The sequence below is a fragment of the Bos grunniens genome, chromosome 1 (genome assembly GCF_055505025.1).
Source record: "Bos grunniens cultivar Pamir isolate PY7600 chromosome 1, Bosgru_T2T1.0, whole genome shotgun sequence".
In the NCBI taxonomy this organism is placed as follows: domain Eukaryota; kingdom Metazoa; phylum Chordata; class Mammalia; order Artiodactyla; family Bovidae; genus Bos; species Bos grunniens.
In genome coordinates, this window is record NC_141165.1 from 31,485,867 (window position 1) to 31,557,955 (window position 72,089).

Below are 72,089 nucleotides of genomic sequence, written 5' to 3' on the forward strand. Positions count from 1 at the left end.
GGAAGCAACAGTTAGAACTGGACATGGAACAACAGACTGGTTCCAAATAGGAAAAGGGGTACATAAAGGCCGTATATTGTCACCCTGCATATTTAACTTATATGCAGAGTACATCATGAGAAATGCTGGGCTGGAAGAAGCACAAACTGGAATCAAGATTGCCAGGAGAAATATCAATAACCTCAGATATGCAGATGACACCACCCTTATGGCAGAAAGTGAAGAAGAACTAAAGAGCCTCTTGATGAAAGTGAAAGAGGAGAGTGAAAAAGTTGGCTTAAAGCTCAACATTCAGAAAAAGAAGATCATGGCATCTGGTCCCATCACTTCATGGCAAATAGATGGGGAAACAGTGGAAATAGTGTCAGACTTTATTTTTGGGGGCTCCAAAATCACTGCAGATGGTGATTGTAGCCATGAAATTAAATGATGCTTACTCCTTGGAAGGAAAGTTATGACCAACCTAGATAGCATATTGAAAAGCAGAGACATTACTTTGCCAACAAAGGTCCATCTAGTCAAGGCTATGGTTTTTCCAGTGGTCATGTATGGATGTGAGACTTGAACTGTGAAGAAAGCTGAACACTGAAGAATTGATGCTTTTGAACTGTGGTGTTGGAGAAGACTCTTGAGAGTCCCTTGGACTGCAAGGAGATCCAACCAGTTCATTCTAAAGGAGATCAGTCCTGGATGTCCTTTTGAAGGACTGATGCTAAAGCTGAAACTCCTATACTTTGGCCGCCTCATGTAAAGAGTTGACTCATTGGAAAAGACCCTGATGCTGGGAGGGATTGGGGGAAGGAGGAGAAGGGATGTTAGAGGATGAGATGGCTGGATGGCATCACCAACTTGATGGACATGAGTTTGAGTGAGCTCCAGGAGTTGATGATGGACAGGGAGGCCTAGCGCGCTATGATTCATGGGGTTGCAAAGAGTTGGACACAACTGAGCGACTGAACTGAACTGAACTGAACTGATTACTTTATATGGAGGGATGTCCATAATGTACTATTAAGTGGAGAAAGAGAGATACAGGATGTATTGGTAACAGACAATGTGTGGTTTTTTCTGACCCAGAATTCATTAACCTTTTTGGAAAACCAGAACCTGGGTTTTCCTTTTGGGAGTATTTTGAACTGGATGTTTATGTCCACAGCTACCACCCTGCCAAATTCCTATGTTGAAATAAAAACTACCAATGTGACGACTGAAGGCAGGAGGAGAAGGGGACGACAGAGAATGAGATGGTTGGTTGGCATCACGGACTCAATGGACATGAGTTTGAGCAAGCTCCAGGAGTTGGTGATGGACAGGGAAGCCTGATGTGCTGCAGTCCATGGGGTCACAGAATCGGACACGACGGAATGACTGAACTGAACAGAATGTGATGATATTAGAAGGTGGGATGTTTTGGGTACTTCGGATATTAGTTCATGAGGATGGAGCCTTATGAATGAGATCAGTGTCTTTATAAAAAGAGGTATGAGAGATTTCTCCATCTCCCCTTCTCTTCCTCCCAGTATCCTCCTTTTCCTCCTCTTCTTCCTCCTCCTTCATATCCACTCCTTTCTGTGTCTTTCTCTCTCTTTCTCTCAGGGTCTGCAAACCAGTAAGAATATCCTCACCAGACACCAGCTCAAATCTAGCTCCTGATTTTGGATTTGCAACTTCTATAAGTATGAGAAGTAAACGCTTGTTATTTAAGCCACCCAACCTAGTATATTTTTATTACGGCAGGGAGACTGTTCTCAGTCTACGTGTACCCATGATACATGCCTGGGTAATCACAATGAGAGCATTCCTCTGGCCTCAGGAATGGACATTTCATTGATACAACCAGAGCCTATTCTGTTGGAAAAGAATAACTCTTTTTTTCCCCTGGGTTTGGAGCTGTGAAGATGTAAGCGTCTCTTGCCACCACGAGGGAAGTTTCTCCCAAGAATGAACCAATATAGAGTAGAAGAGCATCGGTTCAGTTCAGTCGCTCAGTCGTGTTCGACTCTTTGCAGCCCCATGAACCGCAGCATGCCAGGCCTCCCTGTCCGTCACCAACACCCAGAGTCCACCCAAACCCATGTCCATCCAGTCGGTGATGCCATCCAACCATCTTATCCTCTGTCGTCCCCTTCACCTCCCACCTTCAATCTTTCCCAGCATAAGGGTCTTTTCCAATGAGTCAGCTCTTCTCATCAGGTAGCCAAAGTATTGGAGTTTCAGCTTCAACATCAGTCCTTCCAATGAACATCCAGAACTGATCTCCTTTAGGATGGATTGGTTGGATCTCCTTTCAGTGCAAGGGACTCTCATGAGTCTTCTCCAACACCACAGTTCAAAAGCATCAATTCTTCAGCACTCAGCTTTCTTTATAGTCCAACTCTCACATCCATACATGACCACTGGAAAAACCATAGCCTTGTCTAGATGGACCTTTGTTGGCAAAGTAATGTCTCTGCTTTTGAATATGCTGTCTAGGTTGGTCATAACTTTCCTTCCAAGGAGTAAGTGTCTTTTAATTTCATGGCTGCAATCACCATCTGCAGTGATTTTGGAGCTGCCCAAAAATAAGTCAGCCACTGTTTCCACTGTTTCTCCATCTATTTGCCATGAAGTGATGGGACCAGATGCCATGATCTTCGTTTTCTGAATGTTGAGCTTTAAGCCAACTTTTTCACTCTCCACTTTCACTTTCATCAAGAGGCTCTTTAGTTCTTCTTCACTTTCTGCCATAAGGGTGGTGTCATCTGCATATCTGAGGTTATTGGTATTTCTCCTGGCAATCTTGATTCCAGCTTGTGCTTCTTCCAGCCCAGCATTTCTCATGATGTACTCTGCATATAAGTTAAATAAGCAGGGGGACAATATACAGCCTTTATGTGCTCCTTTTCCTATTTGGAACTAGTCTGTTGTTCCATGTCCAGTTCTAACTGTTGCTTCCTGATCTGCATACAGGTTTCTCAGGAGGCAGGTCAGGTGGTCTGGTATTCCCATCTTTTGAAGAATTTTCCACAGTTTATTATGATCCACACAGTCAAAGGCTTTGGCATAGGCAATAAAGCAGAAATAGATGTTTTTCTGGAACTGTCTTGTTTTTTCAATGATCCAACAAATGTTGGCAATTTGATCTCTGGTTCCTCTGCCTTTTCTAAATCCAGCTTGAACATCTGGAAGTTCATGGTTCACATATTGCTGAAGCCTGGCTTGGAGGATTTTAAGCATTAATTTACTAGCCTCTGAGATAAGTGCAATGTGTGGTAGTTTGAGCATTCTTTGGCATTGCCTTTCTTTGGGATTGGAATGAAAACTGACCTTTTCCAGTCCTGTGGCCACTGCTGAGTTTTCCAAATTTGCTGGCATATTGAGTGCAGCACAAAATCACTGCAGGTGGTGATTGCAGCCATGAAATAAAGATACTTACTCCTTGGAAGGAAAGTTATGACCAACCTAGATAGCATATTCAAAAGCAGAGACATTACTTTGCCAACAAAGGTCCGTCTAGTCAAGGCTATTGTTTTTCCAGTGGTCATGTATGGATGTGAGAGTTGGACTGTGAAGAAAGCTGAGTGCCAAAGGATTGACGCTTTTGAACTGTGGTGTTGGAGAAGACTCTTGAGAGTCCCTTGGACTGCAAGGAGATCCAAACAGTCCATTCTAAAGGAGATCAGTCCTGGGTGTTCTTTTGAAGGACCGATGCTAAAGCTGAAACTCCCATCCTTTGGCCACCTCATGCGAAGAGTTGACTCATTGGAAAAAACCCTGATGCTGGGAGGGATTGGGGGCAGGAGGAGAAGGGGATGACAGAGGATAAGATGGTTGGATGGCATCACCAACTCAATGGACATGAGTTTGAGTGAACTCCGGGAGTTGGTGATGGACAGGGAGGCCTGGCATGCTGCAATTCATGGGGTCGCAAAGAGTCAGACACGACTGAGTGACTGAACTGAACTGAACTGAGTGCAGCACTTTCACAGCATCATCTCTCAGGATTTGAAATAGCTCAACTGGAATTCCATCACCTCCACTGGCTTTGTTTGTAGTGATGTTTCCTAAGGCCCACTTGACTTCACATTCCAGAATGTCTGGCTCTGGGTGAGTGATCACACCATCGTGATTATCTGGGTCGTGAAGATCTTTTTTGTACAGTTCTTCTGTGTATTCTTGCCATCTCTTCCTAATATCTTCTGCTTCTGTTAGACGCATACTATTTCTGTCCTTTATCGAGCCCATCTTTGCATAAAATGTTCCCTTGATATCTCTAATTTTCTTGAAGAGATCTCTAGTCTTTCCCAGTCTATTGTTTTCGTCTACTTCTTTGCACTGATCACTGAGGAAGGCTTTTTTATCTCTCCTTGCTATTCTTTGGAACTCTGCATTCAAATGGATATATCTTTCCTTTTTCCCTTTGCTTTTTGCTTCCCTTAGGTCCATGAATCAAGGCAAATTGGAAGTGGTCAAACAGGAGATGACAAGAGTGAACATCGACATTCTAGGAATCAGCGAACTAAGATGAACTCGAATGGGTGAGTTTAACTCAGATGACCATTATATCTACTACTGTCGGCAGAAATCCCTTAGAAGAAATGGAGTAGCTATCATAGTCAACAAAAGAGTCCAAAATGCAGTACTTGGATGCAATCTCAAAAATGACAGAATGATCTCTGTTCGTTTCCAAGGCAAACCATTCAATATCATGGTAATCCAAGTCTATGCCCCAACTGGTAATGCTGAAGAAGCTGAAGTTGAACAGTTCTATGAAGACCCATAAGACCTTCTAGAACTATCACCCAAAAAAGATGCCCTTTTCATTAAAGGGGACTGGAATGCGAAAGTAGGAAGTTAAGAAACAACTGGAGTAACAGGTAAATTTGGCCTTGGAATATAGAATGAAGCAGGGCAAAGGCTAATAGAGTTCTGCCAAGAGAACGCACTGGTCATAGCAAACACCCTCTTCCAACAACACAAGAGAAAACTCTCCACATACCAGATGGACAACACAGAAATCAGATTGATTATATTCTTTGCAGCTAAAGATAGAGAAGCTCTATACAGTCAGCAAAAACAAGATTGGGAGCTGACTGTGGCTCAGATCATGAACTCCTTATTGCCAAATTCAGACTGAAATTGAAGAAAGTGGAGAAAACCACTAGACCATTCAGGTATGACCTAAATCAAATCCCTTATGACTATACAGTGGATGTGAGAAATAGATTTAAGGGACTAGATCTAATAGAGTGCCTGATGAAGTATGGACAGAGGTTTGTAACATTGTACAGGAGACAGGAATAAAGACAATCCCCAGGAAAAAAAAGAAGAGCATCAGGACATAGTAAAACCAGGTGCTGGTTTAAGTCCCTGATCCAGCTGTGCTTGAAGCCTCAGTTTTGTGAACCAGTAAATCCTACTTTTTAGTTAAACTACTTTCTCTTTCTGTTACTTGCTACCCAGAGTCCTGATTAAGAAGTAAAATGATGTGAATGACTTAATTATGACTATAAAATGGAACCGTTATAATTATGCATTTGTGTTTGAATAAATGGGACTTCCCTGGTGGGTCAGATGGTAAAGAATCTGCCTGCAATGCAGGAGACCCAGGTTTGATCCCTGGCTTGTGCAGATCCCCTGGAGAAGGGAGTGGCTACCCACTCCAGTATTCTTGCCTGGAGAATTCCATGGACAGAGGAGCCTGGCAGGTTGCAGTCCATGGGGTCAAAAATAGTTGGACACAACTGAGCAACTAACACTTTCACTTTGAATAAATGCATATGTAGCTATTTGTTTAGTGAGGAGAATACACACTAAAATTTAACATTGTTTTTCTCAGGCGGATGGAATTGGAGAAAGTTAAGAGAAGATTAATAACTTTTTCTTTTTACATATCTGTGATGTTTGACTTTCACATAGGTGTTTGTATCTTTTGTAACTTTCAAAACTCTATAAATGTTTTTAGATGTGTGTCATATATTTTGTGTTTTTTCAAATATGGGAATATATAGAGGGGAAATGATGCAAATTACTTGGAAAAAGTAAAAAGTTTAAATTTAATACTGTGTTGTCTGTGCTTAGTTGTTCAGTCGTATCTGACTCTTTGTGACCCCATGGACTGTAGCCTGCCAGGCTTCTCTGTCCGTGGGGGTTCTCTAGGGAAGAATACTGGAATGGGTTGCCATCCCCTCTTCCAGGGAAACTTCCCAAGCTAGGGATCAAACCCAGGTCTCCCGAATTGTAGGCAGACACTACGGTCTGAGTCACCAGGGAAGCCCAAGAGTACTGGAGAGGGTAGCGTATCCCTTCTCAAGGGGATCTTCCCAACCCAGGACTCAAACCAGGGTCTCCTACATTGTAGGTGGATTATTTCCAGCTAAGCTACCAAGGAAGCCCAAATTTAATACTAGAAACATTTTAAAACAAATAATCATATTAGCTGATGAAAACCTATAAAAGCTTTTCTGAGTAAGTTCTTGATTTCAGGACTTAAATATAATTGATCATTGATTTTTGTATCTTTATCTTGAATACACATGATTAACTGCTTAAAAACACCCTTATTCCTAATGCACATGTGACTTTAATCCAATATATTTAGGAATAAGTAAAAGGATTTCTCCTCCATGATTAAAGTAGACCACCCTTATACTAAGAAAAGAAAATAATGAAGTCACTATTGTCCAGGAAATTTGTCTTTCCCAGATACTAATTCTGAGTTTCAACACTAATTATAACTTTTGATAACTTATTTTGAAATATACTTTGATCCCTTATGATAATGTTTGAGCCTTTTTTCCATAGTGGCATCTGTTATTTTTTTTATTATAAATATAACCAAGTGTCTGATCAACTTAAATGATCAAAAACCTTGAACATATAATTTTATGAAAACACAATTGGAGGCATATATTGTTACAGTATTTGCATTATTTAGTAAGACAGTTTCTTCCCTCCTGGAGGTTGGGGAAGAGAGTTCGTTGAGAACGTTAATGACAGAGCCTGGAGAAGACACTGCCAGCTCTTATCTTTGAGTGGCACTACACGGGTCTTAACCTCACAGCCCATTTTAAACCTACAGAAGGTCATTTACTTTCTTGCACAAGCCTTTAACCCACTTGAGAAATGGGTTTAGTCAAAGATAAAGCCCCTGTGAATTGGTAACCTGGTTTTAGGAAAGATTTTCATAGTAACTAAGGTGTTGGATAAACAGACACCATTTGTTTACAAAGACACCTCATAGCTATGATTACTATTTTGATTGTGTCTTCATAGCACAGTATAGCTGTCTTGAAACTCCTTTTTCCAAGGAGTCAGTTTAAAATATGATTAAAAGTTGGGAATTGTTTCTTTGAATTTGGGTGTTGAGGTTATTACAGTGTATCTGCAAACACAGTCTGCCATGTTTATAGGTAGGAACAATCATGTCTATTAGCAATTGATAGGCGAAAAGGGCATTTTTAGCTGAATAGGACTTCTAATGTACCATATATGGAATATTATCCATTAAATCCATCAAAATGAAAATCTTGACAAATAATAGTGAGTGACATAAATAAATAATGTCCTCGGAAAAAACACACAATGATATGTAAATAATTTTTATCTTATAAAATCAATCCCTTAAGAGAAAATAATTGATTTTATTGATTTACAGTACCGTCAGCATTCTTGTAATGTAAAATTTAGTAGCTAGCCTTGGACATTAAATTTTAAACTCAGAATCACCATCAATCTTTTATTTAGATCTGATAAGCTTCTGGGGTTGCTCTAACAGTGACATCTTAATATGGATCTCCCACATGGAGCAGTTCACCTTCAGGATATTATGTTTTCTTTTACAAATCTATAAGCAAAAGTATGACCTACCATAATGGAAATAATGTATGACTAAGACTCTTTCACTTGGCATTGGGACAAGGATTACACTACTTTGACTAACAACTTTTCTTTTTTCTCCTCAATTGTATTAACTCTAGCCAAGTCCTTAATTTTCATGAGTGGAATTGAAAATACTGTTCTTTTGATCTTTTGGGTTGAGTTCTGGGTTATGTAAAGATTAAGTGAAGTGATTCCAAACCCAAAATCCTATAATTACAAAATGTTTAAGTTGATGCTTGGACTTCTTTTTCCCCTCTGCTTCTAAGTTGGGAAGAGTGCTTTCTGAACTGCAAATTAAGATAGTCTTATCCCTTCATCCTTGGCAAAGTAAACAGATTTAAAGAGGCCATCTACTTAGTAACCATTTGTTTTGTTTAATCTGAGATTAGGCTTAGGTTGACAAAAATTTTACTGAATTTAGAGTAGACAGGATGCTTTAAATATTTTTTTAAAATTTTCTATTATAATTATTTTTCACTTTTTGGCTATGCCACATGGCATGTAGGATCCTAGTTCCCTGGCCAGGGACTGAACTGGCATCCTCTGCATTGGCAGCTCGAAGTCCCACCCCCTGGATCACCAGGGAAGTCCCAGAATGCTTTAAGACAGCATTACTTGGTAGTAATTTCTTCCTGCAGCCTCTTCTGAGTGGTTTGTGAATAGGAACAAAATGTAAATAAGCTCTGACAGGTTAAAGGATGCAGTTTTAGAGGGAATCAAAATATTTACAAATTGATCAAATAACATACTAAAAGATTTCTAAATGGCAGCATATGTTCTTTAACCAATCTTTAAAGGAGCTGGTAATAATTCCTCTAACGATTTACTGCATGTGTTTTTACCACTGACCATCACCTAAGGGAAGAAAGATCATGTGATTCATTACTGTAATGGCCTGGGTAAAGAATCCTCCTGGGGAGGAAAGACTTAGAACTACAGCTGTGTTTCTAATTGGAGTGCGCTGAAAAAGACACTAATCACAATTGGAATGAGAGGCCAGGACAGCAGCTTGCCTGTCTTGCAACCAGCAGTGAGCAAATCTTTACATCAGCATATGAGGTACTTTTTGAAGCCAGTTTGGGAGTTTAAATTGTAAAAACATTGAAAGGAACCAAATTGAGGACATTTTCTAGGTTTAGGATGTGACAGTTTGTTTTAAGGACAACTACGAAGGGTAATATGACCTTTTACCTTAGAGACAGTATTATTAATTGATAGAGGGTATTAGTTTAGTCACTACAGATGGTGACTGCAGGCACGAAATTAAAAGACACTTACTCTTTGGAAGAAAAGTTATGACCAACCTAGACAGCATATTCAAAAGCAGAGACATTACTTTGCCAACAAAGGTTCGTCTAGTCAAGGCTATGGTTTTTCCAGTGGTCATGTATGGATGTGAGAGTTGGACTGTGAAGAAGGCTGAGCGCCGAAGAATTGATGCTTTTGAACTGTGGTGTTGGAGAAGACTCTTGAGAGTCCCTTGGACTGCAGGGAGATCCAACCAGTTCATTCTGAAGGAGATCAGCCCTGGGATTTCTTTGGAAGGAATGATGCTAAAGCTGAAACTCCAGTACTTTGGCCATCTCATGTGAAGAGTTGACTCATTGGAAAAGACTCTGATGCTGGGAGGGATTGGGGGCAGGAGGAGAAGGGGGCGACAGAGGATGAGATGGCTGGATGGCATCACTGACTGGATGGACGTGAGTCTGAGTGAACTCCGGGAGTTGGTGATGGACAGGGAGGCCTGGCGTGCTGCGATTCATGGGGTCGCCAAGAGTCAGACACGACTGAGCGACTGATCTGATCTGATTTGATTAGTTTAGTTTTATTTTTATAATTCTGATGAATGTAAAGAAATGTCTTAGTGATCACTCAAAGTGGGAAAACATTTACGATGCTGTGCTTTTCTGCTTGTCACTTTCTCTGCTTAGAGAGCCTGCCAGGAATAGGATGGTGAAGGAAGGAAAGAGGAAGACTCAGGGCCAGGTAGACAGACAGACCTGTGTTCATATTTCAGCTCTATAGTTACTGGCTGGTTGGCTGTAAGTGTGAAACTGAGCCTCTCTGTTTCCCCAGGTGTTCAGTGGAATCAATGATAATTATACTGAGGGGATGTGGTGATAATGGAGTAACATATGCAAAGTACCCAGCACAAGACAGGTGTGTCAGGATGTTGCTTTCCTTCCTCTTGCCCTATGTCCACCTGGTCAATCACTCAGCCTTCAGACTGACTCAACAAATCTCTTACTTTCCAGTTCTCAAGACCCTTCTCTTATCATGAAAATACAGAAGTTGGACTGCAGCGGGGAAAGGTGGTGGGAAAATGTACTTCATCAAGGTTTCTAAAGTAGCAACCAGGACACTAAATGGGCTTTGACATAAATAAGTCAATACAAGTAACTGACTTATTCATTTTAATATCAAGTAGGATGGCAACCCACTCCAGTACTCTTGCCTGGAAAACCCATGGGCGGAGGAGCCTGATAAACTGCAGTCCATGGGGTCCCACAGAGTTGGACACGACTGAAGCAACTTAGCAGTAGCAGTAGCAGGATAATTCCAATTTTTTCACCTTGTAGGTAGTAGCTTAAAATATTTACTTTGATAAACTATATCTTTATGGGTCATCAAAAAGAAAAATTTTCTGTTATTTTATGTGTAGTTCAACTAAATCTCAGTGAAGATATACTCCTATCTCATACCATGTTTTCAATGGAAGAATAAGAAACTTTTTCCAGACAAAGAAAAGTGAAACATTTTGCTTTTTTTAAAAAAAACTATTTCTGAGGCTGTGGTTCATTTTATTCTTTAATTTGGAATAAATATCACTTCTGCTTCTAAAAAAAGTTGGACTGCAGTTGGGATCTTAATTCCCAAGAATGTTACTGAAAGTGGGGATCTGGTTGCAGTGGGGGTCTTCTCACTCGCTGCTCCAAAGCCATTAAAGAGGCTAGGTTGGTAGAAAGGAAAATCTGTTTTCTTTTGGATGCAGGCAACTGGTGCGGGAGAAGAGTGGACGCTGTCCAAAGGCCAATTCCCCACCTTTGACAATCAGGGGCAAGACATTTTATAGGTTGAGGGAGGGGGCTACATGCAGAAATGGCAGTTAGCTCAGACAGTCATCTTGATATTAGTCACTGGTGGTCTGACCAGTGTCATCTTGACTGCTTTCAGTTCAGTTCAGTTGCTCAGTCGTGTCTGACTCTTTGCAACCCTGTGGACTGCAGCACGCCAGGCTTCCCTGTCCATCACCAACTCCCGGAGCCTACTCAAACTCATGTCCATCGAGTCAATGATGCCATCCAAGCATCTCATCCTCTGTCATCCCCTTCTCCTCCCACCTTCAATCTTTCCCAGCATCAGGGTCTTTTCCAATGAGTCAGTTCTTTGCATCAGGTGGCCAAAGTATTGGAGTTTCAGCTTCAGCATCAGTCCTTCCAATGAATATTCAGGACTGATTTCCTTTAGAATGGACTGGTTGGATATCCTTGTAGTCCAAGGGACTCTCAAGAGTCTTCTCCAACACCACAGTTCAAAAGCATCAATTCTTCTTTATAGTCCAACTCTCTATATAGAGTCCAACTCTATCTCTTTCTCTTTCTCTCTCTCTCTATATATATACATAGTCCCACTGTATATATAGTCCAACTCTATAGCTTTCTTTATAGTCCATCTCTCACATCCATACACGACTACTGGAAAAACCATAGCCTTGACTAGATGGACCTTTGTTGGCAAAGTAATGTCTCTGCTTTTCAATATGCTATCTAGGTTGGTCATAACTTTCCTTCCAAGGAGTAAGCATTTTTATTTCATGGCTGCAATCACCATCTTCAGTGATTTTGGAGCTGCCCAAAAATAAGTCAGCCTCATTTCCACTGTTTCCCCATCTATTTGCCATGAAGTGATGGGACCAGATGCCATTATCTTCGTCTTCTGAATGTTGAGCTTTAAGCCAACTTTTTCACTCTCCTCCTTCACTTTCATCAGGAGGCTTTTTTGTTCCTCTTCACTTTCTGCCATAAGGGTGGTGTCATCTGCATATCTGAGGTTACTGATATTTCTCCCGGCAATCTTGATCCCAGCTTGTGCTTCTTCCAGCCCAGCATTTCTCATGATGTACTCTGCATAGAAGTTAAATAAGCAGGGAGACAATATACAGCCTTGACGTACTCCTTTTCCTATTTGGAACTAGTCTGTTGTTTCATGTCCTGTTCTAACTGTTGCTTCCTGACCTGCATACAGATTTCTCAGGAGGCAGGTCAGGTTGTCTGGTATTCCTGTCTCTGGAAGAATTTTCCACAGTTTATTGTGACCACACAGTCAAAGACTTTGGCATAGTCAATAAAGCAGAAATAGATGTTTTTCTGGAACTCTCTTGCTGTTTCAATGATCCAGTGGATGTTGGCAATTTAATCTTGACTGCTTTAAGTACAGTTAATCTTTGGTTTCGAAGGTTTCCCTGGTGGCTCAGGTGGTAAAGAATCTGCCTGCAATGCAAAAGACCCAGGTTTGACCCCTGGGTCAAGACAATCCCTGGAGAAAGGAATGGCAACCCATACCAGTATTCTTGCCTGGAGAATCCCATGGACAGAGGAGCCTGGTGAGCTACCATTCATGTGGTCGCAAAGAGTCAGACATGACTGAGCAACTAACACCCTTTGACTGTTTTCCTTTGTTTGTGCATTTTCTCACTTCTCTGATTCAACTTATTTTTTGGCTAAGGTTTTTCCATAGACAAAAGGCAGGTAGAGGACACATGGTGCTTTGAAACACAGAGGACTGTGTTCCTTCCAAAAGTCATAGAAACAATTGTCTTCAAACAACCAAGATTCTGTCAGAAGCTGGAGTGGCAGATTACTTGAGTCTTCAAAGTACCAGGTCCTTGAGTCAGTTGAAGACCTCTTGTTCTCTTTTGTACAATCTAATCATAAATTCTGTAAAGTCAACCTGATAAAAAAAAAGCTCTGCCTTTATCATTGAACTCTCAACCTAGTGACATTTCACAGACTAATCTTGCCAATTGATTTGTCCTTTGGTCTAGTTTTCCACCTGTTGTTTGTCTGACCGGGGAATCTGTTATGTCTATAGGACCTGTCCAAGCAGCATTCACACCAGCTCAGGTTGCTATACTGACTGTCCTTTGATAGATTACCTCCTCCATCTTCAGACCTGCCCTCACTACTCTGCATAGGTTTCCATCAGATGTTTATGAAGAGGGACAGCCAAATCAATATTTTTGCTCTGCTTTGCTGCCAGAATTCGATGATCTGTCACAGTTCTTGCCCAATTCGTCTAGTCATTATTGTTCAAATGTTTTTAGCTTTGTTGGAAGTACTGGGCTAACTGATTTTATATCCTTCCTCTGAGCTAAACTTTGAAGTATAACTTTAGCAGCATTGTACTATACTTTCCCACAACCCAGAGCATAATGTTTTATGCTTACTGGTTAATCATTCATTGCACACATGTTTGGCAACTATCTTCCAAGATTTTTCCAGAATTTTCTACCTGAGAAGATTTTACTGATAATCATCCTATCCTGAATCATCTCACAAACTCTTCTGTCTTACATTACATTGCTCCCAACCTATAGACCAAGCACAGCTTACTGTAAATGATGTTGAATAAGATGCTATGGTTCTATAAAGTCTTTGCTATTCACATTTACATGCAGTCATTTGTGTTGTTCATTTGCTTAGTCGTGTCTGACTCTTTGCAACCCCATGGACTGAAGAACACCAGGCTTCCCTGTCCTTCTCCATCTCCTGGAGTTTGCTCAAACTCATGTATGTTGAGTCGGTGATGCCATCCAACCATCTCATCCTCTGTCATCCCCTTTTCCCCCTGCCTTAGATCTTTCCTAGCATCAGGGCCTTTTCTAACGAGTTGGCTCTTCACATCAGATGGCCAAAGTATTTTAGCTTCAGCACCAGACCTTCCAATGAATATTCAGGATTGATTTCCTTTAGGATTGACTGGTTTGATCTCCTTGCAGAAAGGGATTCTCAAGAGTCTTCTCCAACACCACAGTTTGAAAGCATCAATTCTTTGGTGCTCAACCTTGTAGATTTTCAAAAATAAATCTTTCAACAATCGGGAGTATTTATAAGTTATGTTAGACAATTCTTCTATCATGTTTTTGACATTAAATAGTTAACTGTTTCAAATAAATTTTCTGTTGTATCTATGATGTAATCATTCAATAGTATAAGATCACTGTTGGCCAACATTTTCTGGAGGATTAGATAGCAAACATTTTAAGCTTTGAAGGCCACACAATCTCTGTTGCAACTACTCAACTCTACTGTGTAGCAGTCACAGACAGTTTATAAATGGATGAGCATAAACAATATAACTTTACCTTTAGATACTAGAATTTGAATTTCATGTACTTTTCACATGACATATTATAAAGTATTATTTTTCTTTACAATTCTCAACCTTTAAAAATGTAATAGCCATTCTTATGGACTGTAAAAAAAAAACAAAAACAAAAAAAACAGGCTGAGGGTCAGATTTGGTCTATAACTGTAGTGTTCTGGGATAGTATAGTTTACAGCCAAAAGCAGATCCAGGTTTTATGAGGAGAGACCCCTTTACAAGGGCGGTGGGTGGGTGGCGGGTGGGGGGGGGGTGGGCTTTTTTTTTTAACCGTTTATCACTTAAATGTTTCAGTTTTCACTTACTAAGATAGAGGATATTTTCTTAAGTTGTTGTTTAGTTCCCAAGTTGTGTTCAACTCTCTGTGACCTCATGGACTGTATCCTGCCAGGCACCTTTGTCCATGGGATTTCCCAGGCAAGAATACTGGAGTGGGTTGCCATCTCCTCCTCCAGGGCATATTCCTGACCCAGGGATTGAACCTGAGTTTCCTGCATTGCAAGCAGATTCTTTACCACTGAGCCACTAGGGAAGCCCTTTTTTTAAAAAGTAACCTCAGTAAAATTAATAAATTTATGCAGTTTAACAGCAATGTAATGCTTTATTCTAACCAACTATCCCCACTTCAAATATATTCAACTGTGTAATAATGTCCTGCATAAAACTGTTTTCAGTACAGGATCCCATTCAGGTTACATAATAAAAAAAGTTTGTACATCCTTTTAGCTTAAGGGGAACTTGTTTTTTAAAAATGTAAAATTACGAATAAGAAATTAGATACAAAGCTTTGGGAGGGACCCGTGCAGATGAAGGGGCTTCCTAGGTGGCTCAGTGTCAAAAAATTCACCGGCAAATGCAGGAGACACAGGAGATGTGGGTTCGATCACTGGGTTGGAATATCTTCCCCTGGATAAGGAAATGGCAACCTACTTCAGTATCCTTGCCTAAAGAATTCCACGGACAAAGTAGCCTGGTAGGCTGCAATTCATGGGTCATGAAGAGTTGGACATGATGAACGACTGAGCACCCACACACCTGCATATGGAAGGCCCTTGAAAATGGAGCCTCCTCGGTGTCCTGGTTAATCTGCTTTTGGTGACATTTGGACAATTCTTCTGCAGAGGTTCTCAGGCCTGGCTGATGATTGAAGACACCAAGAGAGTTTTCTAATGACAGGTTGCAAAGCTCCAACAGAATGCCTGAATTAGAATCTCTGTTGTGAAACTCCATAGGCAGTTCTATCGTGCAGTTAGGTTTAGAGACCACTGTTTAACCAGTTTATAACAGTGAATGAGTTCATTAGAACTGGTACCACAAACACATTTATTACCTTAATTGGGTTGCCTATCCAGAAATAGGTTTTAACCATTGTTATTGACCCATGACCCAAATGGTTAGTTTTATCAAGAAAGTTCTCATGTTGATCAGTTTCAGCAGAGTAGACATGCATACTCTTAAGCCATCTACTCTCTTTTTAGCGAAGGTTAACCCTTCCGTAGTGGACTGGCTTTTCACAGTTTAGATTCAGCGTAATATTTTTATATATTAATCTTTATTTTTAAAACTTCTTAAAAATCCTATATCTTTGAATTGGCATTACTTTTCAGGTAATTTATAAAGCGAATAAGTGACAGCTGAAGAACATCTGAAATGTACATCATCACAGTTGGGAGAGTTAGTTTATAAACTTAGGCACATGGTGGTGGCTAAGTCATTTGTCATTGCCTGATTAATTATCAAACTTACAGAAGCCTGTTTTCATATTCCTGTAAGTACTATGCAGCCTATATTCCTCAAATAGAAGGTAATTTCCATGATGCTGAGAGATCTTCTTAGTCAAAATTGGGTAGTTCTGTCTGTAGAGTAGGTAGATACTACCACTTCCAGTCATTTAACTCATTAGCTCATACATTCAGCAAGTATTAAACAAGTGCCTGCAATATGCTAGGCACTGTACTGAGTGCTGAGGATCCAATACTGCAGAGCTTAGATTCTGATGTGAAGATGGAAACAGTAAACAAGTTAATTTCACATGGTGATAAATAATGTGTAGAAAATAAAACTAGGTAAAGCCATAGTGAATATGTGTTTATGGGTGGGGAGGAGACAGTTCAGTTCAGTTCAGTCACTCAGTCGTGTCCGACTCTTTGTGACCCCATGAATCATAGCACGCCAGGCCTCCCTGTCCATCACCAACTCCCGGAGTTCACTCAGACTCACGTCCATCAAGTCAGTGATGCCATCCAGCCATCTCATTCTCTGTCATCCCCTTCTCCTCCTGCCCGCAATCCCTCCCAGCATCAGAGTCTTTTCCAATGAGTCAACTCTTCGCATGAGGTGGCCAAAGTACTGGAGTTTAGCTTTAGCATCGTTCCTTCCAAAGAAATCCCAGGGCTGATCTCCTTCAGAATGGACTGGTTGGATCTCCTTGCAGTCCAAGGGACTCTCAAGAGTCTTCTCCAACACCACAGTTCAAAAGCATCAATTCTTCGGCGTTCAGCCTTCTTCACAGTCCAACTCTCACATCCATACATGACCACAGGAAAACCCATAGCCTTGACTAGATGAACCTTTGTTGGCAAAGTAATGTCTCTGCTTTTCAATATGCTATCTAGGTTGGTCATTAACTTTCCTTCCAAGGAGTAAGCGTCTTTTAATTTCATGGCTGCAGTCACCATCTGCAGTGATTTTGGAGCCCCCAAAAATAAAGTCTGACACTGTTTCCACTCTTTCCCCATCGGGAGGAGACAGGGATTGCTAATTACATAGTCAAAGGTGGTGGTGACATTTGAGCTGAGACCCAAATAGTGACAAGGAGTCAGAGCTCTGCTGTCCAGCACAGGAGAAACTGAAGCTCTTGAAATGTGGCTGATGCCACAGGTTGAAATGATAATATTTTGGATATAGTGGGTTAAACCAAATATATCACTAAATTTAATTTCACCTGATTTTTTTTTTACCCTTTTAAGTGGCTTTTAGAAAATTACCTATATGGTTTGTGTTGTATCTCTGTTAGCACTGATCTAGAAAGTTAATTCAGTTTCAGGTTTTTCCAGAGTAGCACGTACCCCGCAAGGATCCTAATGGATCGGAGATGTTATAAGTTCTTAAGAGTTTGAGCTAATATAACCTTAGCTAAAATGTACTGAATTCTCACACCGCTGTGAAATAAGGAATATTCCCAACTCGATTTTATAGATGGGGAAATGGAGGTCTACAGGGGCCAAGTATCGTCCTAAGATGATAAGACAAGGAAATCATGGCACGAGAAGTCAGACCAGTCTGGTCTGAAGATGCCGGGGACCAGGAGCTGCAGTGAGAGGAGGTAGGAGTTTAGAGCAGGCTTCGGGTAGGGGCCATCGCGGGCTCTTCGGCGGCCTCCCGGGTCCCCAGCACCCCATCGCCATTCCACGGTCCTGCCGGCTTCCCTCCTGGCCCAGGCCGAGGCACCAACCTCCCGGATCCTCAGGCCAGCACCACCGCCAGAGCCTGCGTCCTCGCAGGACCCACTTGCCCCGCGTCCCCCAGTTCCCGGGCTTCCCCGGGCGCCGATGCCCCTCGCCAGACGCGCAGCGGTCGCCCCCCCCCCGCCCTGCCCCCTGGCGACCACTCCCCGCGCACACTCAGAGAGCACCCTGCATCCCTGCGGCTGCTCGGAATATATTTCTGATCCCGTGTCGGCCCTGCAGGAATTCCTGCAAAAAATGCAGCGAGAGCCGATCCCGCCCCCCTCCCGCTCCGTATCTCCCGGGTCCATTCCGCCTGCTGTGGTTCTGAGAGTGGCCTTTCTGGGCACCTTTATCGCTCGGGGGTCATCTCGCCATCTGGAGTGACCAGCGTGTCTGAGTTTGGTGTATGTATATGCATCTAGAGCTCTTTAGATACCAGTCTCTGGAAGGGCAAGATCCCCACTCCCCCACCCCCAACTGGGGAGGTTGGGGGGGGGCGGGGGAAGGGTTCAGTTTTTTCCTCCCGGTCGTCAGGAACTTCAGACTGAGACAGCACAAGGTCGCCTGAATGTGCAGCCACCCAGCTCCTGGCCGCAGCGGGGACAGTGGGGCAAGCGTTCCAGACCTCCAACCATCAGGCTGGGAGCTAAGACGCCCAAACACCTGGGCAGCGATTCCAGGTGCGGCCTCCTCATTTTACTGCAGGGCACTTGTTTCCTCTTGGGGGTCTCTTAGGAGGGTTTGTGAATAGTCACCAGCACTTGGGGTGGGGGTGGGATGGAAGGGTGGAGCCAAGTACCTCTGAGGCTTGACAGGTGTCAGAACTATTTACGGCATTAAACAGCGAGGAAGGGGAGGAAAAGGTTTAGTTTTTAAAGTACCCTGCTATTCATAGCACGAGTCCCGGGTTGTTATATGTCCAGGAAGAAAGCAAGAACTTCATCTTCACCAGACCTGAGTCTGACTCACAGGATGGCTGTGACTCATCCTTCCAAGACACTCCCCCCAGCCACCAAGGAGCAAATGATGGCTCTGGGGCCGAAATGATTCTGTGAACCAGTCAGATGGAGAGAGTTTGGAACTGCCACCTGTGCTGAGAAAAGCCCTCAACTTTTCCTTTTTAAGTACTCTCTTTACATTCATTTTAGAGGGATGCCAGCTGCATAAAAACATTGAAGTCAGGTGCCATGATTTATACCACTTGCCCTGGATTTCCTATATTCCTGTGATAAGTAGATGCCTATAAATGAACAAGCTTTACAAATGACAAGACATAGATAACATCAGAGGTCAAAATGAGGGGCTTCCAATAGAATTTTATATCTGCCATTTTTTATGTTTGACCTTTTCCTAGGATATAAAAGTAACACAAAGAAAACACCGTAACCCAAAAGAAAAATTCAGCTGAAAACCAAAAAATCAAACCAAAACAAACAAGAGAAAATGAGGACATGCATCTTTTTCTTACTTTATACAAAAGATAGGATCACAATCTTCTTATGGTTGGTGTATTATATGTATATATCTGTAGAAATATTCATTTCCTTTAATGCATTTCTTTTTGCAGTTTTTGAAATTTCTGTGTAACTAAAATAAGAATATGAAAGAATTCTAAACTGATATTTATAGATTACCACCAAAACAGATTTATACAGGGTAAAGATGAAAGAATACAGTGAACCATTGAATTAAGAGCAGGAGTAAAAACTCACTCAGAGCACCTTTATTAGAGCACTTGCTCTAATTATAGAGCACCTTTAATAATAACGCAGCTCTTAGAGAGTTACATTTAGGCACTGATAGGTACTGATAGGCACTCACATTACTTCTCTCTACCTCTCAGTTTTCTACATATATTTTTCACTATTATATAGGCTCAAGGTAGAAATTATGTGAGGAGGCAAAATATGGGACATCTTTTATTAATCCTATGATTTTAAGTAATAAGTACTTATTATTCTATCTGGAAAGGTCCCCAAGTTTCTTAAATCCTATCTTATTTTAGGAATTCCTTCAGCTCTTGAAAAAAGTATTGGAGATCAGAAACTGAGAGTGGACTCCCCAGAAAGGAAAGAAACTACTTACAAATCCTTCAAAAGTCATGTCATCACTCAGCTATTAAAACAAAACAAACAAACAAACAAAAATGCCATTTGCAGCAACATGGATGGACCTGAAGATTGTCATACTGAGTGAAGGAAGTTAGAGAAAAACAGATATCATATAAAATTGCTTATATATGGAATCTTAAAAAATGGTACAAATTGACTTATTTTCACAACAGAAATAGAGTCACAGATATAAAAAGCAGCTTATGGTTCCTAGCAGGGAAGGTGGGGGGAGGGATGAACTGAGAGATTAGGACTGACATATAAACCCTACTATACATAAAATAGGACTTCCTAGGTGGCTCAGATGGTAAAGTGTCTGTCTACAATGCGGGAGACCTGGGTTCAGTCCCTGGGTTGGGAAGATCCCCTGGAGAAGGAAATGGCAATCCACTCCAGTACTATTGCCTGGAAAATCCCATGGACAGAGGAGCCTGGTAGGCTACAGTCCATGGGGTCACAAAGAGTCAGACATGACTGAGTAACTTCACTTCCTTTCACACACATAAAATAGAAAACTAAAAATGTCCTGCAGGATAGCACAGGGAAATCTACTCAATACTCTGCAATGACTTATATGGGAAAATAATCTAAAAAGAGAAAAGTGAAAGCCGCTTAGTCATGTCCTACTCTTTGGGACCCCATAGACTGCAGTCCATGGAATATTCCAGGCCAGAACACTGGAGTGGGTAGCTGTTCCCTTCTCCAGGGGATCTTCCTCACCCAGGGATTGAATCCAGGTCTCCCACATTGCAGGCAGATTCTTCACCAGCTGAGCCACCAAGGAAACCCAAGAATACTGGAGTGGGTCGTCTTTCCCTTCTCCAGGGGATCTTCCTGACCCAGGAATCGAACCAGAGTCTCCTGCATTGCAGGTGGATTCTTTACCAGTAAGCTACCAGGGAAAGCCCCCAAAAGAGAGGATATATGTATATGTATAAAAGGTTCCAAGGGCCTACTGTACAGCACAGGGAATGATACTCAATATTTTGTAATAACCTATAAGGAAAAAGAACCTGAATATATATATATATATACACCCTTTCACACACACATATATATAAATATAAACCATACACCTGAAACTAACATAGCACTACCAATCAACTATATTCCAAAAAAAATTTTTTTAAGTCTTTTCATATCTATGTGCAGAATTTCCTTTGCACAGATTTTGAGTAGGTGTTGTATCAGTTACTACGCTCTGTTCCTCTCTTTTTTCTCTGGTCTTCCGATTGAGCATGTTACACCTTTTGTAATTGTCCCACCGTTCTGGTTTATTCTGTTCCGTTCTTTCCCCAGTCTTTTTTCTCTTTACTTTTCAATTTGGGAAGTTTCTTCTGATACGTCCTCAAGTTCCCTGATTCTTTCTTGAACAGTGTCTAGTCTATTAATGAGTTCATCGAGGGCATTCTTCATTTCTATCACCATGTTTTTGATGTTTAGCATTTATTTTTGATTCTTTTTTAGAATTTCCATCTCTTTGTTTGCAATCTCTTTGTTTTGCATGGTGGTGGTGGTTTAGTCGCTAAGTCATGTCCGACTCTTGCGATTCCAGAGAGATCGCACTGTAGTGATCTCTCCTGGAGTGTGGCCCACCAGGTCCCCCTGTCCATGGGATTCTCCAGGCAAGAATACTGGAGTGGTTTGCCATTTCCTTCTCCAGGGGATCCTCCGACCCAGGAATTGAACCTGGGGTCTCCTGCATTGCAGGCAGATGATTTATCAGCTGAGCTATGAGGGAAGCCCTCTGTTCTTGCATGTTATCTACTTCTTCCACTAGAGTCTCTGGCATTGTTGTTCTGAATTCTTAGTCTGATAATCCCAACGGCCCTGCCCTGAATCTAGTTCTGTTGCTTGCTCTGTCTCTTCAAACTATGGTTTGACCTTTTAGTAGCCTTGTAGTTTTTTATTTAAAGCTAGACATGATATGTATCAGGAAAAGGAACCCAGTATTTCTTCCTATAGAGGTTTTTGCTGGATTTCTGTGGATTCCTAACATGGCAAGTTGTAATTCTTTGCATCCACCTGTCTGGGTGTCTAACTTTGAGGACAGTGGTTTGCTCTGTGATCTCACTTCTCTTGATCCAAGAAGAATTGGTGATCTTCTGGGTGTCTTCCGAGTTTTAGTTGCTGTTAGGATGGAGTGACAATTTGTAAGCTTCTTATATGCCAGACCAGAAACTGAAGTCCTCAGTCAATATTCTCTAGTTGCAGGAAATGGAAACTTTCCGGCTAACTTAAGGAGGGAAAAAAAATAAGAAGAATAAAAGAAGTAATTTACTGAAGGCTCTGGGTGGCTCAGAGAATCACGTGAAGTCATATGCAAACAAGTTATGACAAGTACAGAGTCCAGAGATGCTCTGGGCTTGCAGGCCTGCCTTAGGTCACATGCTCCACACTTCACAGTCAGGGGGAGCACTCTCCCAAAGTGAGTGGGATGGATTCTTCCTGAAAGGAAATTTAGGGTAAAAGGAGCAGGGGGTGCATTACAGGGATAGAAGGAAACCGAGAAAAAGAGAAAACCAAGCAACTGCTCAAGTTCTGGTTCACTTCTGATGCCTGCCACTGGGACTCTTGTTTTTAGTGCGAAGTTGTGTCCGACTCTTGTGACCCCATGGACTGTTTGTCTTTGGGGTTTCTTTGTCTGTGGGATTTCCCAGGCAAGACTACGAGAGTAGTTGCCATTTCCTTCTCCTGGGTATCTTCTCAACTGAAGAGTCGAACCCAAGTGTCCTGCATTGCAAGTGGATTTTTTTTTTTTAACTGCTAAGCTGCCAAGAAAGCCCCTTCCACTGTGTAGGAGGACCACAATTAATTTTTTAGATTTGAGACTCTTGAAATTCCTTTCCAATGTTATAATTTTGTACATTCTTTATACATAATGGATTTTTGGTTCTTAGGGGCTGTTTCTCAATATGAAACTATATAAACTCTGCTGATACATAGGAATGTCACATTATTTATTAGTTGTGTTATTTTAGACTTCTTTTACTTGATTTTGTGTTCTAAGTATCATGTTATATATCCCTTTGTCTATTTAGAGTCAACATTAGAGGAAAGAAATCATAGGTAATCCTCTTCCTAATGTTCCTTTTTTCCTTTGAAACAGAACCAAATTCTTTGAAGAGATTTCTGTCTCTTGCCTGATTCAGAATCTGCTTTGCCTTCCAAGGAGAATTAAATGTGAAAAATCAGGGGCCTAATTCAATTTGTGACCCCATGGACAGCAAGATTGCTGGGAGAAATATCAATAACCAGGCTTCCCTGTCCATCACCAACTCCTGGAGCCTACTTGAACTCATGTCTATCGAGTCAGTGATGCCATCCAACCATCTCAGCCTCTGAGGTCCCCTTCTCCTCCCACCTTCAATCTTTCTCAGCATAAGGGCTTTTTCCAATGAGTCAGTTCTTCGCATCAGGTGGCCAAAGTATTGGAGTTTCAGCTTCAGCATCAGTCCTTCCAATGAATATTCAGGTCTGATTTCCTTTAGGATGCACTGGTTAGATCTCCTTGTAGTCCAAGGAACTCTCAAGAGTCTTCCCCAACATCACAGTTCAAAAGTACCAATTCTTCGGCACTCAGCTTGCTTTATAGTCCAACTCTCACATCCATACATGACTACTGGAAAAACTATAGCTTTGACTACATGCACCCTTGTTGGCAAAGTAGTGTCTATGCTTTTGAATATACTGTCTAAGTTGGTCATAGCTTATCTTCCAAGGAGCAAGCATCTTTTAATTTCAGGGCTACAGTCACAATCTGCAGTGATTTTGGAGCCCAAAATAAAGTCTCTCACTGTTTCCATTGTTTCCTCATCTATTTGCCATGAAGTGATGGGACTGGATGCCATGACCTTCATTTTCTGAATGTTAAGTTTTAAGCCAACATTTTCACTCTCCTCTTTCACTTTCATCAAGAGGCTCTTTAGTTCTTCTTCCCTTTCTGCCATAAGGGTGGTGTCATCTGTGTATCTGAGGTTATTGATATTTCTCCCGGCAATCTTGATTCCAGATTGTGCTTCATCCAGCGTGGCATTTGCATGATGTACTGTGCATATAAGTTAAATAAGCAATGACAATATACAGCCTTGATGTGCTCCTTTCCCGATTTGGAACCAGTCTGTTGTTCCATGTCCAGTTCTAACTGTTGCTTCTTGATCTGCATACAGATTTCTTAGGAGGTAGGTCAGGTGGTCTGGGATTCCCATCTCTTTCAGAATTTTCCAGTTTGTTGTGATCCACACAAACTTTATTGACTTTGGCATAGTCAATAAAGCAGAAGTAGATGTTTTTCTAGAACTCTCTTACTTTTTTGATGATCCAACAGATGTTGGCAATTTGATTTCTGGTTCCCCTGCCTTTTCTAAAACCAGCTTGAACATCTGGAAGTTTTTGGTTCATATACTGTTGAAGCCTGGCTTGGAGAATTTTGAGCATTATTTTGCTAGCATGTGAGATGAGTGCAATTGTGCAGTAGTTTGAACATTCTTGGGCATTGCCCCTCTTTGGGGTTGGAATGAAAACTGACCTTTTCCAGTCCTGTGGCCATTGATGAGTTTTGCAAATTTGCTGGCATATTGAGTGCATGATTTTTACGGCATTATCTTTTAGGATTTTAAATAGCTCAACTGGAATTCTATCACCTCCACTAGCTTTGTTCATAGTGATGCTTCCTAAGGCTCACTTGACTTTGCATTCCAGGTTGTCTGGCTCTAGGTGAGTGATCACACCTTCATGGTTATCTGGGTCATGATGATCTTTTTTGTATAGTTCTGTGTTTTCTTGCAACCTCTTCTTAATATCTTCTGCTTCCATTAGGTCCATACCATTTCTGTCCTTTATTGAGCCCATCTTTGCTTAAAATGTTCCTTTGGTATCTCTAATTTTCTTGAAGAGATCTCCAGTCTTTCCCATTCTATTTTTTTCCTCTATTTGTTTGCACTGATCATAGAGGAAAGCTTTCTTATCTCTCCTTGCTATTCTTCGGAACTCTGCATTCAAATGGGTATATCTTTCCATTTCTCCTTTGCCTTTAGCTTCTCTTCTTTTCTCAGCTACTTGTAAGTCTTCCTTAGACAACCATTTTGGCTTTTTGCATTTCTTTTTCTTGGGGATGGTCTTGATCACTGCCTCCTTTACAAAGTCATGAAACTCCTTCCATAGTTCTTCAGGCACTCTGTCTATCAGATCTAATCCCTTGAATGTATTTGTCATTTCCACTGTATAATTGTAAGGCATTTGATTTAGGTCATATCTGAATTGTCTAATGGTTTTCCCTACTTTCTTCAATTTAAGTCTGACTTTGGCAATAAGGAGTTCATAATCTGAGCCACAGTCAGCCCCTGGACCTGTTTTTGCTGACTGTATAGAGCGTCTCCATCTCTGGCTGAAAAGATATAATCAATCTGATTTCAGTATTGACCATCTGGTGATGGTCAACTGGAGGGGCCTAATTGGCTACTTGCTAATGAATGGTTTGGGGAATAAAGAGCTATGATTTCCTATTTACAGCAGTACTGATCGCCATCTTTTTCTGCATAGCTAGTTTATCAGTTTGGAATCAGTTTCAGACAACAGAATCCACTCAACAGTTGGGGCTGAAGGGGATTTGTTAATAGGCATTGGTTGTCTTAGTCACCCACTGGAAGGATTGGAGGAGTAGGCTCAAAGTTGAGCTTTCTGGAATAAGAATTACAATGCCTCTGCTGTGAGTCAGAGTTCACAGGAAGTGGCAGGCTCAAGCTGCTAAACAGTACACCATAAAGTATACTGTTGTGGATGGCCTGCAGTGACACTTCGAGAAAACTGACATCAGATAGCAATAGGGGAAGAGAAGTTAGCAAAGGAGATTATGAAAGAGTAGCTAGAGCTTGGAGGACATCCAGGGAGTATGGGTCACAGAGGCTGAGGGAAGAGCTTCTGCAGAAGGGAGTGGAAAAGAGGATCTAAGAAATGTCCCGTCTAAGAAGGGGCAATAAAGGGGTGGTTGGAAATCTTGCAAGAACCATTCTAGTGAGATTAATGAAGCCTGAATGCAGTGGGTGAAGGAGCGAGTGGGAGGTATGAAAACAAAGACAAGTGTACACCACTCTTGCAAAAAGCCTGACTGTGAAGGAGAAGAAAGAGTGGGGTGGCTGTCAGAGTGTGACATAGTGGGAAGAGGGTGACTCCTTTTTTAGAAGATGGGAGAAACTAGTAGCACATTTTAAAATGTTTATGAGGAGAATCCTATCGAGTAGAAGTAGTTCAACACACGGAAGAATAATGTGCAATAGATGGAGTGTGGTTCTTAAAGAGATGGGAAGGGTAGGATGAGAGATTTGAGGAGACAGTAGAAGTAGGAGGATCAAAGAAATGAAATGCCTGCAATGGAGAGCAGGAGGGTCACTGGGCAGCCCTGAGTCCTTATATGGAAATCTGTACATTAAGAATGACAAATTTCAAATATCTAAGATACAGATGTATCTTAGAGGTGGTGAAGGACTCCAGGAGATGGTGAAGGACAGAGAAGCCTGGCGTGCTGCAGTTCATGGATCATAAAGAGTCAGACATGACTGAGCAGCTGAATACAATAAAAAGATACAGATTCTAAAATGCTGGACTGGCTGAGTGAAGGTGGGATGGGAGCTGTTCAAATCCTATCCATATATAACTGGGACACTAGAAGACCTTCGGAGAAGGCAATGGCACCCCACTCCAGTACTCTTGCCTGGAAAATCCCATGGACGGAGGAGCCTGGTAGGCTGCAGTCCATGGGGTCGCTAGAGTCGGAGTGACTTCCCTTTCACTTTTCACTCTCATGCATTGGAGAAAGAAATGGCAATCCACTCCAGTGTTCTTGCCTGGAGAATCCCAGGGACGGGGAAGCCTGGTGGGCTGCCACCTATGAGGTCGCACAGAGTTGGACATGACTGAAGCGACTTAGCAGCAGCAGTAGCAGCAGCAGAAGACCTTATGGATCAGTTGTTTCTGATTACATACAGTGAATACAACTTAAACTGGGTTGTAAAATGAAGGAACTGTATTAACTTGAAAGGAAAAGTTAAAAATTGTGTAGACTTCAGGCATAGGTTGATCAAGGCTCCCTTTGTGATTTACTCTATTCAGGCGCACTCCATGTGCTGGCTTTGCTCTTATTCTGGCTTCCCTCAGGGTTACACTTGGACTGTTAGCAGCAGTCAGGGTTGAAGACTCCAGAAAAAATTGGAACCATGAAGAAAGAGTGGAGAGGGAAGAGGAAAAACACCTGCCTTCTTCCTTTTATCCAATCTCCCACTGTTTCTTCTTCTCTTGGCAGAACCTAACAAAAGCCAGAGGGAAGGAGGCAAAGAATCACAGAACAAACGAGTGGAAGGATAGGGAAATGGGTCTGTAGGCAAACAGGCAGATATATCTGGCACAGGCCCAAGAGATGTGTACATGCGTGCTAAGTCACTTCAGTCATGGCCGACTCTTTGCAGCCCTGTGAACTGTAGCCCGCCAGGCTCCTCTGTCCATGGAATTCTCCAGGCAAGAATACTGGAATGGGTTGCCATGCCCTCTTCCAGGGGATCTTCCCAACCCAGGATCAAACCCATGTCTCTTGTATCTCCTGCATTGGCAGCCAGGTTCTTTACCACTAGTCCCACCTGGGAAGCCCTGGCTCAAGAGGTATTGAACAGCAAAAATAGAGTGACCTTGGAGCAAGGCATTCAGAGCTCCTCCCAGCACACAGAACCTGAGGAACCCACAACCAGCTCATGGAGGACCTGGCCTCCAGTCCTGGGAGGTGATGACTGTCAGGTATTGCTGGGACAGTATGTTATTAGAAGTGGTATGACACTGTGAGTGTGAGTTTGCCTCTCAGTGATCCAATTCTTCTCTGCCTACAGTTAGTCAGGGCGTAGCTGAATGAATCACTGAGAGGCATTCATATCACACGGAGATCCTGGGTGCTGGAAGCCAGCTGCAGTTCTAAGCCAGGACTTGGGGCTGATTTTAGGAAAGGGGGCAAGCACACTTAGATTATACAGTTGTATTACATAAGCCAAGCATACATGGAAAGAAGAGGGTAGGCTAGCCAGCCATATGCTGGGCTGTGGTTGCTATCATTTGGGTCTGCTGGCATGCATTTTCCTCCTTCCTTCTGTAACCAGCTGCTTCAGAACTTGGATAGGAACCCTGCATGGGTAAGACACTCAGCTTGGGCAAGTGCTTTACACAGTGCCCATCAGCCCAAACCTTCTGTCTCCCCTTGTCCTTGTCCTCATGCTCCCTCCGAGGTAGGATTACAGAGGTATGCCTGTGCACCAGATGGCCAAGGGGATGGATGATGAGGTGGACAGCTGTTGTTGTTATCTGCCCGTCACCCCTTCCTTTGGGGAACTAAACTTTCCCCTCCTTGTAGTCCTGGAAAGGGCTGTAGATCACAAGCACTGGTACCCTATTACCTTAGAGGAGTCCATGTGACCTGGGCTAGGTTAAGCCAATCAGATACTCCCTCCCAGGAATGTGAGTTGGGAACAGATACAACAGGGCCAGAAAGCAGCTGAAGTTGGCTCTCTCTCCCTGGAGAGCTGCTGGCTGGGGGCAGGAGCTCCCAGCTGGGATCTTAAGCTCTGTCCTGTTTTTTGTCCTTCTTGAGGTCTGGCTGGTCAGCTTTGTGCATTCTGGGAATCCCTCAGTCCTGAGAGGAGAATTTTCTGTTCCTAATAACCAAAAACCCCTACCTGAAACAGGAGTCAACATGATTTAAGGACTTTACAATCTCAGAGCTTGAGAACTGAAGTTGGGTCTCCCTTGCTAGTATTATTTGGGATGGAGATGATGCAAAGTCAAACACATCACAGGGTTCTGGGACCCTGTGTTGCATTGGCATAGAAATCCATGGACTACATGTGCCCTTGAAAAATAGTGAGGTGTAAGGAAAAGCTTCATTACTTGGATTATGTATTTTCTTAGACAATATGGCTTCAAAATAACTCGTGAATTTTTTCATCTAACTCAAATTGTAACACACTAGAGGTGACATCCTGGGTAGTCCAGTGATGCTTGTTTCCAATGCAGGGGGCCCGGGTTCAATCCCTGGTCAGGGAACTAGACACCACATGCTGCAATGAAGACTTCAAATGCCACAACTAAAAGATACCACATGCTGCAACTGAGACCCAATGCAGCCAAAATAAATAAATAAATCTTTTAATTAAAAAAAAAGTAATATACTAAGAGTGCTTCTTTAGGACAAACTACCATTTTCCCATCTGCCTGTTCATTTCTATAAAAAGGATAATGTCTTTTCTTATGTTTATTAGTGTCATTGTTGTTTAGTTGCTAAGTTGTGGCCAACTCTTTGCGACCCCATGGACTATATAGCCCACCAGGCTCCTGCATCCATGGGATTTTCCAGGCAAGAATCCTGGAGTGGGTTACCATTTCCTTCTCCATATTAGGGTCATACATGCCATGAATTTAGGAATGTTTGCTGAAGGTTGTCTTCTGAACATACAGAGAATATACAAATGCAGTCCTAAACATGATGCTTACAAATAATTTATTCTTAATACATTTGTTTTTCAGCAAAAAATGCATAGTTATTTATACAGATTTTCATATTCAAGATCATAGGGAACAAATGTCTCAAGAAACTGAAATCATGGCGAATTATACAACAAACATGACTCATTTTTGTTCAGCTACATGCACAGAACTGACAAAGTGATAGCTATTTCTATGGACTATTTTTGCTTAATGTATCAGGTCATATGGAATTATGATTAAATAATGCTTTTCTGGGAGAATTCACCAACGATTTGAAACCATACTGTAGTCCCTGTTCACACACCCTGAGAAAGCCTCGCCAGCTAGCTAAACACAGCTGTTTAGGATGTAGGTGGTGACTGGAGTTAAGGTCGCTTAAGAAGAATTAATTGAACAAGCAGTGGAAAAACATTATTCAGTGTCTTTTTTCATGCCTGCATTTTCCGTTACTCTCCCCTTCCTCCATTAACACCATTAAATGAACTTAAAAAATACTGACACCAGGAGGTCTCTGTTTGGTCACTGGTAAATCCTCTCTGCCTCTGACCTGAGGGGGAAATGTGTACGGCCCTTCGATTAATGACTGCACATGGGGACCTGCGGGTTGTGCATCCTTGTAAATTTGAGTGCAGTCATTGTACTTAAAGCCTACTTTAGAAATGGATGAACCTCCTAAGGCAGATGGTTTGAGAAGGCCTAAATACACATGGAATCCTTTTAGAAACCTTTTGTCTTCAAGGCTGGGTTTGTGGCAAGTGGAGGCTTTGAGGGTGGTGGATACAGTCTGGGAGAAGGCTGAAATGGACAGAGCTCAGAGCTAGCACGTGCTTTATTTAGAGAGAAGAGTGGGCATGGTATCCTCCCCTATCCCTGAAATAGAGCCTTTTCCTGGATGGCATGAGGCTTTATTCTTCTTTCTGCTCCAGAGAAACCAGGAGCGGAGTGTCCAGGGCTGCACGTTTTCCTGGCTATGTTATCCACAAGCCTACTACGTTTGATGACTGAACCCTCATCAACGTGAACTGGGCCTCATTTCTGTATTGCCTTGGTATTCAGTTGCTTAGTTTTGCTCATAGCCTCCATAGAAGGAAACAAACCTGGTAGAAAAGTGGACCGTCTGTTGGTCCAGCTTTGTTGGAAGAGTGCATTTAATGACATTTCTAACTATAATAGAATTTTGAAAAGACTTTTAAATGCAGCCTAGTGACACACCTATAACATAGCTGACCTGTTTTCTTCTGTTTTAGAAAATGATTTTTATCCATCTTTAAACTATACACTATTTACATGTTTCAAGACCTCCTAGGTCTTTATCATTTGGGTAAGAGCTCCAGGTGATTAAATTCCCAGGACAAAGATGAGGCTTTCCAAAAAGCGCTGGTTCTCATCTGTGTGCTAAGGCCAGTTTTTACAAACAAATTGCTATTATAAACATTTAAATATAAAATTAGAATACTTCTCTAAAAATTTTGCCTATTAATTTTCATTTTTGCATCCAGCATACTACAAACAGATCATGCTATCTAACTAGAGATTGACCTAAAAGAAGAAATAAAATCAATGTGTCCCTGTTCTTCATCTGGAAACAAGGGTTATTTACACGGGGTCCTTTCTCAAGGTTGTGATGAGCTGTGAGGAGAAGGGCCGTTTCTTCAGGATGGTTAAAAAACCATCCGAAGACACCCCCCACCCCCGACTCCTGCTTGAGTGCTTATTGCATATTTTAGGTGGAGTATAAGGCATGAGAAAGGTGGCCAGCCACTTTTACACATTCGAGAATAATGTTACACATTCAAGAAATGCCATGTTTGGAACAGCTTTCAGAGATTGTTCAAGAACAAAAAATATTGAAGGTCGTGCATTTAGAAGCTTCTGCATTTAGAGGCATAGTACATTGGAAACATTTTCAAAAGCTCAAACCCAAAGCTGTGTTTCACTGAGTTAAACAGTCAATATGTGAGCATTTCTGCTGCATCTAGGTATGTGTTCAGAGCTTTAAAAAGTCACATCCTGCCACAATTAACAGCCAAATCAGCATTCTTGGCCTCTAACCTATAAATAAACACTCTAATTCTGCAACTCACTGACAGACTCTGAAGAAGCTGTTTGGGAACAAAAAGTCCACAAACTGGTTAGAAATCTGCAAACCAGAAATGCAATTCATTTGTCCCTTTTCTAATGACGACAAAAATTTGCAATGGCTTTTGGAATAGTGACTAAGAAGAGTGGACATCTATTTTCACAAGTAAGAAACAGTTATTCATAATATTGAAGGATAAACTCTTCCGTAGGAAGACATGCAGATTATCACAACACAGTACAGCAGTACTAAGCTTCCACCAACGATTGTTTCCTTTTTCAGTGTGTCTAGACTCGTTCGCTTTCTGTTAGATATATGTCAGAGAGTATTGGCAGTCCTTCAAGAAAATGATTCAAAAGGTGATTAAAAATTGGCTGGTGCTATCCCCTCATGCCTTTCTGCCTTATGTCCTAATTTTATGGAGACAAATTAAAGACACGAAGCCATGGGTACATGTGCTACTTAAAATATACCGAGGTGCTTGTGCTCAGGTCAAAACCTACAGGATGTGGTCAGACTGACAAACAGAATTCTTCATCTGCCTATATGAGCACGAACGCCCTGGGAATGCACATGCTTTTCTAGGGACAAAATGTAAAACTCAGGCAAAATTGTCCGTAATTAAACTTGTCCCATTCTGACTGTGTGAATCGAATCCTCCTCATTCTTCCTTTCCCATGCTTCTTCCTAGCTTTTTCACATCTGATATTTTTTTCTAGATAATTTTCCCCAGGTTAATTTTTTTCTGAAACAAGGTACATAGTTTACAACACACCTAAAGGAGGGGAAAAGCTAAAGAACATTAGTTAATCTTAGCTAATCTTTGGAGATATAAGCATTTAAGTTCACATTAAAAAAATTAATTACACTATCTATGAAATGCACACTTAATAATATCACAGTCTAGGCACTTTGGATGAATCTTACTTCATAGTGATATGAACACTATGAACCTTCCAAAAGTGATTGTTATTTATTAATTACCTTCATTAATTAGTAGTGATGACAAATTTTTCAATTCTTTGTGCATATGCTTTATCTCCCTTCACCTGGATTATTCATTAAACTTTCTAGTTATTTTTACCTATAATATTCACACAGACCTAGAATCAGAAAGAAAGAAAAGAAGGGAAGGAAGGAAGAAAACTAAAGAAAGAAAAAGAAAGAAATCAATTGTGGGTAAATTAAGATGTTAATTGAAATAAGATTCTATGCATTGTTCTTAGACTAATAGGAGAAAAGAACCAAACTCAGTGGCTTAGGACATTGTGCTTATGGCCAAGGTTAGAGTTGGGTCCCTGGTCAGTGGGTTTTTCCCAGTATTCCTACCTCTGTTTCACCAGCAGAGGGTAACTGCTGTAATGATATGGATTGTTCCTGGCCCAGCATCTTATATGCAGAAGGTGCTCAATGATCACTAAAGGCATTACACGAACAAAAAAATAAAAATCGGCTCACAGGACTCTCACAGAGTGAAATTAGCAACGGCAGACTTCAACAGGTGAACTTCAACAACTTCAACTCAAGAGGATAAAAAGTACTTAAGTGGTTAATAATAACATTTTGTTTACAACATTATAATCTAAATTCAAGGATGTGTGTGTGTGAAGTCGCTTCAGTCGTGTGCGACTCTGCACCCTTATGGACTGTACTCAGCCAGGCTCCTCTGTCCGTGGGATTCTCCAGGCAAGTATACTGGTGTGGGTTGCCCTGCCCTCCTTCAGGGGATCTTCCTGACCCAGGGATTGAACTTGCGTCTCCTATGTCCCCTGTATTGCCAGGCAAGTTCTTTACCATTAGTGCTACCTGGGAAGCCCAAATTCAAGGACAGCCATCTCTAACCTTGCTGTTTTGTAACTATAAGGTAATCAATTAAAAGAGGAAAAAATATATTTCCAGTTAGTGTCAATATGCTTGGCCAGGCATCATCGCCATGTGAATTAGTAAACATAATTGAGCACACAACCATCCCCACATTCTGTCACCTTGGGGGGCCAATGGTATAACCCTGAAATGGAGACAATCCCTACAGTATCTTTCTCCTACTAGAGTTTTGTGCATATTAAATCCAGTTGTGAAGAGATCTGAAGATTAAAATCCCTGCTAATTATTGCTGTTAGCTCTCAGATTCAGCACCAAATCAGAAAAAGTTACAAAAATTATCTCCATCCCCAGATTTTGCATTCTTCAGAATGATTCCCCTGCAGCAGTAAGATGAATTAGGTGAAATGGGTTTTGACTGCAATCACTTACAGGCAGGATTTATGAATGGAAACATGGGAAGGCCACTCTGGCCAGCTGTGAAGCCCCACACTTTCTTCCCAGGCTATTTATAGGAAGTATATGGCCGGGGGAAAGATCACGTTGATTTTTACAAGCCGCTCATGACATGACTGAAGAACTCACTTCCTCTCTCTGGGAAGGTCACCCTCCTCACCTGAAGGTGCAGACACAAGAGTGACAGGAAAGAAGGGGACCCCCTCCACCCTGGCCAATTAAGTCAGCCTGAGTCAGTTCCAGAGGCCAACCCACGGGGTGACAGGCATGCAAGTCAAACACCCTCATTTCCCAGGCATGACTGCTCCTTGAGATGTCACCTAGATCATGACTAACAAGTAAAAATAAAATGCATTACATAATAGGGTTCAAAACTCTACTGCTGAAATAGGTTGCACAGAGATAAGGGAGTGCATTTTGACTTATTATTTGCGCTACATTTTGAACAGCTGAACACTATAAACTAAGACTGAATTTTAAAGGATGTAGCAACATGGAGAGTGTAAAAAAAACATTTTACATGAAAAAATATTTTACAAGCAATTATATTGTGATTGCCGTATTATCCCTGAAATATGTAATACACCTGGAGAGTTTCATGCAAATGTGGAGACTGAGTAAATACTGGCTGATTCTCAAAAATCATCTTTTACCTTGACTGAAATCTGATATCATTCAGCAAATAACATAAATAGTTTCACAAATCATCCCTTGGTCTTATGTAGTGTACAGGGTACCTATTGGAACACAAACTAAAGCCAAACCACTGTTTTCCACCAGAATGTCCTTTGTCAATGCTGTCTGTGGTACATAAAAAACCAAGATGGAGTAGGAAAGGGAAAGTACGGGAAGGAAGAGACAAAGGGAACGAAAGTGAGACTTTACCCTGCAGAAACCTTCCAGGGGAAAAGTGTGTCATCTTACTGAGCTCATGCATCATAATCACTTGAAAATGATATGGGTATAATTTTATCCTTAAGTGGCCTCTGCTTAAGGACAAAGACACAGGGCAAGAAGAGAATTTTGTTTGAGAGCCTGGAAGATCGCCAACAAAAATTTAGAACAACAGATACGGGCTTAATTTCTCAAACTCATCGATATTTTTTAGAAGTCTGTCTCTAGAAAGTTTCTTCTGAAAAAGGAGATCACTATTTTACCAGGAAGACCCAAAATACTTCTCAACCTGTTCATCTAGCTTCCAAACCAACATTCTTTGGGGTTCTAGAAGAGACAGCAATGACATGCAAATGAGTTTGCCTGCAGAAATAGCCTGATTTCCACAACTGTCCTTGAACACACATTCCGAATGAAGTTACAGCTGAGTATTAACATCCGTGGCAGGCACACAACTCTCAGTCTCTGTAACGTAACCTAACAGGAATCTCCTTGCACTTTGCCAAAGATGAGACGCTGACACCTATCAGCAGACTTGCAAAGTGTATTCATGGTCCCATTAAGAGGTCCTAAGTCAAATACAGACATACATAAAGTTTATGTCTGTGCAGTTAACACATAAGGATATTAGTTCCTCCAGGGAGCTGTGCCAAACCTCTCTGATTACAAATACAGCAGCGATTAAAAGCATAAACAAAAACAGCAGTCTTGGCAGGAGCACCAGCCTACCAGTGCTGAGGTAAGTGTTCATCTACCTTCTGTGCTTGATCTAAATTATACTGTGAAGTCAAGACTTCCCCATTCAATGACTTATTTGGCTCTTCACCAAAAGGAATTGTCAGGAAGTGTGATAAGCATTTAAATCACCTCACTAGTTTGTGTTAATCTAGAGTTGCCATCTCAGGACCAGGATAGCATTTATGAGAACTATCTTAAGTAACACTGGCCAATGTGGTTGTCAGACAGGATCTCAGGAATGTGTTTCCCAAATTTTTCAATGACTTAGGGTGACTGCCGTTCATTTCCATAGTCTGGACCCAAATGAGACTTCAGTGCTTAACTAGGGAAAGGTCATCTTATTTAGCTTAAACTACAGCTCAAGTAACATACTCCTGACTTTTCATAACACAACTGCCACATTTATTCCTGAATACTATGATTTTAATTTTAAGCAAGGATAGATGGGCACAGTCACATTCTCCAGTGACTACATTAGGAACCACAGCTACAATAGTGGATTGGTTCCTTCTCCTTGTAGAGAAGGCAAATGTTCTGCATGTCCTGGTAAGCAACTTTCGGTCCTACCAAAAACAACCAGCACCATCTTCCTACCCTCCTGAGTGGAATGTTAAACCTTGATTTGCAATCAAGTAAGAAAAGCTTACTCCTACTGCTCTCCCCATGTAAGAAACCATTGATATTTTTGAGGACCAGTCATTTGGGCATTGCTTCAAAAGGCACATTTATTCCAGTGGCAATTTAAATCAGTAGAGAAGGAGAGAATAAGATTAAAAACAAAGCAAAAAAAAAAAAAAAAAATTCAGATGGGTTTTATGGAATACATTAAAGTAAACAGGAATCTGGGATCTATACAAACCATTTAGCTCCTTCTCAATAGTTTAACCAGAGTCCCTACAGTAGAATAATTCACAGTTGTATCATGACACACATAGGCCTCCAAAAAATACTGTGTAAAAAAAGTAGCTGAGAACTCTCAAGCAGCTTGCCCTGATGTCCAGTTCAAGTGTATGCAATGCAGAAGGGCTGCAAAATTCAAAACTACATGACAAAGAAAATTCAGTGCAGATCACAGGCTTTGATAAATTATGAAAAACCATTGTATATATTACTATTTAAATAACATCTGAGAAAACATTTTGAAATAATTAACATGTGTTCACAGTCCATGCATTTTCTAGCAGGTTAAACCCTGGGTTTGTGTCTCCTTGCTGATTTTCTACAAAGGTCTATTCCTCGACAAATCCAAGCATTCCTCAGAACCAAATGGAAGTACCCAGAGATTTCGTCTACTTACCCTCTTTACTCCATGCCTGACCTCACAAGTGTCACTTGCTATTACCTCTGGCGGAGAAGACGACTGGAAAATCGAACCGTTTGGGGTTTTAGTGGGGGTTTTATTCGCTGCCTTAGAAGAATCCCTGATGCCACAGACACCATCTGAATTTTCTCCAAGGACAAGAACCAGCTGCCCTATCCCTCCCATTTGCCCCACCTCCCTCTTCCAAAGCCCCAGGTGCTCTGAGACCCTCCTGCCTTGCTGGACTTTTCCCCTGTGGTTTCGCAGCACCCTCCTCAAGCAAAAAAGGAAACACGACAAAACTTCAAAACAAACCAACAACAGAAACTCCCAACAAACTGGTGGGCGAGCCGGCAGCCTCCCCCAAGGAGGAGGCTCACTTTTTACTGCAGAATTCGGCGTTGCTGAGGAACTTCTTGATGACCAGCCCCAGGCAGACGACCAGCAGCAGCATGTAGCCCACGGTGCCCAGGAAGGTGGGCGCGTCCGGTGGCTCCTTGAGGAACTGGCGCAGGCCCTCCTCAACGTAGTACACCTGATCGTAGATGCTGAGGAAAGTGAAAATGTGGAAGAGCTGGTGGCTGTGGCCGATGATGTCGAAGAGGCCCGGCTGGATGCGCTCGGGGATCTTGCTCACGTTGAAGAAGGCAGCCACCACCAGCCAGAAGTAGCGGCGGTAGAAGTGCACGAAGAGCGTGGGGTTCTCCCCGCGCAGGTCAAAGAGCCAGCTCTCCAGCATGATGGGGCAGGCCATGCTCAGCGGCATGATGAAGACGAAGGTGCGCAGCGCGAACGGGTAAGAGCACCAGTCGGTGCGGCTCTTGCAGCAGGCCACGGTGCAGGCCACCGCCAGCACAAAGGCCACGGGCAGCACGAGCGCGCGGTAGGCGGCGATGAGGCCCGTGCAGTCCACGTGCCAGCCCAGGCGCTGCTGCACGTACGGGGTCATCACCCGGGCGTCCAACAAGCTCAGGCCTGGCAACAGGTAGTAGTAGTAGGCCACGGTGCTCCCGAAGCCGTAGTAGCTGATGGACGCGTAGTCCAGGTAGAAGAAGGCGGCGCGCAGGCGCAGCGAGAGGCAGCTGAACACGTGCGCCGTGCAGCTCATGGCGAAGGTCAGCAGCACGCCCGACGCGTAGCACCACAGCGGCAGCAGCCACGGATGGTGGAAGGGCACGTCGCGGCCGCTCAGGAAGAAGAGGCGGCAGAACTTGCTCAGGAACAGCAGCAGCGGGATGAAGTGCGTCCAGAAGTTGAGCGTCTCATTGGTGGGCTTCAGCACCGAGGCCAGGCACTCCTGCGCCGTGCACGGCAGCCGCCGGTAGCCCGACAGGATGAAGCACTCCACGAAGTCGTCGGGCACCTCGTCCCAGCGCAGCAGCGGCTTGGCGGATGCCGGGGAGTCCCCGGAGGCCAAGGCGTGGGGACGCGAGACGGCCTCCGAAGCCGCCGCGGTCGTGCCAGGCGGGCCCTTTGTGCCCGCGCTCCGGAGCTGCAGGCGCCGCGGCATGGTGCCCAGGGCTTGGCTAGGACGCGCACCGGCGACCTCTGGCGCCGGCTCCGGCGCGCACGCCAGTCCCCGCCGGCCGCCGTCGGAGCCTTTGTGCGCGCGCCGGGGGCGTCGCTGCAGGTTCAGGAGAAGACCAGAGCCTCTGAACAACCGTTCCTAAAAAATAAAGAAATAAATACAAATAATCACCGATCTCAAGCCGCGTACCAACTGGCAGGAGCCCGCGGGGCACGGCGGCCCCTTCGCCAGGCTCCCCGCTACCGGCTCGCGGCCGCCCGCGCTGCGGCAGCCGCGGCGGCGCGACTGACTGCGGCGGCAGCGGCGCTGCTGCGGTGACTGGGCATCGCGCGGTGCGGGCGCAGACGCCGCCGCCCCCGGCTCGGGAGGCGGGGATGGGGGGAGCGGAGGCGCTGGAGGGAGGGAGGGACGGGAGCACCGAGGGAGGGCGGGGGCCTCCCCGGCTAGTGTTTCGCGGCCGCCTCGGGGGATAGAGTTGTCCCCGGTCTCGAGTTCCGTACCATCCCTACCCTGCTCCTCGGGTCGCCGAAGCCCGAGCTGGCCCGTTAATGATTGATGCTGGGGCCAAAGGCTGCGCCAGCGACTCGGCGGCCCGCTCCGAGGGCGAGGGTCGGCTTCGGGATTCGAAACCCGACAGCCACGCGGGCGTTCGAGAGGACACTGGGGAGCCGCGTTCGCGGGGGGCGGGGAGCTGCGGCCGCAGAAGGCGGGGAAGAGGGTGAGGGGAGAGCGGCGCGCGAGTCCGAGCCGGGGCAGGGCGCAGGGATGCGCCGACCGTAATATCGGGAGCGGGCGGGGGCGCTCCGGCAATCTGGGGACTTTGAGGCCGCGTCTGGATCAGGCCGTGTCGTTGTCAGATACCTGGGACTGCTCCTCTCTTTGCGTGTGTGTGTGTGCGTGCGTGCGCGCGCGCGCGCGGTTCTCACTCTCAGCACCATGTCAAGCGTTAGTTTATCTCCTTTCGTCTAGCGGACTTATTCAGGTGCGTCACCAATCTCCTTTCGTCCTTGTCCGATTCAAACGAACGGCCCTCTAAACTGGCCTGTGGTCGTGATCACCAGCCCTCGGGGGTCGCAGCCCACCCGTGCTCCTGTGTCTTTAACTAGGAATCTTGTTTGGAGCCCAGAGTCCTACAACTCAGGGCGGGATGCTCAAACTCAGCATTTTAATGAAAAATTTCAGATGAAGACTAGGGGATTCGGAAAGCCTGTAATGATCTGAGAAATTTATTAAGAAGGGATTCCCAAGCAGAGCTGTGCCCGAGTCGCAAGGGCTGATTATAAGCAGTGGATGTTGATGACGGAAGACCTCAGGGAGGAGGTGCGTTCTAGCCCTAATTGAAAAGAGAACGGAGACGAATTCGTGGAGATTGGGAGGGGTGGCCTGGAAAAAGCTTTATGCATAATTTAGCAGAAGTACCTGGCAAGCTAGATTGAGTGGCTGGAGGCCAGAAGAAAGGGAGACTGAAGAATGGAAAACGGTTGTGATGCACTGCCCTGTGAAAATATGCCCTTGAGCCTTGTGAAAAGAGGGGCTAAAAAACCTGCCTCCTGTAAAATGTTTTGTCATTTTGCGTAAGTTTCCTCTTAGCGATGCCCTGAGGGTGTGACTGAGTGATTTGCATCACTGACCTGCTGTGTAGTGTCATGACAATAGAGGCTAACATTTAAGGAGCCAGGCGTTGTTCTAGGTGCTTTACAGTTTTAAAAATCATTTAGGTATTATTATTTTTCCCATTTTGCAGATAAGGAAGTGGAAGCGCCACAACGGTAAATAACGGGCCTAGTTGGCAGAAGGGGGTTATAACCCTGCAAACTGCTTCTGGACCTTATGTACTTAAAGCAGAACATCCAACAACCTGATTTGCTCAAAGGAAACTATTTTCATTTCATAAATGAAAGGCCGCTTTCATCACTATAACAAATCCTTTAAGTAGGTCAAGGAAGGTTTACTTAGCGATGGCTCAGGGGACTTAAGTTATGGATAAGAATTATTTATAACTAGGAAATCATTCAGTATTGTAAACATCTAAAATTACTTAAAGGTATCAGAAACAAGTTTCAGCCTTCTCTTTCAAAAAAAAAAACAAAACACAACTTTTCTATTAGTACCTGCTTTAGCAAGCTCTTACACAATTAGGCCAAAGGTGCACTTGGGTCTTGTGCCTTTCTGAACTATCACAAATTCCTTATTGATGGGTTTTAAGTAACTGAGATTTTGCTGTAGTTAACTGTATCTTGTTTTAGTATTTTCTTTTGGTATTGTCTATAGCCTTGTTTTAAAGCAAAACCTAATTTCCTTTCACATTTGGACTAAGGATCCAGGCTAATTTGTAAAAGAGATTAAGAGTCAGGCATTTATAAATCTAACCTAGGAATGATAAGACTGAATCCAGGGCAGACTGGAAAACAGAGAGTTTTTTTTCTCTTCTCTTTGTTACTCCACAAACAACCTGAGCTGTAAAAAATGTTGATCTTATAATAATTCCCATATTTACCGACCTCTTGGTTGCATAATCAGCTCACTTACATAATAGAGGAGAATATAATAGAAAGTTCACATCAAGTGAAATAATGGAATTGACTGTAAATAAATGTGAAAGACACTCTGATTAGATGAAATAACATTTATCTTTATGTGGGTGGGATGAGACTGGCTATGATAAAAGATGACATTCTTTAAAGCACTCTGTATTTTATAAAGTCGAAAAATCCATCATACCATTCTTAAAAATCTTTCAGAAAGTCTTTGCAATTTCTGCTTTTCTCTTTTTTCATGTAACTGCCCTCCCTCATGAGGCACAGAATCTACTGCAGTTTTGAAGTGGTTTTCCTGAAAGCTCTCCAATGCCAGCCAAGACAGGTGTCCTGGCTATTCCCTGACAAAGCCAAGTCAAAGGGAACTAAGGATACACCACAATTCACCTAACTTCTTAACAAAAAAAGAACCAGCAATATGATTTTTTTTAATTACTACCAATCTATAGAATTAATTTTCCTTAAGGTTTTTGAGATATAAAACCTTGTTTCCCACACCCTACAAAGGCTGGCTTTTGAGGTTTATTTTAACTCCAGTAAAATAACTGCCTCTTGGCAGTGAGAACCACAGTCCCATCCCCTGGGCTTGGCTAAACAGAGAGAAACAGTGGGCTGCCTGCCATTCCCAGAAGGTGAACTGGGAGATAAGGCATCTCTAAGGTAATTAGAACTGACTATGGAGCTGATGGAGTTCCTGATAGAGAAAAGTTACCCGCGTTACATGGAAAGTCAATGCCATCATTTAGAGGCAGAAGCTGGCTAGTTCTTCCCATTGAAATCTTGTCAAACCAAGGATAGAAGTGTGTTTTTCGCAGTTCTGTGCAGACTGTGTACCTTTGGGTACTAATGGGTCCTGACTGCCAAATGCAGTCATTTGTAGAAATTGTAGCAAGCAGGACAAATGGATTTTGACCTTGTGGTTTGCTTTGATGTTCTTGTAGATCAACTGTAGGTTTATTTGTGTTTCTCTCCATGACAATAAGATGTTCAGTTCAGTTCAGTCACTCAGTTGTGTCCAACTCTTTGCAACCCCATGGACAGCAGCATACCACACTTCCCTGTCTTATCACCAACGCCTGGAGTTTGATGGACTCATGTCCATCAAGTTGGTGATGCCATCCAACCATCTTATCCTCTGTTGTCCCCTTCTCCTCCCACCTTCAATCTTTCACAGCATAAGGGTCTTCTCCAATGAGTCAGTTCTTCGCATCAGGTGGCCAAAGTATTGGAGTTTCAGCTTCAGCATCAGTCCTTTCAAAGAACACCAAGGACTGATTTCCTTTAGGATGGACTGGTTGGATCTCCTTGCAGTCCAAGGGACTCTCAAGAGTCTTCTCCAACACCACAGTTCAAAAGCATCAATTCTTCGGCGCTCAGCTTTCTTCACAGTGCAACTCTCACATCCATACATGACTACTGGAAAAACCATAGCCTTGACTAGACGAACCTTTGTTGGCAAAGTAATGTCTCTGCTTTTTAATATGCTGTCTAGGTTGGTCACAACTTCTCTTCCAAGAAGTAAACATCTTTTAACAATAAAATGAAGCGTATATAAAATTTCCACAGCAAATATGATGCTTTCTAATAAGAATGATGAGATATTTATAAAATCTGCAGAAAAAAATATGCTATGGTATTTGTTAATACTACACCTGTTTTGGAGGAGGTAATTTTTTTTCTAGTCTCATTTTTAGCCAAAACCAATCAAACAAGCAAACAAAACCGACTGTGAACACTATTTAATTGCACCGGTGACTGTATGAAGAGAACTCTATAAGGTTTAGTCCCTCCTTAGAATATACAGTCTAAACAAAGTGCTTCCCTTCCCTCAAGTTGAAAACAGTCGTAATGTTATCTTCCAAACTCTTTCATGTTGTTTGGGATTAAAATATATGTACTATGGGCTTCCCAGGTGGTGCTAGTGGTAAAGAACCCACCTGCCAGTGCAGGAGACTGAAAGATGTGGGTTTGATCCCTGGGTCAGGAAGATCCCCTGGAGAGGGGAATGGCACCCCACTTCAGTATTCTTGCCTGGAGAATTCCATGGACAGAGGAGCCTAGTGGGCTACAGTCCATGGGGTCACAAAGAGATGGACACAACTGAGTGACTAACACTTTTCACTACTATATATAAAATAGATAACCAGCAAGGACCTACTGTATAGCACAGGGAACTATACTAAAAATCTTATGATTTATTGTATCTTCCAATATAGCAGAATCGAGAAGAATCTTGAAAAGGTGTATATGTATTATATATAAATATGTATGTATAACTGAATCACTTTGCTGTACACTTGGAACTCCCACAACATTGTGAATCAACTATATTTCCACAAAAAATTTTAAAAAGCAAAAAGAAAACCAACACTTCCATGTCAGATGTGATCACTACCAGATTATAGAATCAGATGCTTGATGATGGAAAGGCTTCTGGCAGTGGCATCAGGTGTAACTGTGACAACTTTCAGGGCAAGTGCAATCCAAATGCTGGTGGAGGGCTGGAAATGATAAAGTGGTGGGAGACTGAGTTCTTATCTGGCACGGTTCCTGCCTGGTAACTGACATGGTGGCAGGATTCTGTCCCTCTTTTTTTTTTTTTTTAGCCACACCACAAGGCTTGTGGGGTCTTAGCTCCCTGACACTGATTGAACCTGCACTCTTGGAAGTGAAAGTATGGAGTTCTAATCACTGGACGACCAGGGAAGTCCCAACGGGGTTCCTTTTTGAATAAAAGCTAAGAGAGCCTTGTCGAAGGTATTTTTACCTTTTGAGATTCTTTGCCGGGAGGGACAGCTCCAGACCCCTCTGTCCTACAGGTTCACCTGCTCTCTATCGGTGGTCTCCACAGTGGACTGCACAAAAAGACTAAGAGGAAGAATAAAATGCCACAACTTCTCTTTCAGTAGATCTCATCCTTCTAAATTCGTTGGGGGGTGGGGAGCATCTAAGCACTGGCTGATAAAGGGCACGCAATCAAAACTGTTTGTCCACTTCTGCCCCATAGTCCACTGCTCTTGTTTGTCCCGTCTGCTTCCATCCCCTCTCCCGGACTCAGGATAGACTCCCCTTTCCTGCCTCTCAGGTCCTGCCTCTCAGAGTCCACCAACAGTTCCTAGGCTCTGATCAGCCCTGCCCAAAGCCTTGAGCCCTTCCCAAAGTCTTCCTGAGCTTTTACAGTCTCCATTCTGGAGTTATTTCTCCCGGTTCTGCTCTTTCTCTTTCTTGTCTAGAGCCTGTATTGTCTTCCTACATAGACTTTGTATTTTGTATTTTTGTTGTTTAGTCCCTAAGTTGTATCTGACTTTTTTCGACCCGAGAGACTGTAGCCCGCCAGCCTCCTCTGTCCATGGAATTTCCCAGGGAAGAATACTGGAGTGGGTTGCCATTTCCTTCTGCAAGGGATCTTCCCAACCCAGGGATAAAACCTGCATCTCCTGCATTGCCAGGAGGATTCTTTACCACTGAGTCATCAAGGAAGCTCATTTACATGTTATATTCACCCTGATTCAGATTTACCCTTTGGGAAGAGACTTTTTTGGTAGAGCCTTTTAGGTGGCTTCCATTAATTTAGCTTTAGAAACTGATACTAGTATGTGAGATAGATGTCTGAGTGCCTGCTCCTCATTATTTATTGACAATTTTCCTTGAGACACAGTGCTTTGCGCATAATAAGGATGCACATATTTGTGACTGGGGTAATTCTCTTTAGTACTGTAAATCTTTGAATGGTTAGAATCTCAGACTAGCAATGTGGTATAATTCTTTGGTCATCTTGAGAGTTGGTCATCTAGTCCAACTCTTCCCATTTATGATAGCCGTTTCAATTTATTGATCATACACTGTATTCAGGTATTGGAATGACACTTTACCTATATTATCTCTAATTCTCAGAATATTCTTTGTAAGGTAAATACAATCTCCCAGTTTTCAGACAAGAAATCAGAGGCTCAGAGATGTGACGCAGTTGGGTGGCAGATCAGAAGTCAAACCATTAATTCCAAAACTCTTTCCTTTTTGGGATGCTACCTCCAGCAAGGCTATTGTGCAGCCAGCCTTGAACATCTCCAGTAAAGACACCTATTACCTCATAAGGTATCCCCTTCCATTTTAAGCTTTTAAAATGGTTGTTTTTGGAGAGCTTTGTAAATAAATGAGCACAACTGATGAGAAAAAAAAACAGTATTGCTTCTTGGCCTAAAGCTCAACTGTAAGTGTTATTGAATGTGGTCACCAGTTGGATCTGGTTAGAAAGTCCCTGCAAAGAATGATGCCAAATAAGGTGTGTGTGTGTGCAGTATGTGACAGCTGCATATTGATTAGCTGTGGCTGGAAGGTACATTTCATATAAAGAGCATTTTCCTGTAAACAGTTAACATCTGTTATTACCAGGGGGCTTGCCATAGTCTCAGTCTCTACAAAGATGCAAATAGCAGATTCTATGATTTCATAGATGATCCTTGCATTTAGTACAATATGACTGATTACAGTGACTAATTAATACAGAAAGGAAAATATTCTGCTAGGGTTTCATTTAGTTTCTTTTTTTTCTTTTTAAAAATTAAAAAAAATTCACTGAGGCATAATGAACTTGCAGCATTATATTAGTTCCAGGTGCCTAATGATTTGATATTTGTATGTATTGTGAAATGATCACCACAATTGGTCAACATCCACATCCACACCATACATAGTTACAGGAGTTTTTTTTCCCTTGTGTTAAGGACTTTTAAGCTTTACTCTCTTGACAACTTTCAGATGTGCAATACAGTATTATTAATTATAGTCACCATGCTGTACCTTACATCCCCAGGACTTATTTTATAACTGGAAATCTGTACTTTTTTGACCCCCTTGACCCCCCACCTCCCATATGGTATTTGTCTTCCTTTTCCGACTTATTTTACTAGCATAATGTCCTCAAGGTCCATCCGTGTTGTTGCAAATGGCAAGATTTCATTCTTTTTTTTAATGGCAGAGCATGAGGCTGAGGAAGCTCTGGAAGATGGTGAAGGACAGGGAAGCCTGGCATGCTTCAGTCCATGGGGTCACAAAGAGTTGGACCTGACTGAGTGACTGAACAACAGCAACAATATTCCATTATATATATATACATATACACATGGGTTTCCCTGGTGGCTCAGATGGTAAAGAATCAGCCTGCAATGTGGGAGACCTGGGCTCGATCCCTGGATTGGGAAGATCCCCTGGAGGAGGGAGTGGCAACCCACTCCAGTATTCTTGTCTGGAAAATCCCCATGAACAAAGGAGCCTGGTGGGCTGCAGTCCATGGGTGCAAAGAGTCAGACACCACTAAGCGACTAAGCACAGCACACACACACACAAACCACATCTTCTTTATCCATATATCCATGGATGGACACAGGTTGTTTCCACACATCTTGGCTATTGTTAGCAATGCTGGATTGAACAAGGGGGTGCAGCTGTCTTTTTGAATTAGCATTGCCATTTTCTTTGGATAAATACTCTGGAGTAGAATTGGTGGGTTGTATAGTAATTGTATTTTAATGTTTTGAGAAATCTCCATACTGTTTCCACAGTGGCTGTACCAATTTACATCCCAATCAACAGTGCACAAGAGTTTCTTTTTCTTTACTTTTTTTTCCCAAACTTCTTCAAAATTACTACCCCCCCTTTTTTTTTATAATAGCCATTTTAGCAGGTGAGAGGTGATATCTCACTGTGGTTTTGAGTTACCCTTATGGTTAGCAGTAATGTTGAGCATCTTTTGATATACCTGTACATCTCATTTTTTAATGTAAAGATTTTCCTTCTCTTTGAGGTACAATGTCTATTTGTTGAAAGAATTTATCAACATAATTGTCTTGGCACCAATCATGAAACTAATTGAAGATATCATATTTTATATATTCAATGTATTGATTTTTAAAGAAGGAGCATTTTTTAAGGAACTTATGTAGTCCCTTGGTCACCCATAGGCACGTTTCTTTGAGCTGTGTGTTATGGGAATTCTACAGTTAAAATGGTTTAGTTCTTTTTTAAAGTAAATATTTAATAAGAGAAAGCATTTTACTTTTATGCTTTCTTAAATATCAATGACTATATGATTTTGAAAAATATCGAATGGCTGAATATATGAATTTTGTGACATAAAAGTTATTTCCTTCTATATTCACTAAAAATATTCCCATTATTTAGAAGTTGGCAGATTGTAATGTTTTAGTTTTTATTCTTGGTCCTTACCCTGCTCCTCTAAACTTCTTTCCACCTATTTCAACTTTAGATACCTCATTCTCATACATACTTAATTCACTGGTTAGAGATATCCCAGTGCTGAGTAGGGATAATCTATAGCAAGCATTCAGGAGATAGGCCAGTTGTTAATTTAACAAGCAATGATAAACCGCAATTATGCTTATAGCCGGCACCAGATGCTCAGCGCATGAAAGGGCAGAGGAGCAAGTTGGAGCACAATCAAGAGAAGTTAGAATCATCCCTCTTCTCAGTTGCAGGGGAAATGGGCACACAATGTTTCAATGCAGCTGCGTTGTGATTACTTATTTAATGCAGCCATTTTGAAACAAGCAGTATTTCAATGCAGCTTCTAACACCATTAAGTTTCCAATGCTTTTACTTCTCAGTAATTTGCCGGACAGACACCTGCACCCCATCCACGAAGGTCAAGGCTGGGGTGAGGGTTAAGCACCATCTGGCAAGAAAACCATGGAAAACTGGAGTTACGAGTCATCCACACTTGTTCATCTCAGAGAGAACTGTCAATCCTGGGTCATTTGTTTCTCTCTCTCTTGGCTTTTATCTTAGTTCTCTGATTTCTCCTTCACCATAACAGTGCCTGGTCTCACTTACTTCTAATAAACAAATAGATTTGAATGCAGCAGGATGGAACTTATTAATACTTTGTTTTCCACTTTAAACTGCATGAATGGTCTCTCATGTTTTGGAAGCTTTCTGATTATATTAACTTTATTTAATTGGATGAGTATCGGAAGGGAAGGGGTTGGGAATGGAGTGACTCTGTGGGCTACAACTCTGTCTCATATTGCCAGCTCCAGACTGCGCCGGAAATCCTCAACTTTTCTAACAGGCCCTTCAGTGACTTATGTATATTCTGTCTACTGGTATCAAACTCCTTTATAATAACTTAGGGGAGACAGGCTAAGCCAGGTCTGGTAGATGTCAACACAAGATAACACAACACTTTGTTTTCTCATATTGTGTAAACAAAACTAAAACATATACCAAGTAATTGGATGTGGGCTTGTCAAAGCAATAAATTTGTAAGACATTTTAAACAATTCAGAAATTAAGTAGAAAATGAAAGTCTTATAAAGAAAGGGATTAGAGATGGAAGAAGGGTGACGAAAGGCTAGTTTTCTTGTTTCATTCTGTAATTTAAAAAGCAGTAGTGGTTTTACACTTACACCAAAAATCTTTTGACTTTGCTGTGCCACAGAACATTGTAACTCAGGAGAGACAAGCATTGTACAAATATTATATGAGAAGAAATAAAGTGGGGAAGGAAGAGGGAATTTCTCTTTGTGAGAAGGGCATGGAAATAACCTACCTTAGTTTCCAAACTGGAATGGTGTTGTCATTAGGGCTGATGTGGTTCTTAAATTCTACATCAGCCTCACAGCTGATGGCAGAAAATCATCACCCCAGTGAGGGATGGAGGCAAGAACATTGTGAGGGGGAGGGGGCTCCTAAATCCTGTCCCATGTGGTTGGTGGTTTTCTTATATTCACTTAAGAAAGGGATTTTTATGGACTTCCCTGGTGATCCAGGACTTCCCTCGTAGCTCAGATGGTGAAGAATCTGCCTGCAATGCGATCCCTGCGTTGGGAAGATCCCCTGGAGAAGGGAGTGGCAACTGACTCCAGTATTCTTGCCTGGAGAATTCCATGGACAGAGGAGCCTGGCAGGCTACACGCCATGGGGTCAAAAAGAGTCGGACCTGACTGAATGACTAAGACCTTCACTTCTTTCACTGGTGATCCAGTGGTTAAAAATCCACCTTGCAGTGCAGGGGACATTGGTTTGATCCCTGGTCCAGGAAGATCCCACATGCCTCAGAGCAACTAAGCCCGTGTGCCACAGCTACTGACCCTGTGCTCTACAGCCCATGCTCCACAAGAGAAACCACCACAATGAGAACCCCAAACACCACAACTAAAGCATAGCTCCTGCCCTCTGTAACTGGAGAAAGACCATGTACAGCAATGAAGATCTAGCACAGCCAAATAAATTTTTTTTTTTAAGTGACTTTATTTTTTTGGGCTCCAAAATCACTGCAGATGGTGACTGCAGCCATGAAATTAAAAGACGCTTACTCCTTGGAAGGAAGGTTATGACCAACCTAGACAGCATATTAAAAAGCAGAGACATTACTTTGTCAACAAAGGTCCATCTAGTCAAGGCTATGGTTTTTCCAGTAGTCATGTATGGATGTGAGAGTTGGACTATGAAGAAAGCTGACTATGAAGAATTGATGCTTTTGAACTGTGGTGTTGGAGAAGACTCTTGAGAGTCCCTTGGACTGCAAAGAGATCCAGCCAGTCCATCCTAAAGGAAATCAGTCCTGGGTGTTCATTGGAAGGACTGATGTTCAAGCTGAAATTCCAGTACTTTGGCCACCTGATGCAAAGAGCTGACTCATTTGAAAAGACCCTGATGCTGGGAAAGATTGAGGGCAGGAGGAGAAGGGGACGACAGAGGATGAGATGGTTGGATGGCATCACCAACTCAGTGGACGAGTTTGAGTAAACTCCGGGAGTTGGTAATGGACAGGGAGGCCTGGCATGCTGCGGTTCATGGAGTTGCAAAGAGTCAGACACGACTGAGTGACTGAACTGAACTGAACTGAAAGTATTTTTAGGGACTTTCCTGGTGGTCCAGTGGTTAAGAATCCACATTTCCACTGCATGGGGCATGGACTCAATCCCTGGTTGGGGAGCTAAGATCTGCGTGCCACATGGTGGCACAGTCAAAAAATAATTTTAAAAACTTAAAAATAAATAAAAATAAATAATTTTCAAAGAAAAGGATTTTATTCTACATCTCTCATCTTTTAAGACAGAGGTCACTAGTTTCCACACTCCCTCATTCTATGCGCTATCTCATCCACCGCATCACCCTTCCAGCTGTTCCTCTAAAGCCTGTGCCTCCAGGAGAGGCTTCATGGGCTGTGTACATGCTGTCCCCTGCACAGCAGCCTGGTGATGGGGCAGGGAAGTCTGCTAGGCAGCCTGTAATCTGCCAGCCACACTCAGTCCACACATGGGCTGTCTGCCCAGAAGAAGGAAGCCTTTCCCTGAGTCACCACTGGGCTGATAGCTGCCCCTGGGCCTTTGCACATGCTCTTTCTCTGTGCCTCACTCTGCCTCAAATGCTTTCTGCCCTGACATTCTCCCTTCATTCAGTTTTCTAATCAGCTACACCATCTCTCAGAAAACTCTGCCACCCACCCAAATGGCAAAATGGCAGCCCCCGTCACTCTCTGCCTCCTCGGCCTGCTTTATTTCCTTCCTGTTTTACTAGCAGACACTGTAATATATGATATCATATATACTTATTCGTTCTTTCTCCCTACTAAAATAGAAGCTCTTTGAGGGCCAGAATTTTGCTCTCTGCTGTATCCCCAGCACCTATCAAAGGCCCTGGCACACAGTAGGCACTTAACATTTGTGAAAGGTTTAAAAGACACCATTCCTAAGGCTTTCCAAGTCCAGAGTTAGGCTCAATTCAGAACATTTGTATTGACCCTGCTCAAGCAGACTCTTCTCTGATGAACTGATCTCCAAAGCCCAGAAAAGCTAAACCAAAAATAGAAAACACAAAAGCTGTTGGCTGTGAACCTCAGTGACAATGGCAGTGGTGCCTGCACTTCAGAATCAATCACTTAGGGATCTTAACAACAAACCAAACCCCTAAAAGATGCCTGTCACCCCACCTACACCCCTCCCTTCCCCTCAGCGAAACCTGTGGAAAGAGGCCCGTTCACTTTGTGGACAAGTCATTTATCTGGAAAGAAAGAACGTATAACATGAGCCATCATGATAGGAAGACTTAGCAGTGCTTTGATTTGAATTTTAAAGGTCAATTCTAAAGTAGTTTGTATCAAAGAGAATTCCTCAAATCTCTTCTATTAATAGCATCATTTCACACCCCGGCAGCTCTGCAGAGGCTATTTAGGATTCTCTCACCATGGTTTCACCTACACTGAGATAATAAAGAAGCAAATGTCAGTGCGGATACAGCGCCGCTGAGACATAAAAAATTTACACCCTCTTTCCCTAGGGCCTGAGCTTTTAGAACTTAACAGATCCTTTTCCTGAAAGTCTGGTTTAAAATGCTTGGAGGTTTGCAAATGTCTCAGAGCTTTTAAGACCACAGCACAAATTAAAAAAAAAAAAAAATTAACTGAAGTGTAGTTTATTTACAATATTATATTAGTTTCAGGTATACAGTGTAGTGATTAATATTTTTGTGGATTATACTCCATTTAAAGTTATTATAAAATATTGGCTATTTTCCCTGTGTTTTACAATATATCCTTGTAATTTATTTATTTTATGCATAGTACTTGGTACCGCTTAATCCCCTACCCTTAATTTGTCCCTCCTCCCTTCCCTCTCCCCTCTAGTAACCACTAGTTTGTTCTCTACATCTGTGAGTCTGTTTTGTTATATTCATTCACTTGTTTTATTTTTCAGATTCTACATACAAGTGATAACATATAGTATTTGTTTTCTCTCTCTGACTTATTTCATTAAGCATAATATCCTCCGGGTCCATCCATGTTTGCAAACAGCAAAATTTTGTTCTCTTTTATGGTTGACAGTTCACTGTGTATATATACCACATCTTCCTAAGCCATTCATCTGTGGATGGTCACTTGCTTGTTTCCATGTCTTGGCTATTGTAAATAGTGCTGCTGTGAACATTGGAGCACGTGTATCTTTTTGAATTAAAGTTTTAATCTTTTCTGGATATCTATCCAGGAGTGGGACTGCTGGATCATATGGTAACTCTATATTTAGTTTTTTTTTTTAAGGAACCTCCATACTGTTTCCATAGTAAGCCCTGACTTTGAGTCAGATAAGCCTGGGCTTGAAACATGACTTTGTTATCTACCAACTGGACGACATTGGGCAAGTTGCTTCACCTCTGTTCTGCAAAGGGAACCCGTAAGTAATGCTGTCTTGCAATTTTGTTGTGAAGATTGACTATAAAAAGTGCTAGACACAGACTAGATATCAATAAAGGGTAGCTGTTACTGTTCTTCTTACAACCTCTCCCACAATTTTGTTGTTGTTCAGAGGCTAAGTTGTGTCTGACTCTTTGCGACACCATAGGCTGCAGCACCCCAGGCTTCCCTGTCCTTCACTATCTTCCAGAGTTTGCTCAAACTCATGTCCATTGAGTCAGTGATGCCATCCAACCATTTCATCCTCCTTCTCCTGTTGCCTTTAATCTTTCCCAGCATCAAGGTTTTTCCAGTGAGTCGGCTCTTTGCATCAGGTGACCAAAGTGTTGGAGCTTCAGCTTCAGCATCAGTCCTTCCAATGAATATTCAGGGTTGATTTCCTTTAGGATTGGCGGGTTTGATCTCCCACAACCTTACCTGAGGAAAAACAAACCAAGCAATGGATATTACAAAACACTGGTTTAAGATGGTACAACTTTCAAAAGTGTTTACTTATTTATTTCAGTTTTTTACTGAAGTATAATCGCTTTACAATGTTTTTGTTAGTTTCTGCTGAAAAGCCACATGAATCAGCTATATGAACACATATATTCCCTCCCTCTTGAGCCTCCCTCCCCATCTCCATCCTACCCCTCTAGGCCATCACAGAGCATGAGCTCATTTTTGGTAGAGATCCTTGAAAAGGATCTAAAGAGATCCTAAAGGATCTAAAGAGATGAACTTCAGTAATGGCCCTCCCTGGTGGGCCTTTAGATCTAAAGAGATCTAAAGGATCTAAAGAGATGAACTTCAGTAATGGCTCTCCCTGGTGGCTCAGATGATAAAGAATCTGCCTGCTGTGCAGGAGACTTGGGTTCAATCCCTGGTCTGAGAAGATCCCCTGGAGAAGGCAATGGCTACCCAGTCCAATATTCTTGCCTGGAGAATTCCATAGACAGAGGAGCCTGGTGGGCTATAGTCCACGGGGTCTCATAGAGTTGGACACAACTGACTAACAATTTCAGTAATGGGGTGGACATCTGGGCAATGAGGTTACATGCAGAGAGATAGTTTAGGTGTTAGGGCAACAGTTTCCCCTGATGGTGCCTGAAAGAAGCCTGTGTGAGGAGGACATGCAAAGGCATGAAGACAGATAAAGAGGCGTCCAGGCAGCCAGGCAACCTCAGGGCAGGTGGCTGCAGTCAGGTCACACCACCTAGTTAGCCCGAAGGAGGGACATGGCACAAAACCCAGAAACCCAGAGGAATCGAAAGGCATGCTTATAGGTCTGAGTAGCTGACAACAGGGTGATCTCTTGGGAGGTAAAGGGGACCATAGAACCTTATCTCACGTTCAGTCCTGGAGAGGTTGGTGGTGGGAAGACTGTCCAATCCCAACATGCAAACAACTGCTTCTGTGCTTCCGTCTTTTAAGTCTAGTTAAGGGTAGCTTCTGTGTGTTGATGTCTCAGTTGCCATTTATTTTCATTTTCATAAGAATAATTTTTTAAAAATAGAGAATTCTGGGGAAAAAACAATAGTCTAAATGCTCTTCTAATCTTTCTCAATATTCATACAGATGTTTCACATAATTATAATCCATGTGTGAATTTTGTCTTCTGTTCTAAATGTAGATATTTCCATGAATTAACATAGTACACATCCTTTCCATTTTTAATACCTCTATAATCTTGCATCCAGATTATATCAAAATTCTCCATTGGAAGTATTTGGGATGCTAAGAATTTATCATAGTACCAATTGCACTGTTAAGAAAATATCTTTGGACACTTTTTTTCTTTTATGTTGTTTTCTTGCCATAAATTCCCCAAAATAGAATTGTGAGATCAAATATATGAATACTTTGGTGGCTTCTGACGTGACTAACACATTTCTTTTGCAAAAAGCCTTGAGATCTCTTTCTGTCTACCACGTCAACCCAGAGCCCATATAGGTCTCAGATCCTATTTTCCACAGGGACATGTCCCTACCTTTGCCCAGGACCCTGGATAGACACTCTTCATTTGTTCATCAAGATTTTAGCAAGACTGGCCTCGAGGCAGAGCTGAGAGTCAGTACTGGGCAAGCCTACTAACGTTGACCTTGTCCTGAGGCTGACCTCAGCCTAGGAGACAGAAGGCAGAGAAGAAATAACTGCTTCTCTTTCTGCTTAGAAAACATGTGGTAGAGGGGAGAAGGAAACAAAATAAACTGGAAAAGGACTTTCTTATGTGCAGTAATGGGCTTCCCTGGTGGCTCAGATGGTAAAGAATCTGTCTGTAATGCAGGAGACCCAGGTTTGATCCCTGGATGGGAAGATCTCCTGGAGAAGGGCACAGCAATCCACTCCAGTATTCTTGCTGGAAGATTTCCATGGACAGAGGAACCTGATGGGCTACAGTCCATGGGGTGCAGAATTTACAGGACTATACTGTTATCAGTTTCCCAGGTGGTGCTGGTGGTAAAGAACACCTCTGCCACGGCAGGAAATCAATCCCTGGGTCAGGAAGATACCCTGGAGGAGACATGGCAACCCACTCCAATATTCTTGCCTGGAGAATCCCATGGACAGAGGAGCCTGGTGGGCTACCGTCCATGGGTTTGCAAAGAGTCGAACACGACTTAGTGACTAAACAACAAATAACAACATACTGTTATCAGGTCTTTTAGTGATAAAAGACCCTACTTGTCCATTTAAGAGTGAGATAACCAGTTCTTCACTCATCAGTTGCTCTCCAGTTGTTTGCTCCAAAAGCAAATGAACAGTGCATCGTAATTTCATCACAAAAGTGTAGCACTGCCCTCAGCCCACTCATCCGTAAGTTCTCAGAGGGTGGGTCCCTGTCCGGCTGTGCTGGACCTGTAGGACCTGGTACAGCACCCGAAGTGCAAGAAATACTTGTTAAATTCATGAATGAATGAATTTATTCCCAGAAACAGGAAATCAATGAGACAACAAAGTCCTTTCTCTCCAGGGGGCTTTCTATTCCGGGTGCCTATGGAGTTTGTTTCTTTTAATGGTTAGCAGTGACAACATAACACTTGGCAGATATAAAGTGAACACCAGCTCTGCCCTGATGTAAAGACCAGCCCAAACAATGGGAAATTCATTCCAGAAATACTCCAGTGAAGTGCTATTTAACCCATGCTTTTTAGGGAACCTGCAGAATTATTTTGAATTCACCTGGTGCAGTGGTTCTGGTTGGGGAGTGAAGATCTGATGAGTCAGTCATGCAGCCAGTGTTCTATCTCTAAATGGTCTTTCGTGAATGAATCATTAGACCACATGCCGGGCTCCACCCGTGTTTATTTTCCATTTTCAAGATTGTGTTTCACAAATCCCCAAATAACACAAAAAAACAATTTTTCTTCCAAAAAAAAACTATCAAAAACAAAAAACTATGGTATGAATAAGATTTCCTTACATTTCCAATTCCAAATGCTTGTGGTTATGTACAGAACAACTATTGATTTTTTATATTATTAATTTTTTATATCTAGACTTTTTTTTCAAAATTCTTTACTATGTTTTTATTGTTGTTGAATTTCTTTATATCTTCTAATTACACTCTCACATCATTTGCTATCATTCTTCTAACACATTGCTAGATTTAATTTGATATTTCATTTAGAATAGTTTATCGCCTTCACCATCTGACCTGTCTCTTGAGAAACCTGTATGCAGGTCAGAAAGCAACAGTTAGAACTGGACATGGAACAACAGACTGGTTCCAAATAGGAAAAGGAGTACGTCAAGGCTGTATATTGTCACCCTGCTTATTTAATTTATATGCAGAGTACATCATGAGAAACGTGGGGCTGGAAGAAGCGCAAGCTGGAATCAAGATTGCTGGGAGAAATATCAATAACCTCAGATATGCAGATATGCAGACACCACTCTTATGGCAGAAAGTGAAGAGGAACTCAAAAGCCTCTTGATGAAGGTGAAAGAGGAGAGTGAAAAAGTTGGCTTAAAGCTCAACATTCAGAAAATGAAGACCATGGCATCTGGTCCCATCACTTCATAGATGGAAATAGATGGGGAAACAGTGGGAACAGTGTCAGACTTTATTTTTCTGGGCTCCAAAATCACTGCAGATGGTGATTGCAGCCATGAAATTAAAAGACACTCCTTGGAAGGAAAGTTATGACCAACCTAGACAGCATATTCAAAAGCAGAGACATTACTTTGCCAACAAAGGTCCGTCCAGTCAAGGCTATGGTTTTTCCAGTAGTCGTGTATGGATGTGAGAGTTGGACTGTGAAGAAAGCGGAGTGGTGAAGAATTGATACTTTTGAACTGTGGTGTTGGAGGAGACTCTTGAGAGTCCCTTGGACTGCAAGGAGGTCCAACCAGTCCATCCTAAAGGAGATCAGTCCTGGGTGTTCTTTGGAAGGACTGATGTTAAAGGTGAAACTCTATACTTTGGCCACCTCATGCGAAGAGTTGACTCACTGGAAAAGACCCTAAAGCTGGGAGGGATTGGGGGCAGGAGGAGAAGGGGATGACAGAGGATGAGATGGCTGGATGGCATCACTGACTCGATGGACGTGAGTCTGGGTGAACTCCGGGAGTTGGTGATGGACAGGGAGGCCTGGCGTGCTGCGATTCATGGGGTCACAAAGAGTCGACATGACTGAGCAACTGAACTGATCCTCCTCTTCAGGGCTTCCCCGGTGGCTCAGTGGTAAAGAATCTGCTGCAATGCAGGAGACCTGGGTTCGATCCTTGGGCCAGGAAGATTCTCTGGAAGAGGGCTTGACAACCCACTCTATTATTTTAGCCTGGAGAATCCCATGGACAGAAGAGCATGGTAGGCTACACACCCATAAGGTCCCAAAGAGCTGGAACTGACTGTAGCTATTTAGCATGCATGCATCCCTCTTTTCATAAGTAAAATTGTTCCATCATTCTTGTGTTTTGTATTTTGTAGAAGGTTTTGGTAGTAAAGGATATGATAAAATCATTCAATGAAGTAAAGTGCTTTCCAACCGTTTTCACCATCTGGGACGGTTTGGGAAGTGTAGGGATATTCATGTAAGTACTTATTTCAGAATTATATCATTTTATAATGTTAGGAAATATATCAACATAATTTAGAATATTATCACATTAAAGGTTAAAAATTATGTGATGATGGCAATCCAGATGAAAAAATTGGACAAAGGTTTTCTAATAAAAATTCCAAATATGATAGGAACAAAAGGAAGCTACTTAAACTTGCTACAAACTATGAATTACAATTGGCAACATCATATTATCAAGTGAAAAATTAAAGCTACTCTCATTAAAATCAGGGCCAAAGCTGGGACAGGCACATTTACCACTATTCAACACTTTTTGAAAATTTTAAGTAATGTATTGGGACTCCTCCATAAATTCAACAAGTGGTATAAATATTGGAAAAGAGGATAAATTTTTGGCAGTAGCGTGACTATATAGCTAGAAAATTCAAGACTCCATTAAGAAACAATTAAAACAATTAGAGGTTTTATTTAACTCAATTGCCAAATGCCAGAAATATGCCCAATCATTGTTTCTTCTATATTAGCAATTGCCTATTAGATATGGGGGGAAAAAATCCCACTCAAAATGGTGACAAAAAGAGCCAGATTCAGTGATATAACCACAAGAATTATATTTTAAAAAAACTCTAACATTTTCTTGATTAACCTAAATAAATGAGGCATTACGCCATTTTCATGGATAGAGAGATTTAATATATATGTAAATTTTTAAAGGAATTAATAGGCAAATTTAATATAATCTGAATAAAATGTGAAAATATATTTTCTTTGAAATTGAATAAATGGTTTAAATGTTTGTATGGAATAAGAATATTTAAATTTTATTGGATACATTTAGAAGAGTCGGGAGAGAGCATTCACCTCACCAGAGAGAAAAAGTACTATAAAACTACTAAAGCTGGAACAATATAGTTGTGACACAACTACAATAGAAGCCAGAGATAGACTGCCTATATGTGAGAATTTGTCCTGTGAAATGTGTGTTTCAGCTAAATGGGAAAGATGTTTCTTAAATGGGATTAGCATAATTAACTGTTCGTCTGGATATTTGGAAGGATAAGGTCCTGAGTGAGAATGCTTGGAATAAAATTTCATTTTTGTGTCTTCAGATCAGATCAGTCGCTCAGTCGTGTCCGACTCTTTGCGACCCCATGAATCCCAGCACGCCAGGCCTCCCTGTCCATCACCAACTCCTGGAGTTCACTCAGGCTCACGTCCATCCAGTCAGTGATGCCATCCAGCCATCTCATCCTCTGTCGTCCCCTTCTCCTCTTGCCCCCAATCCCTCCCAGCGTCAGAGTCTTTTCCAATGAGTCAACTCTTCGCATGAGGTGGCCAAAGGACTGGAGTTTCAGCTTTAGCATCATTCCTTCCAAAGAAATCCCAGGGCTGATCACCTTTAGAATGGACTGCTTGGATCTCCTTGCAGTCCAAGGGACTCTCAAGAGTCTTCTCCAACACCACAGTTCAAAAGCATCAATTCTTCGGCACTCAGCCTTCTTCACAGTCCAACTCTCACATCCATACATGACTACTGGAAAAACCATAGCCTTCACTAGATGAACCTTTGTTGGCAAAGTAATGTCTCTGCTTTTGAATATGCTATCTAGGTTGGTCATAACTTTCCTTCCAAGGAGTAAGCGTCTTTTAATTTCATGGCTGCAGTCACCATCTGCAGTGATTTTGGAGCCCAAAAAATAAAGTCTGACACTGTTTCCACTGTTTCCCCATCTATTTCCCATGAAGTGATGGGACCGGATGCCATGATCTTCGTTTTCTGAATGTTGAGCTTTAAGCCAACTTTTTCACTCTCCTCTTTCACTTTCATCAAGAGGCTTTTTAGTTCCTCTTCACTTTCTGCCATAAGGGTGATGTCATCTGCGTATCTGAGGTTACTGATATTTCTCCTGGCAATCTTGATTCCAGCTTGTGTTTCTTCCAGTCCAGCGTTTCTCATGATGTACTCTGCATAGAAGTTAAATAAACAGTGTGACAATATACAGCCTTGACGTACTCCTTTTCCTATTTGGAACCAGTCTGTTGTTCCATGTCCAGTTCTAACTGTTGCTTCCTGACCTGCATACAAATTTCTCAAGAGGCAGGTCAGGTGGTCTGGTATTCCCATCTCTTTCAGGATTTCCCACAGTTTACTGTGATCCACACAGTCAAAGGCTTTGGCATAGTCAATAAAGCAGAAATAGATGTTTTTCTGGAACTCTCTTGCTTTTTCCTTGATCCAGCGGATGTTGGCAATTTGATCTCTGGTTCCTCTGCCTTTTCTAAAACCAGCTTGAACATCTGGAAGTTCACGGTTCATGTATTGCTGAAGCCTGGCTTGGAGAATTTTGAGCATTACTTTACTAGCGTGTGAGATGAGTGCAATTGTGCGGTAGTTTGAGCATTCTTTGGCATTGCCTTTCTTTGGGATTGGAATGAAAACTGACCTTTTCCAGTTCTGTGGCCACTGCTGAGTTTTCCAAATGTGCTGGCATATTGAGTGCAGCACTTTCACAGCGTCATCCTTCGGGATTTGAAATAGCTCAACTGGAATTCCATCACCTCCATTAGCTTTGTTTGTAGTGATGCTTACTAAGGCCCTCTTGACTTCACATTCCAGGCTGTCTGGCTCTAGGTGAGTGATCACACCATCGTGATTATCTGGGTTGTGAAGATCTTTTTTGTACAGTTCTTCTGTGTATTCTTGCCATCTCTTCTTAATATCTTCTGCTTCTGTTAGGTCCATACCATTTCTGTCCTTTATTGAGCCCATCTGTGCATGAAATGTTCCCTTGGTGTCTCTAATTTTCTTGAAGAGATCTCTAGTCTTTCCCATTCTGTTGTTTTCCTCTATTTCTTTGCATTGATCGCTGAAGAAGGCTTTCTTATCTCTTCTTGCTATTCTTTGGAACTCTGCATTCAGATTTTTATATCTTTCCTTTTCTCCTTTGCGTTTCACTTCTCTTCTTTTCACAGCTATTTGTAAGGTCTCCCCAGACAGCCATTTTGCTTTTTTGCATTTCTCTTCCATGGGGATGGTCTTGATCCCTGTCTCCTGTACAATGTCACGAACCTCATTCCATAGCTCATCAAGCACTCTATCTATCAGATCTAGGCCCTTAAATCTATTTCTCACTTCCACTGTATAATCATAAGGGATTTGATTTAGGTCATACCTGAATGGTCTAGTGGTTTTCCCTACTTTCTTCAATTTAAGTCTGAATTTGGCAATAAGGAGTTCATGGTCTGAGCCACAGTCAGCTCCTGGTCTTGTTTTTGCTGACTGTATAGAGCTTCTCCATCTTTGGCTGCAAAGAATATAATCAATCTGATTTCGGTGTTGACCATCTGGTGATGTCCATGTGTAGAGTCTTCTCTTGTGTTGTTGGAAGAGGGTGTTTGTTATGACCAGTGCATTTTCTTGGCAAAACTCTATTGTATCTTAGCAGCTGTATAAACTTGGCTGGTTCCTTAAATTCTCTAATCCTTAATTTTCTTTTCCAGTGAAGTAAATCAAGTACTTACAGAGCTCTTGGCATATGGAAATTGTTCAGTAAATTTTACCTGTTATTGTTGCTCATTACTATTTTTTCTTCTCACTATATAAAAGTAAATTCCAGATGGGGCCATATATCTTGAAAAGACAAAAAGTCTTAACTCAAAAAGTTGCATGAACCCCAATGTTCATCGCAGCACTATTTACAATAGCCAAGACATGGAAGCAACCTAAATGTCCATTAACAGATGAATGGATAAAAAAGATGTGGCACGTATATACAATGAAATACAGCTGAGCCATGAAAAAGAATAAAGTAATGCTCTTTGCAGCAACATGGATGGATCCAGAGACTATCGTACTAAGTGAAGTAAGCCAGACAAAGGCAAGTGTTATGTGGAATCTACAAATGTGATACAAACGAAGTTATTTGCAAAATAGAAACAGACTCACAGATATAGCAAAGAAACTTAACGGCTACCAAAAGTGAAAGAGTGTGTGTGTGTGTGTGTGTGTGTGTGTTATCAATTAGGAGATGAACAGATACACAATACTGTATAATGAAATAAACAACAATGACCCAGTGTATAGCACAGAGAACTATATTCAATATCTTATAATAATCTATAATGGAAAAGAATCTAAAAAAATATATATATATATATGTTTAACTGAATCACTTGCTATATATCTGAAACTAACTCAACATTGTAAATTAACACTTCAATAAAAAAAGATATCGTGGACTTGCCTGGTGGTCCAGTGCTTAAGAATCTACCTGCCAGTGCAAGGCACACAGGTTCAGTCCTTGGTCCAGGAAGATTCTACGTGCCTTAGGGTAATTAACCCACACACCACAACTACTGAGGCCCATGTGCCTAGAGGCTGTGCTCTGCAAAAAGAGAAGCCACAGCAATGAGAAGTCTGTGCACTGCAACAAAGACCTAGCCCAGCCGGGAAAAAAAAAAAATCTCCCTCTTTAAAATAAATAACAAAAAATCCCAGGTGAATTAAAGATCTAAGTTTAAAACATATAACAATAAAGATCAGATCAGATCAGATCAGTCGCTCAGTCGTGTCCGACTCTTTGCAACCCCATGAATCACAGCACGCCAGGCTTCCCTGTCCATCACCAACTCCCGGAGTTCACTCAGACTCACGTCCATCGAGTCGGTGATGCCATCCAGCCATCTCATCCTCTGTCGTCCCCTTCTCCTCCTGCCCCCAGTCCCTCCCAGCATCAGAGTCTTTTCCAATGAGTCAACTCTTCTCATGAGGTGGCCAAAGTACTGGAGTTTCAGCTTTAGCATCATTCCTTCAAAAGAAATCCCAGGACTGATCTCCTTCAGAATGGACTGGTTGGATCTGCAGGAGGAAATATAGGAGAATATTTGTATAATCTCAGTTTGAGAGAGACAGCCTCTAGGAAGACAGAAAATGAAGAGTCAAAAAGAAAAATCTGATGAGTTCAACAACATAAAAATTAGGAACTTCTGCCTAGCGAAAAATGGTAATCAAAGTCAATATAGGACAGAGTAATGTTTGTAAAATACAAAAAACCCCTACAATCTTATAAAAAACAAAAAAGGATATGAATTACCAACTCACCAATTAAGAACTTTATATAGCTGGTAAATGTCTGAGAAGATGCTCAACTACATCAGGCCAGTGATACACAAATTATAATAGTAGTGGCAGCCGTAAAATTAAGACACTTGCTGCTTGGAAGGAAAGCTATGACAAACCTAGGTAGCATATTAAAAAGCAGAGACATTACTTTGCCAACAAAGGTCCATCTAGTCAAAGCTGTAGTTTTTTCAGTTCATGTATGGATGTAAGTGAATTGAACCATAATGAAAGCTGAGCGCTGAAGAATTGATGCTTTTGAAGTGTGGTGTTGCAGAAGACTCTTGAGAATCTTTTGCACTACAAGGAGATCAAACCAGTCCATCCTAAAGGAAGTCAGTCCTGAATATTATTCATCGGAAGGATTGTTGCTGAAGCTGAAGCTCCAATACTTTGGCCACCTGATGTGAAGAACTGACTCATTAGAAAAGACCTTGATGCTGGGAAAGATTGAAGGCAGGAGAAGGGGACGACAGAGGATGAGATGGTTGGATGGCATCATTGACTCAATGGACATGAGTTTGAGCAAGCTCCGGGAGTTGGTGATGGACAGGGAAGCCTGGCATGCTGCAGTCCATGGGGTCCCAAAGAGTGGGACATGACTGAGTGACTGAACTGTCTTTTTTCAATTCAACAGAATGACAAAAAATCTGTAAATTTATGATTTATAATACTGATAACATCCAGCTTTGGCTGGAGGATTCAGAAACAGGTGGTCCTCAGTGTTGCTGGCCAGAGTGTGTCTGCTACAACTTGTGACAAAATTTAATTAGTTGTCTAGTTAAAATTAAGCTTGCGTGTATCTTTTGACCTAGCCTATAGAAATGATAGCACAAATCATTAAATGATAGGTATATAAGTGAGTTTGTTGCACCAATTTTTTTAGACCATCCCCTTAAAAACAAAAAACAATAATCTGAAGTTTTCTCAAATAGGGAAATGGATGAACATGTTATGGTCTATTATGTCTACAAAAGAATACATTACATGTCATGTATTGATTTGGAGTAACAAAAGCAAGTTCTAAGTTATGACATAATGGCTGACAGTTTTTGAGCACTTAACACCGTGCCAGGCCATTTAAATATGGTCTCCATATTAAACATCATTGCCAGGGTTCTCTCTCACCGGATCTGCATCCTCCTCCCCAGTGTATTCTGGAGTTTGGCTTTCTCTGCCCCGCTTTATCTGAATTGTCTTCCAGAAATTCTTGTCCATTGGTGACTTCCTCACCTGTTTTCTTTGCTGTTTTAATTTTATCCCTCCTCATCCCCATCATAATTATTTATACAGTGATTGTCTCTGTAACGACAGGAGGAAAATATATGGTCCACTCAAAGCAAGATCTTTTAATTTCATGTGGTTTAAAAAAAACTACATTGATTTAATAGATTTGTATGAGGGCAGATGAAAGTAGGAAAGGGTACACAATGAGCCTTAACATTTGAATGGACACATTGGCAATCTATTGTCCTTCAGTGGAAAGCTCTCATGAGTTTTTAAATAACAGTATTTCACTTTCAACTATGGCTATGACCTGAATCAACAAGAAGCAATGTTTATTATCATCATATTATTTTGTCAGTTTTGAGTTATATACTCACAAAGAAGGCAAAACCCCATAACTGCAAAAATCATGTTAATTAAGGCCTCCAAGCCAAAGAAAATCTTCTAAAATCCCAATAGCTAGAAATAACTCATCTTGTTTTAGAATTTAAGAGCACCAATTCTCAGATTTCTAGTTTAAATTTTAAAAAGATCTATAGAAAAAAACCTATAGGATATAGAAATTACAAATAAGAACACCTTTGTGACAAGTTTTGAGAGCATATGGACTTTTAAAAACTACCTTATTCTTCTTAGTGTATATACATCCATAAAATTATTTTCTTTGCTTTTCTGCTAGTCAGTGGAGCACACTCATTAAAAGTCAGGGGAAGGGCATGCTCCGTTATCAGTGCACTAAACCACAGGATTAACGAATATTCTAGCAAAAGCAATCACATTTATTAATGTCCCAGTGGAGCTGTGGTCTGAAACAATAAACATAACCATAATAGTTTGGTATCCATTAATCAAATAAATTAATTCCTCCATCCACTGTTACTAGGATATTTACAATTTCCTGATAATAAAAGGGGAGAAAGAGGAAGAATATTCATTTACTTTTTAAAAGGATAACTTTGGGGAAAGAATAGACCCAAAGGAGTATAAACAGTTAATTTGCATTTACTTGGCAACCCCTGCTTCTGGCAAACCATGTGCAAAGAGTTAATGAGCTGGGTTGACTTCAGTGGTAACCACTTTCTGTAGTTGTAGGAGGTGGCAGGAATTTAGAACCAAAATGATTGCCTGGAAAGGCAGCAGGGGCACAAGAAGACAGATGGCAGAGAAATAGGAGTGTGTTTTTCTCTACATTTACTAAATGTTATTAAGTACCTCCTTTTTTTTTGTAAACCAGTGTTAGGTGCTTTTCAAAAAGAATCTCATTTAAACTTCTCACTACCTCTTGTAGATGAAGAAATCAGATATGAGAGACAGAGAAACTTGATGAATGTAACCCAGCCAGTAAGTGGGAGAGTAGAATTTTTTTTTAAATAAAAAATTGTATTCTAATACAATTGTATGCTAATAAATTTTTAATAAAAATTACTATATAATTAGCATATTATTAGCATACAATCGCTACATAATGTTGTATTGGTTTCTGCTATACAGCAAAGTGAATCAGCTATAAGTGTTAATGAAAGTGTTAGTTGCCCTGCTGCTGCTGCTGCTGCTAAGTCGCTTCAGTCGTGTCCGACTCTGTGAGACCCCATAGACGGTAGCCCACCAGGCTCCCCTGTCCCTGGGATTCTCCAGGCAAGAACACTGGAGTGGGTTGCCATTTCCTTCTCTGTGTTAGTTGCCTAGTCCTGTCCAACTCTTTGGGACCCATGGGCTGTAACCCACCAGGCTCCTCTGTCTAAGGAATTTCCCAAGCAAGAATACTGGAGTGGGTAACCATTCTCTTCTCCAGGGTATCTTCCCAACCCAGGGATGGAATCCAGATCTCCTGCATTGCAGGCAGATTTTTACCATCTGAGCCATAGGCTTGATCAGCTATATGTATACATATATCCCCTCCCTCCTGAAGTTCCTTCCCACCCCACCTCTCGTCCCACCCCTCTAGGTCACCATAGAGCACAGAGCTGAGCTCCCTGTGCTATGCAGCAGATTCCCACTAACTATCTATTTTACACAGGGTGGTATATATATGGAGCTTCCTAGGTATTGCTAGTGGTAAAGAACCCGCCTGCCAAGGCAGGAAACATAAGAGACATGGGTTAGATCCTGGGTCAGGAAGCTCCCCTAGAGGAGGGAATGGCAACCCACTTCAGTATTCTTGCCAGGAGAACCCCATGCACAGAGGAGTCTGGTTGGCTACAGTCCATAGGGTGGCAAAGAGTCAGACACGACCGAATTGACTTAGCACTCACACGGTATATATGTCGATGCCAATCTCCCAATGCATCCCACTCTCCTTTCCCCTCTGTGTCTACATGTTTATTCTCTACATCTGTGTCTCAATTCCTGCCTTGGAAATTAGGTTCATCTGCTCCATTTTTCTTGGAGAAGGCAACGGCACCCCACTCCAGTACTCTTGTCTAGAAAATCCCATGGACGGGGGAGCCTGGTGGGCTGCAGTCCATGGGGTCGCACAGAGTCGGACACGACTGAGTGACTTAGCAGCAGCAGCAGCAGCATTTTTCTAGATTTAACATACATGCCTTACTACACGAGATTTGTTTTTCTCTTTCTGACATTGCACTCTGTATGACAGTCTCTAGGCCCATCCAAGTTTCTACAAATGACCCTATTTCATTCTAAGGTCAAAGCCACTTCTCTATTCCCCATCACACTGTGTGAGGACTTGTCTACACTTGAAATGACTTGCTTAACCTCCAAATGCCTTGCTAGAGAAGAAGTTCCTCACAGGCAGAGGCTCTGTCTGCCTGAGGCTCCAGGTGTCCCTCGATGCTCTCTACGGTGTCTGTTGGGAGCGGAGCCCTTCCTGGTCCACTGACTTCTCATTTGGGCAACCTGCTAGGAACCTAGTCTTTCACTTTAGCCAGGCCTCTGGTGCCCCTTCTGACATTCATCCTTACCTGGTCTGCGTCCACTATTTTTTTTTTTTCCGGCAGCATTGGTCTTCCTTGTAGTGCTCTGGCCTTCTCTAGCTGTGGAGCCCGGGATCTAGAGTGGGAGGGCTTAGTAGCTACCCCGCCAGGATGTGTGGGATCTTAGTTTCCCCACCAGGGATTGAACCACTCCCCATTCCCTGCATTGGAAGGTGGATTCTTAACTACTGGACTGCCGGGGGAGTCCCTGTGCTTCCACTCTTTCCCTTGAAACCATTTTTCGTTGCAGCAGCCAGAGTGGTCTTTGAAATGTAAATCAGGTAATCTTGATCTTAGAATAAAATCCAAAACCTTACCCATGGCTTTCTGGCCCAGCTGTGGACCCTGTGCACGTTTGCCCTCATGTCTCCAGCCTCGTGCCTGAGCTCCAGCCGCCACACTGGCTCTCTCTCCATTTCTTATCACTCTGAGCTCTCTTCCACCCTGGAGGCTTTGCACAGCTGCTTCCTTTGCCCTTTGTTTACTTTAATTATTCTGGAAAAATAAATGTACAAGGAAGCACAGACAACATGTTTATTACAGCATCGTTGTAATACAACAATTGGAAACAACCCAACGTCCTGCATCAGTAGGAGGAGCCTACCCAATGCAGTCTATATCCTCAGTACAGTCGGTCCTCCATACCCACCAAGAGGAAGGGTGATAGTCTTCAGAGTATTATGCAGTGGTTGGAAACACTGAGATACATGCTGAGGGGGGTATTAAGTGGTACAGTACCTGCAGAAGGCAATGTGGCAATATCTATCAAAATTAGCAATCAAAAACCCTTTGTGCAGTTTCCCTTTGGGGAATTCATCTTACAAGTATACTTCCGTACAGAAAGTAATATAGGTACAAAGTTCTTTATTGTAGCACTTATTGTAATAGTGAACACTGAAAACAACCCAGGACTCCATCAACAACCATCCCGACTGGGTAAATAAATTATGGGGCAGTCATACATTTCCTGGTAGCTCAGACAGTAAAGAGTCTGTCTACAATGCGGGAGACCAGGATTCAATCCCTGGGTGGGGAAGATCTCCTGGAGAAGGAAATGGCAACCCACTCCAGTACTCTTGCCCAGAAAATCCCATGGACGGAGGAGCCTGGTAGGCTACAGTCCATGGGGTTGCAAAGAGTAGGACACGATTGAGCGACTTCACTTTGATACAATGGAAAACATGGTGCTGAAAAAAGGAGGAAGATGTTCTCAATACTCTGATATGGAATCAAGATATGGAAAGTCACTTCAAGGTGCAGAATAGTGTATAAATATGCATAAAATGGGAGGAAATAGGAATCTATATTCATATGTGGTTGAAATGCACGAGGAAAAACTAACTATAGTAAGAAAACTAACGACAGTGGTTACCTATGAAACTGGTATGGGAATGGTGTGGATGAGGAGTGAGAATGGGGAGGAAAACTTCACTGTACCTTTTTACATACCTTTGGGGCTTTAACTATGTGAATATACTACCTCCTCCGCCCCTACATACACAAAACAAGGAAGAAGTGGGTCTACATCCACTGACATGAAAAGGTCTGCAAGACAAATTGTTAAGAAAAACAAGCATGTTGCAAAACAACATGCACATATCAAAGTTTAGAAATACAAGGACAGGGGATTGGGAGATGGTCACATGATGGGAGGCTTGATTTTTAGGGGTGGCTGGCCAAAGGGGACTTTCCTTTTAGCTGTGTGGGTCAATTCTTTTTTTAGTATGCATTATTTATGAATTAATTATCAATAAGGGAATAAGAAAAGATATCTTGGGTGGAGTTCTGCCAGGTGATGACCAGATCAAGGTTGGGTACTGGGAGTAAGTGATTGAAATGGAGTGAAGGCAAGGTTGGAACTAAGAAAGTACCAGACATATTCAGCTAGGATGTTACCTAGAGGAACACACATGGTACAAAGCCCCAGTGTGGTGTTCTGCGCTGGGCTGGACAGCATGGGGTAGCTCTGTACGTGATGAAGGATGAGGAGAACCCTCTAAAAGTCTTACTCAGAAGAGGTAGCTCCATGATTCCCATGAGGGCATGGTTGAAAGATTCTAGATCTCTGTGGTCTCCAGAGAGAGATGGCTTTTTCTGGTGGTAGAAGAGAAGTAGAAGAGAAGTACTGTTCAGTATGGCGGCCACCAACCACATGTGGTTCTTGAGCCCCAAGACTGTGGTTTGTGCAAGTGAGGAAATGAAATTTTGTATTTTATTTTGATTAACTTAAATGTAGGTGTGTGCATGCTCAGTTGCTCAGTCATGTCCAACTCTGTGTGGCCCCATAGACCATCGCCCGCCAGGCTCCTCTGTTCATGGGATTTCCCAGGCAAGAATACTGGAGTGGGTTGCCATTTCCTACTCCACGGGATCTTCCTGACCCAGGGATCAAACCTGCGTTTTCTGCATTGGCAAGCAGATTCTTTACCCCTGCTCCACCTAGGAAGCCACATGCTTATTTGCGTTTATCACATTGGACAACACAGCTCGACTGAAGCTTCATGAGGAGCTGGTTCTGGTAATTTGGGGCATAAAAGAATAAGTGGCCTCCACTAGAGATGCCCAGGGGTGGTGTAGTGGCCTTAGGAGAGGACCTGAATCCCGCTGATGTAAGAAGAATAAAAAATGCTCTGGAGAAAAAATGAATATATAGGAGGTTAGATGGTATTTATGGGAACAAGGATCTAACACTTCCATCATTGCAGAAAGTTCCACTGGACAATGCTGATCTAGCCACGTTCTGCTACTGAGCCCTTGAGATGGGCTGTGAGCATAAATACACAAAGACTTTGTCCCCAAAGAAGAATACAGAATATTAGTAACTTTTAATATTGATCACATGTTGAAATAATAATTTGCATATATTTTGTTATATAAAAATATTGAAAGTAATTACAAAGGGGGAGGGAGGATGTGGTAGGAAGGATTAGGAGCTTGGGATTAGCAGATTCAAACAATTATACACAGGATGGATAAACAGCAAGGTCTTAGTGTTTAGTACAGGGAGCTATATTCAATAGCCTGTGATGAACCATAATGGGAAGAATATATATATTTGCATAACTGAATCATTTTGCTATACAGCATAAATTAACACAATATTTTAAGTCAACTATACCTCAATAAAACTTAAAACAAGTAATTACAGCTGCTTATTTTTTAAGATTTTCTTATTTATTATTTTTGGCTGTGCTGGGTCTTCATTGGTACATGTGGGCTTTCTCTAGTTGCCCAGCCACTTCTTTTTTAATGCAGCTCCTAGAAAATTTTAAATTACATGTGTGGCTTGCATTATATTTCTACTGGACAGAGTTGATATAGAAGTGCAGTGAGAAAGATTGAGAGGGGGATCAGGTCAGAGCAGGGCTGAGGATAATGGGGATAAGAGGTGCTTTAGTACATTTGGCCCCAGGTGGTATCTGGTCCTCTCTCAATTTGACAGGGAGGGCCCCTAGAGATCTGCTGAGGACCTGGGGTCCCAGCATAGAAAGCAGTAGTATGGCTTGGGGTGTTGTCGAAGGCCTCCTTTGTGGGGTCAGCTCAGGAGTTTCCCAGATTCTCTTTTCCCCATGAAAATGTACTTCCCTCTAGTCTTAACTTGGGTGATAATACCTCCACATTCTATGCCTTTATATGGTAGAGTTCATTCTGATTAATACCAGCCTTTCCTTAAATATGTGAAAAAGATGCTCAACTCACTTATATTAAGAGAAATACAAAACAAAATACAAGGCAATATTTTTGCCAGAGCAGATTGGCCAAGATTAAAAAAAAAAAAAATTAAGTAAAAACTGTGTGGGCAAGGTACAGGATAACAGGGTTATGGGAATTTAGTTAATACAGTCTTTGCAGAAGACAAATTGATAGTGTCAATCAAAACTTTAATTGTGTATTAGGTTTGACTCAGTCCTGGTATTCATTCTACAGATATTCACAGTGAAAATAACCTCTGCAAACGGTATTCATTGCAGTAGTATTTATAAAAGGAATAATTGGGAATAGCTTAAATGTTCATTACTGGATAGTGATGAAATTTATAAGTGTAATTTCAATAGGATTACAAGATAATAATGTAACCTCATTAAATAACAGCTGCTAAAAATAGTAATGCAGATATAAAGCAGATTCAAACATACAGAGAAGGATGTCCAAGATACATTATTAAGTTAAAAAAAAAAAGGAAAGAAAAAAAGCAAAGTGAGGACAGTGTAGGTAGCACACAGTCATTTCTGTGGTGAGTAGAACTCAATGTATTTGTTCAGTTCTATGCTTATACATGTATAGATTCGTTTGAAAGATGTGTAAGAAACCAGAAACAGTTGTGGCTTCTAAGGAGGGGAACTGTATTATGGGGAGAAGAGAGACTATTTTGTACCTTTAAAATTTTCATGACATGCATATATTGGCAATCCGATAAAAGTAAGTAAAACACGTCATGACTTTTTAAGTAGGGAACTGCCTCTTATCACAACATCATAAAGCGTCTTTTGCTGACACTTCACAGTATAACACTTGCCTGGCGCTGCAGCTCTCTCTTTTTGCTTTCTGGGGAGTTAGATTTACTCTAACTGCTTAGCAATTGAAGAGAAAAACTTATGTATTTACTTGTTTTTTGGCAAGTACAGTATCTGGATTGACACTTGCCTAGTGCTGCAGTTCTCTCTTTTTACTTTCTGGGGAGTTAGATTTACTCTCTAAACTACTTAGTTAGATTTACTCTCTAACTACTTAGTAATTGAAGAGAAAAACTTATGTATTTACTTATTTTTTGGCAAGTACAGTATCTGGATTGATCCATTTTTAGGTTTCCAGGACTTTGACTTCTTTCCCTCTTGTTTTGTTACTTTCTTCATGCTTAATCATTTCTTGTGAAGTTAATGAAAGTTTAAAAAAATATTTATTTTGAAAAATCAGAGTTCGCTGTTCTTTCTTTTACTCTTTGACATTCTCTTGAAATAAACATTTAAAGAGCATACAGGAGTAAAGCAAAATACTCGATGTAGGGTGCCCTCTAGTGGTTAAAGAAAACACTCTGGAATTCTAGAGCCCCTCCTTTTCTCAAAAATCAAGAACTTCTGTGTTTTTCTAAAAATAGAATCACCATATGTATATATGCCTGCATTCCCTGGTGGCTCAGACAGTAAAGAATCTGCCTGCAATGCAGGAGACCTGGGTTTGATCCCTGATTCAGGAAGGTCGGCTGGAGAAGGGAATGGCTACCCACTCCAGTGATCTTACCTGGAAAATCCCATGGACTGAGGAGACTGGCGGGCTACAGTCCATGGTATCGCAAAGAGTCAGACACGACTGAGCAATTTAACACTCACTTTTCATGCGTGTGTGCTCAGTTATGTCTGACAGTTCCACTCCTGAGTATGTGTCACTAAAGTCGTGAATATATACATTATATATATAATGTATACATTGGCTATCTGCTCTGTGCTATACATTATATCCTTGTAGCTTATTTTATACATAATGGTTTGTCCCTCTTAACCCCCAGTTGCCCCTCCCTGCCCAGTGGTAACCACTGTATGTTCTCCATATCTGAGTCTGTTTCTGTTTTGTTATATCGACTAGTTTGTTGTGTATTTTAGATTCCGCATATAGGTGATATCATAGAGTATTTGTCTTCGTCAAATTTTAAGAAATGCTTTCTATTAGTAACTCCTAAGTTCACAAAGAGTCCCTATTGCAATGTCCTCCATTAATGTTAGAGCTCTCTCTCAGACAATTAGAACCTCCATTCGTCTTGAAACCACTCTGCCAGTTCGAGAGGCGAGAAGGGCATTTTCCATCCCAGTCCCATGCTCCAAATTGGATTTTCTTGTTGCTCATAATGAGTCAGTTTTCCTAACACCATCTGTTAAGCAATCACTCTTTCCGCCATTGAGCAGTGCTGACACCTTTGCTGTGTATGA

The 72,089-nt window shown here is 42.0% G+C and overlaps 1 protein-coding gene across 1 annotated transcript; it reads right to left on the reverse strand.

Moving 5' to 3' along the window:
* Positions 1–29,316: 29,316 nt before the first annotated feature.
* Positions 29,317–39,826, reverse strand: PAQR9 (progestin and adipoQ receptor family member 9). Its single transcript, XM_086384127.1, has 2 exons — positions 39,557–39,826; positions 29,317–38,275 (listed from the first exon to the last, which is right to left on the reverse strand). The coding sequence occupies exons 1-2, from the start codon at positions 39,704–39,706 to the stop codon at positions 36,986–36,988; spliced, it is 1,440 nt and encodes a 479-aa protein (XP_086240253.1). The 5' UTR covers positions 39,707–39,826; the 3' UTR covers positions 29,317–36,985.
* Between the last annotated feature and the right edge of the window lie 32,263 nt (positions 39,827–72,089).

What these genes read in the sequence shown, in the direction of transcription:
- PAQR9 (XM_086384127.1), bottom strand. Translation starts at nt 39,706, where the DNA reads ATGACAAAACATTTTACAGGAGGCAGGTTTTTTAGCCCCTCTTTTCAC. An exon ending in CACTCAATCTAGCTTGCCAG is followed by an intron (nt 38,276 to 39,556) that starts GTACTTCTGCTA and finishes TTTATTTTTTAG; the next exon opens with GAACGGTTGTTCAGAGGCTC.